The sequence below is a fragment of the Symphalangus syndactylus genome, chromosome 9 (genome assembly GCF_028878055.3).
Source record: "Symphalangus syndactylus isolate Jambi chromosome 9, NHGRI_mSymSyn1-v2.1_pri, whole genome shotgun sequence".
NCBI lineage: Eukaryota > Metazoa > Chordata > Mammalia > Primates > Hylobatidae > Symphalangus > Symphalangus syndactylus.
In genome coordinates this window covers 72,864,030-72,936,118 of record NC_072431.2, presented here as the reverse complement: position 1 = coordinate 72,936,118, position 72,089 = coordinate 72,864,030, and the positions used below count along the sequence as shown (strand labels likewise).

General features: G+C 40.2%; 1 protein-coding gene across 2 annotated transcripts; it reads left to right on the top strand.

Moving 5' to 3' along the window:
• Positions 1-14,142: 14,142 nt before the first annotated feature.
• On the top strand, positions 14,143-42,303 carry LOC129489850 (zinc finger protein 92). Of its 2 annotated transcripts, XM_063608895.1 has the most exons (5): positions 14,143-14,352; positions 28,805-28,931; positions 29,711-29,806; positions 39,553-40,233; positions 40,318-42,303. In XM_063608895.1, exons 1-5 carry the CDS (start codon positions 14,350-14,352, stop codon positions 41,085-41,087), a joined length of 1,677 nt encoding a protein of 558 aa, XP_063464965.1. In that variant the 5' UTR covers positions 14,143-14,349; the 3' UTR covers positions 41,088-42,303. The 2 variants fall into 2 exon arrangements, with proteins under 2 accessions (XP_063464965.1, XP_055149002.1); XM_055293027.2 differs by lacking the exon at positions 29,711-29,806 and having other exon boundaries at positions 39,553-42,303.
• Positions 42,304-72,089: the final 29,786 nt, after the last annotated feature.

The window sequence follows — 72,089 nt, the reverse complement described above, 5'->3', positions numbered from 1 at the left end:
GTGATTACATAATTTTGTACTGTTTAATTTTCTTAACAATTTTATGCCCTCATTGGTCACAAATAAACAATTATTATCAATATTTTTTCTTTTGATTTCAAAGTACCCTTACTTCATACTCTGTCTTTCATTTTAAGAATCATAGACAATAAAAGGACACTATCCCTACTGAAATAAAACATTAACGTGTACATTTTATTAACAAAATTGAAACATACTTTTCAAATTTGTGAATATATCTTAAAAAGAAAATTGCAAAATTTAAAATTTTATGAGACTGTATGAGTAAAAAATTCAGAGGTTTTTTTTTTTTTAGACAGAGACTCTGTCGCACAGGCTGGAGTGCAGTGGTGCCATCTCAGCTCACTGCAGCCTCTGCCTCCCGGTTCCAGTGATTCTCCTGCTTCAGCCTGTTTAGTAGCTGGGATTGCAGGTGTGCACCACCATGTCTGGCTAATTTTTGTATTTTTAGTAGAGAGGGGGGTTTCACCATGTTGGTCAGGCTGGTCTCGAACTGTTGACCTCAGGTGATCCGCCCACCGCAGCCTCCCAAAGTGCTGAGATTACAGGCGTGAGCCACCATGCTCGGCCCAGAGTTTTTTTTAATAAAAAGGGAATGCTATCTTCTTCAATTTTTGCAGATTATTATTCTTTTATTGCTAAAAAGTGTTACCCAGCCGATTAATATGAATAATATTTTATAACTTAGTTTTGTGATGAGATATGAAATACTATAACTGAATTTATGTTTATAATTATGCTTACTATTAAAAGCTTCTATATCTGTTATTTAGTAACTCCACAAAAATTCAATAAATGCCAAATGCAGATATTTCTAGTTTATAAAAATTAGAACATTTTTGTATTAGCAATTGCTATAATAGAATTAAACATTTTTATGGTTATCTGCTACAAGCTAATAAATGAGAAAGGTTGAATAATAATCTTATGGTTTACTACATTTCAATTTTAGATGGTTGTAAAGAGTATAAATATACTAAAGAATTTCCAATTCTGAAAAAAAATGGGCGGGTGCTGTGGCTCACGCTTGTAATCCTAGCACTTTGGGAGGCCGAGGCAGGTGGATCACCTGAGGTCAGGAGTTAAAAAATACAAAAATTAGCCGGGCATGGTGGCAAGTGCCTGTAATCCCAGCTACCCAGGAGGCTGAGGCAGGAGAATCGCTTGAACCAGGGAGGCGGAGGTTGCAGTGAGCTGAGATCACCCCATTGTACTCCAGCCTGGGCGACAAGAGAGAAACTCTGTCTCAAAAAAAAGAAAAAAAAAAAAGAAGAAGAAAGAATGACTAAATTCCAAACAAGTTCCGCTATCTTTTATAATAACATTCAAAATTTTAGTTTTATATATACTGTAAATTAAAATTAGAAAAATGAGAAAATGTAAAATGCAATTCTAATTCAAAGGTAATATTACAAATTCTTTCAAAATTTTTAAAATCCTTAAAATATAACCTAATAAAATTCATGAAATTGATCTTTTAATTTGGAAACTTCTACTGCATTTAGCTATTACTCACTAAGATATATTACTGAAATTATTAGAAGGGAATTATTTTAGCATTTTATTGAGAAAATTCTACCTCATTCAATCACTTACCTGAGTCTTGAACTCTCACTTTTAATAATGCTGTCAAATAGACATTTACCCAAATGAGTCCTGAAGTGAGTCTATGCATGAGGGATGAGGCCCCCAATATATACTTACAAGGAAGCAATGCCATTAGCTCATCCCCCTCCAGACCCATAATTTTAATGTAAACTGTATAAGAATGACAAGTCCTAGCTTTCTGATGATTAGAAATGGAGCCACAAAAGGAAAAACTGAACAGAATTACTAGAAAACACAATAGGAATAACTGGGTTTTAAATTCTGTGTGAGCTCACTTTTCCCAATAACTTTGGCCTGGTAGATTGTGTGGTCTTAGTCTTTGGCAGCAAAACCAATACCTCCCAATAACCAAAACATTAAAATAAATAGAACACAATGCCAGATTTCCCAATGTATGCCTGCGGTTGAAGTGATTCAGGGTGTCCTCTACATATATTCTCCAGTGGTCTCTAGTTTTTTCACAGTCAGAATTAGACCAAAAGCACCTCTGTGGGAATTAGAAAAATGCTACCTCTATCACACTTACATATGCAAAGTCCTCTGTCATGCAGACAACACATCTGTGAGCCAGAGGACCAGACATGGGAGCAAAATACAGGCTGCTTTTCACCTCTTCTCTCAACTAACTTGTTGAGGTGCATTTACTAAGAAGAGCAGAATGCCTCCATTTTGAGCTCCTTGAGTTTTGAGACAACCTGTCTTCTTCAAGATATCTTGGCTGGGCGCTGTGGCTCACGCCTGTAATCCCAGCACTTTGGGAGGCTGAGGTGGGCAGATCACCTGAGGTCAGGAGTTCAAGACCAGCCTGGCCAACATAGTGAAACCTATGTTGAACCTATAAATTAACATTTTAGTCTCTACTAAAAATATAAAAATTAGCTGGGCGTGGTGGTGGGCGCCTGTAATCCCAGCTACTCGGGAGGCTGAGGCAGGAGAATCACTGGAACCCAGGAGGCGGAGGTTGCAGTGAGCCGAGATCGTGCCACTGCACTCCAGCCTGGGCAACAGAGCTAGACTCTGTCTGAAAAAAAAAAATAATAATAATAATAATTGCTCCTCATTTGACCTCAGTCAGAACTACTCACCTTATATACTTTTTCTTTTTCTTTGTTTTTTTTTTGAGATGGAGTTTCGCTCTTGTTGTCCAGGCTGGAGTATAGTGGTGTGACCTCTACTCACTGCAAATCCCGCCTCCCGAGTTCAAGTGGTTCTCCTGCCTCAGCCTCCGGAGTAGCTGGGATTACAGGCGCCCGCCACTACGCCTCGCTATGTTTTTGTATTTTTAGTAGAGATGAGGTTTCACCATGTTGGCCAGGCTGGTCTTAAACTCCTGACCTCAGGTGATCCACCTGCCTCGGCCTCCCAAAGTGCTGGGATTACAAGCATGAACTATCGCGCCCAGCTCACCTTATATACTTTTATTGTCCACAAGTTTTATTCTCACTGCTCTCTCCAACCCAATTTAATATATTATCTTCTGCCATTGATAGGCTTTCCTATGTTAACCCAGTTGGCGTTTTTAGGTATTGATTTGTCCTCTTGAAAGGCCTTTCAAGTTTAATTGAAATTTGTTTCTATTTTTCAAAGAAAAACTGTCATGTAAAAATCCTGTACTAAGAAAATATATTTATTAAAACTAAAGCCTTTAATAACTAAGCTCTTAGTTATTAAAACTAAAAGGCTTTAGTTAGTAAACTATATAAGCCTCAGTTATTAAGGCTTTAATTATAAAGACTAATAACTCTTGAAAGCCTTTCATGTTCAATTGAAATTTTTTTATTCCTCAAAGAAAAATTACTATGTAAAAATCCTATATTGAGAAAATATATTTATTAAAACTAAATGTAAAATAAACACATTCCAGAGCAAAAAAACTGAGAAAATTTGGTGCTAGCCAACCCATCTTATAGAAAATATTAAATGAAGATAAGGCTAAAATCAACTGACCACAGATAATAATTTGAATTCACATAAAATGACAGAGGGTTGGTAAAAGTAATTGTTATTACAAAAGAAAGTATAAAAGAATATTACTTTTTCTTTATTATCTTAGTTCATTTCGAACAAACAATTGTATAAAAATATGAATATAGGCCGGGTGTGGTGGCTCATGCCTGTAATCCAGCACTTTGGGAGGCCAAGGCGGGCAGATCACGAGGTCAGGAGTTCGAGACCAGCCTGATTAACACGGTGAAACCCCGTCTCTCCTAAAAATACAAAAATTAGCTGGGCGTGGTGGTGCGCGCCTGTAATCCCAGCTACTTGGCAGGCTGAGGCAGGAGAATCACTTGAACCTGGGACGCTGAGGTTGCAGTGAGCTGAGATCACACCACTGCACTCCAGTGTGGGGGATAAAGCAAGACTCTGTCTCAAAAAAAGAAAATTTCTTGATAGTAAGTTGATTCCACTGGAATAAGTAAATAAAACAACTAATAAAAAGATGATTATCAAAAAAGTTGTAGATATTATTTTCCTTAAAATAAATAAAAATATAAAATAAGTGTAAAAATGTGTCAAATTTATAACATATATGGATATAATAAGTGTAAAATTAATACAAGAAAAATGAGAAAGAGGAACAAATACATATAGAACCAACATGTTTTGTATTTCATTAGTATTAAGTTTGTATAAATGTGAAACACATTCTAATGACATAAGATGTATGTTGTGGGTCCAGGCACGGTAGCTCATGCCTGTAATTCCAGCACTTTGGGAGGCTGAGGTGGGTGGATCACCTGAGATCAGGAGTTCGAGACCAGACTGACCAACATGGTGAAACCCGTCTGTACTAAAAATACAAAAATTAGCTGGGCGTAGTGTTGGGTGCCTGTAATCCCAGCTACTCGGGAGGGTGAGGCAGGAGAATCGCTTGAACCCGGGAGGCAGAGGTTGCAGTGAGCCAAGATCGCACCATTGCACTCCAGCCTAGAAGACAGAGTGAGACCGTCTCAAAAAAAAAAAAAAAAAAAAAAAATGTATGTTGTAGGCTGGGCACGGTGGCTCACACCTGTAATTCCAGCACTTTGGGAGACTGAGGCAGGTGGATCACGAGGTCAACACATCGAGACCATCCTGGCCAACATGGTGAAACCCTGTCTGTACTAAAAATACAAAAATTAGCTGGGCATGGTGGCCCGCGCCTGTAGTTCCAGCTACTCCAGAGGCTGTGGCAGGAGAATCACTTGAACCCCGCAGGCTGAGGTTGCAGTGAGCTGAGGTCGTGCCACTGCACTCCAGCCTGGCGACAGAGTGAGAATCCATCTCTAATTCTAATTGTAAGAATCAGAGAAACAACTAAGGGTATAATTCCAAAAATATGTGAAGAAAATTATGAAAGAAATTAGAATGTTACACAATAATTATTCTCTTAATGCAAAACAAAGCAGTAGAAATAGAAAAATATAAAAAATGCATGAGATATATAGAAAAGAAAATAATATAACAAATATAAGCACAGCTATATAAATAATAACATTACATATAAAAAGATTAAACAGGGCCAGGTGCAGTGGCTCACGCCTATAATCCCAGCACTTTGGGAGGCCAAGGCAGGCAGATCACTTGAGGTCAGGAGTTCAAGACCAGCCTGGCCAACATGGTGAAACCCCATCTCTACTAATAATACAAAAATTACCTGGGTGTGGTGCTGCATGCCTGTAGTCCCAGCTACTCGGGAGGCTGAGGCACGAGAATCTCTTGAACCCGGGAGGTGGAGTTGCAGTGACCTAAGATCACACCAGTGCACGTCAGCCTGGGCGACAGAGTGAAACTGCGTCAAAAAAAAAAAAAAAAAAAAGATTAAACAATTAAGGAAAGCTGAGATTTAAACAATTAAATAGAGAAAAATCTAATTGAATAATGTTCACAATACATGCACTTTGGATGCAAAAGAACAAATACTATGAAAGTGAAAAGGCGGAAGCATGCAAATAGCTACCATAAGAAAGTTGTATTTGTTGGTGGGGCACGGTGGCTTATGCCTGTAATCCCAGCACTTTGGGAGGCCGAAGCTGGCGGATCATTTGAGGCCAGGAGTTTGAGACCAGCCTGGCCAACATGGTGAAACCCCGTCTCTACCAAAAATACAAAAAAATTAATCAGGGTTGGTGGCATATGCCTGTAGTCTCAGCTACGCAGGAGGCTGAAGCAGGAGAATCGCTGGAACCCAGGAAGCAGAGGTTGCAGTGAGCTGAGATCATGCCATTTCACTCCAGCTTGGGTGACAGAGCGAGACTCTGTCTCAAAAAAAAAAAAAAAAAAAGAAAAAAGAAAGTTGTAGTTGTTATTTTAAAATTAGAATAAGTAGAATTTAAAACAAAAAAATTTAATAGATATAAAGTAGGACATTTGATAGAGACAAAATGGATAATAAGAAAGATAATAAAAAGGATGGCATGACAATTATAAACATATATACACCTAAGAAATAATCAGCAAAATACATAAAGTCAAAACCGAGAAAAATGAAGAAAAAATAGAGAATTCAACGATAATAATTGAAGACATACATATCTTTTAATAATCATTTAAAAAGCAGTAAGAAGATCAGCAAGAAAATGAAGCACTTGAAAAGGTAAAAATAACTAGACCTAGCAGACATGCTTAGTATGCCCCCAAGAAGCAACTGCAGATTATATATTCTTAAATGCATGTGGAATCTTCTCTAGGAGAGAATATACTCGATGCCATAAAAATAAAAAATGCAATTTAAATACTTAACAAATGCAATGTGTGTTCTCTAACCATAGTAAAAGAAAATTAGAAACTGATGATAGCTATAAATCTGTACAGGTATGTAGACATTTCTCCTTGAAGGTGAAAAGAAAATTATCCTAAACAAAGTGTTTGTAAAAAGTACACCCTCAGGTAAAGCAGGCTTGCTTCTTTGTCAGATGTATCCATGCTTAGTCCAGCCTTAGAGAATTTTTTCTTTGCTCTATTTCTTAATAGGCTCCATGCTGAACTCAGTAATTATAGCCAAGGAACAGTAGCAAAGTTAGAAAGACCACCTTTTGAACTAAATTACGACTTCCTGAAATTTATCTTAATCCTTTTGTTAAAAAAAAATCTATGTCTGTAAAGGAAATCTCTATTTGTAAGGTGTCTGCAATACATTAAAAATATTTGGTTGAGGCTGGGCGCGGTGGCTCACGCTTGTAATCCCAGCACTTTGGGAGGCCGAGGCGGGCGGATCATGAGGTCAGGAGATCGAGACCACGGTGAAACCCCGTCTCTACTAAAAATACAAAAAATTAGCCAGGCGTGGTGGCGGGCACCTGTAGTACCAGCTACTTGGAGAGGCTGAGGCAGGAGAATGGCGTGAACCCAGGAGGCGGAGCTTGCAGTGAGCCGAGCTTGCGCCACTGCACTCCAGCCTGGGCGACAGAGCGAGACTCCGTCTCAAAAAAAAAAAAAAAAAAAAATTTGGTTGAACATTGTGGCTCATGCCTGTAATCCCAGCACTTTAGGAAGCCGAGGAGGGTGGATCAGTTGAGCTCAAGAGTTTGAGACAAGCCTGGCCAACTTGGCGAAACCCCATCCCTACTAAAAATACAAAAAAATAAAAAGTTAGCCAGGTGTGGTGACAGGCGCCTGTAATCTCAGCTACTTTGGAGGCCGAAGAAATAGAATTGCTTGAACCCAGGAGGCAGAGGTTGTAGTGAGCCAAGATCAGGCCATTGCACTCCAGCCTGGGTGACAGAAAAAAAAAATAGTATTGTTTTAAATTCACACAAGTCATACATTTAATATGCTTTTCTGACCACCTTCTCTTAACTAAACTTTTACTTACACTATATTTTCCTTGGCTGAAAAAATAATACAACATTTTAGCCTAAATTGTTAGCTCTGTGCTTTAGAAATATACGTTTCTTGTTTCACCTAAGTTGTCCCATTAGAAACGCAAGCTTGTTGCGTAGATAAAAATTGCTTAGAGCAATGAAACAGGTAACTGGAAGTTTGATAGGCTAAATGGGAAAAATGAAAAGTATTTAAAAGCCAGCAGATGAAAATTGTTTAGAAAAGCTATAAGATCTGCTTCTATATGTTTGTCCATATGTCTATATGTGTTATGTGTATGTGATCATACTTGGTAAAAAAAAGGTAGTTTTTGAATTGTTGGTTAAATAGAAATGGCTTTGTAGGCCCGGTGCAGTGGCTCACACTTGTAATCTCAGCACTTTGGGAGGCCGAATCACTTGAGGTCAGGAGTTTGAGACAGACTTAGCCAACATGGTGAAACCCCATCTCTACTAAAAATACAAAAAAATTAGCCGGGCGCGGTGGCAGGCGCCTGTAGTCCCAGCTATTCGGGAGGCTGAGGCACGAGAATGGCATAAACCCGGGAGGCGGAGCTTGCAGTTAGCCGAGATCACGCCACTGCAAAAAAAGAGGATGGATTTTTCTTCTGCCCTGTGCTCCACACCTGGTATATAAATTCACGACTTACTCAAAACCTGACTTTCATACCTATCTTGTATGCCACATGCTTACTTAAGAGCCAAGATGACTGGGAAATACAATGAGAATAATGCCTGTTTCATAGTTTCAAAATCCTTTTCTATAATTTAAAATATTAAAATCATATTATGGTAATTCAATAATCATCATAATATTTCTGAGTCATTTGTGTGTTAAAATACTAAAATATTGGCCGGGTGCAGTGGCTCATGCCTGTAATCCCAGCACTTTGGGAGGCCGAGGCAGGCAGATCACAAGATCAGGAGTTTGAGACCAGCCTGGCCACATGGCGAAACCCCATCTCTACCAGAAATACAAAAAAGTTAAAAAGGTAAAAACAACTAGACCTAGCAGATGTGCTTAGTATGCCCCCAAGAAGCAAATGCAGATTATATATGTTACACCGTCTCAAAAAAACTAACAAACAAACAAAGCATACAATCCTGAGAAGACAACTGAAACTTCGTGTACATTTTTGCTACATGGTGGGCCAGTTAAACGTTTGTACAGATATTTTACTGTAATTTTTAATGCATGTTTTCTGGTATTATAAAAGCTTTCTTATGCGAGAAGGCTGATGTTATAACAGTAGCTTAAAGGATATTAGGAAACATGTTTTCTTCGTGGGACATTTCTGAAAAAGTCTCCAATGATAAGGATACTTATTTCATTAGAATAGTTTTAAAACGGTTACATAAGATGTTATAGATCCACTAGTATTGAGCAAAGCTAAGTAAATTGATTGGATTGCTTTTGTAGTTGCAGATTGATGACAATCAGATCCACTTAGAGTGGAAAAAAGATGTTGACCCTTATAAAATAGTCATTGGAAGTCCTATGCACCTAATAATAGAACCTCATGCATCTTCTGCTACTGAAGTCTAATTATCACTAAATTCAGCAAGGCTTTAGGGCATTATGGCCAAGCATATTTTCACCAGGTGAAGAAAGCTAATAGTCTACTGATTAAGGATAGCAAAACGCTTTATACTCTAGAACCCAGAGACTGAGTCTGGTTGCCATCTGCACTGCAGCAAGACTTGAGGACCTTGAACCTTGATTTCATAATCTTATAGCTCAGAAGGGGCCCTCCAATCTCTTGCAATTGTATACCCACTGGAGATTTTAAGGTAAACCAAACAGGGAAGATTCTCCTCAAAAGAAGATGGCAACCTTGATGTAAATAGCTGTTTACACAAGATCAAAAATCAAGACATCTCTGCTATCATGACACTCTTAGTTCACAGATTTTTTTATGGCTCTATAAATAACAAAAATAAAAAAGGGGTCTCTTGTGTGCACTTATGGGGTATATTTTTATATGTAGAGAATTTTGCACCAAACCTTATATATGAATAAACTTATGCCTTGATAGGTAAAAGATGAAGGGCCAATGTAGGTGAGAAATTTTAATGGGACATTTGTTGCCTCATAATACCGGAAACAGAATATTGGTCCACTGCTCTTAACCTACTTCATAAGTTATAGAGAACTTATTCAGAATTGGTTAGGGAGCATTGCCAGGAAGCCATTACTCCTCTGAATGGGCATAATTTTTAGGTCTTTTTTTCCATGGTTTAGAGTAAATGAGGCAATTGTTAGAAATTTATCCCCTATAATTGGGTCTATAGCAGATTCTACTGTAAAGGCTATGGTCACACGATAGACTTTAAACTTTCTTATTAAAGTTGTGTTAATAATGAATTTCTCTAGATTACTGACTGGATAAACAGAGAAGTATCTGTGCAGTTGCTAATACTTGTATTTGCCTAGAGAAATACATTGGATATTACAGGGATTCAGTTATAGGAGATTAATGAACAGGATGCTTGGTTGAAATGAATAGATGATTTATCTAGCTAATTATTTGATTTATTTAATTGTAGTTGGTTTGTTCATGGGAACCTGGCTAAAAAGCATACTTCAATCTCTTGGTATTACCCTCCTGATGTCAAAATAGTAGTCTCCCTACTGCACTGTATTCTCTCAAAAGTTATAAATGTTTGCATGCAGTCATCTCTAGAATGTCAAATGGTTTCTCATTAACTGGAATGACAAAAACTCAAAGACATATGTGACCATGAGGACACCATGTCCTATGAATAACATAATAGATAAGGACAAAAACCCAAAACAATGGAAACTAAGTGGCACTAATGCCCTGAGGTTTGTACAAAATCTGACCCACATGAGAACTTAACCAAATGGAGGGAATTTTTAGAACAAAATTATTGGAGGCCACTATTCCTGACTGAGCTTGTGCACTAGGCCCAAACAGACCAAACCAAACCAAAATGGAGTCACTCATGCTAAATGTCACATAAACTGAAAATTTAAGGAAAGAGGTAGATCCTTAAGATCCATAGGCCAGGTTTTGTTTTTCATGTGTAAACAGTAGATTTCAACACAAGGAGGTCCTCTTACTGTAAGCCTTTAAAAAAATAATAACCTGAAGGACTTATTTCCACTTTACAAAACCCACAGTTCTGTTACTTCACAGTGGGATTTGAAACTAAATAAGTACATTTTTAATGGTGACAGATTGATATCAATGTCTAAAGTTTTGGTCTACATCTGAAAATTGAGAAGGTAACCAAAAGGGAGAAATTTTTAAATTAATTATAGCCTAAACCTGGCCCCTTTCCTGTATAAGTTTGGTCAATAGGTGTTTTTCAAGATAGTAAACTGAAACCTAACTAGATAGGTAAGTAGACTGTAACACATTCTTGTACCAACCACTGTGTTTTTGCCAATAAAAAAGTTAACTGTTCAAACAATGTTCAAATAAGGCAAATCCCAAGCTGTAATCAATCTGGCTGTTTCAGTACCTCACTTTCATTTTCTGTGTGTCACTTTGCTTTTTTTGTCCATAAATCTTTTTCCACCAGGTGACTGTGCTGAAGTCTCTCTGAGCCTACTCTGGATCCACAGGCTGCCTGATTTGCAAATTATTTTTTGCTCAATTAAACTCTGATAAATTTAATATCTCTAAAGTTGGTTGTGTTTAAGTTTTCAAATTTTTTACAATAAAAAATAATGTGTTGGGCTTTGATTTTCTAAACTCATCCCTCAGCGATTTTCCCAAATTATTCTATGTTCTTTCAAAATGCTTCTGCAATTTCTTTTTTTTTTTTAACAATTTTCGAGATAGGGTCTCATTGTATCACCCAGACTAGAGTGCAGTGGTGTAACCAATTATGGCTCACTGCAGCCTTGACCTTCCATGCTCAAGCAATCCTCCTGCCCCAGCTCCCCAAGTAGCTGGGACTACAGGCATGCACCATTATGCCATTATGCCTGGCTAATCTTTTTAACCTTTTTCATGAAGACAGGATCTTACTATGTTGCCCAGGCTGCACTTGAACTCCTGAGCTCAAGTGATTCTCCCATCTCAGCCTCCCAAAGTGCTAAAATTACAGATGTGAGCCACCGTGTGCATCTGCAGTTCTTGAGAGTATTACCAATAATTAAACAGTACTATATGGCCATAAATTTGAAAGGAATCTGGCATCTATTCTAGAAGTGTCACTCGCCAGGATTTCAAGGGTCTAAGGCAGTTACTTTAGTAGTGTTATTTATGGAGGTGCTTGGGCTTTGGGGTCCGACAGAGTTGATCCTGAATCTCAGCCCAGCCACTTAGTAGCTGTGGGTCTTTGGACAAGTTTCTTGATGTACAAGAGTTCTATAAACCACATATGCAAAAAAAGGCAGAATGATACTGATTGCAAAAATGGTAGCAATTTTTTATCCCTTCTATATCCACGCCTGTTGCCAGGGATTTTTACAGCTGTTTCCATTGAGATCCAGAATCTGTTTTCTGAAACCCAGATCTGGCTGCCCTTGTTTGCTCAAGGCAGTAAAAACATGTGAACATGATAGCATGCTAGTTTGGGGCCTAGCAGTCTTGAATGCCTCTGTTTTTCTTTCACAATGCTGCCATCTCCGTGAAAAAAAGCCCACGCTAGGCAGCTGGAGGATAACATACTATGGGGAGGAGAAGCAAGGTGTCCCTGTTGACAGCTCCAGAAGCAGAAGTGCACATCCAGAAGCACAGCTGCCTAGTTAACAAGCAGCTGATAACACATGTCTGAAGGAGCTCAGCTGAGATCAGAAGAATTGCTCCACTGAGCCCAGCTTAAATGACTGACCATCTCAATTGTGAGCTAAGAAGCCTTGGCTGGGTTGGGTGCAGTGGCTCATGCCTGTAATCCTAGCACTTTGGGAAGCCTGGGTGGGCAGATTACCTGAGGTCAGCAGTCTGAGACCAGCCTGACCAACAAGGAGAAACCCCATCTCTACTAAAAATACAAAATTAGCCAGGCGTGGTGGCGCATACCTGTAATCTCAGCTACTCGGGAGGCTGAGGCAGGAGAATCACTTGAACCTGGGAGGCGGAGGTTGCAGTGAGCTGAGATTGTGCCATTGCACTCTAGCCTGGGCAACAACAGCGAAACTCTGTATTAAAAAAAAAAAAAAGGCTTGGTTGGTTTGTTATGCTGCAATACCTAACTAATACGTGCACCCCATGCAGATAGGATGCCAGCATTTAATGACAGGTTGATTACTGGTTGTTATAGTTACCTTCCAACAGTTGGCACCCTAAAAGTACTGATTTTTTTTTCTGCTCTAAAGTTGGATGTTTTGTAAGATAATATTGAGTAATGCAGAAAAATATGTAAGCATGTTTGCATGTGATTGGTACTTGTACTCACATAATCCCCACACCACAGGAGAAAACAGATAAACACACCCTGGCCACTAGGGCCAGGCCAAATAGCAAAATAAGTTTACCTTTAATCTGTTTTCTCTATATCTAAACACTGGAAGTGATGACTGTGGAGAGATCTGAAGACATAGAGTTTAATCTCCTGTGGCCCCATCATCTTTTGTTTACTGTCTGATCTCTGGAAGAAAGGTGGGCAACAGGTGGCCAGCGGTGGTGTACCTGTGGTTATTTTATTCTTCCTGCCCTCTGCTCTTTCTATGGTGACTATCTGTTCCACCCTCAAAACTGTAGAAAGATGCCGGTAAAGAGAGGCTGTCCCCTCACTTCTGGCAGAAAAGGGGTGTTCAGGCCCTTCACCCTCCTGATGTCAGGGCTGCATTTCAATGTGGCAGCTATTGGCCATGTGTAGCTACTGGCTGCCTGGAATATGGCTGGTCTGAACTGCAATGTGCTAGAAAGGTAAAATAGAGTTAATTTCAAAGATTCAGTTCCAAATAAATATATATACTTTATTAATAATTACATATCGCTCACATGTTAGAATAAGGTTTTAGATATATTGGGTTAAATTGTTACAATCAATTCCACCTGTTTCTTGTTTCTTTTTAAAGTTTGGCTGCTAAAAAATGTACAATTCACGTGTCGCCCACATTTTATTTCAGAGGATTGCCTTCTTTTTAAAATTTCGGGCTGCCTGCTTAAAAAAACAGAAGCTGGCTGGGCTCTGTGGCTCATGCCTGTAATCCCAGCACTTTGGGAGGCCGAGGCGGTTGGATCACGAGGTCAAGAAATCGAGACCATCCTGGCCAACATGGTGAAACCCCGTCTCTACTAAAAATGCAAAAATTAGCTGGGTGTGGTGGTGTGCGCCTGTAGTCCCAGTTCCTCAGGAGGCTGAGACAGGAGAATCGCTTGAACCTGGGAGGCAGAGGTTGCAGTGAGTTGAGCTCGTGCCACTGCACTCCAGCCTGGCGACAGAGCTAGACTCTGTCTCAAAAAACAAAAAACAAAAACAAAACAAAACAAAAAAACCAGAAGCCAGGAAGCTCATAAAATCTGAAAATTTTGAATAATTGGTATTATATTCTTTGCATTTGTGAATAGACATATATTATTTATAAATGCATATGGCCTTATTCACAAGGTTAAATGCAAATACTGTCTGGGGTGGGCCTGACTCAGCTCAGGGAGGAAGCCCTGTCTGAAAAGGCTGCAGCTTAGGCTGTCACTCTTCCTTCAGTCCAGCATCTGATCATATCTCCTGTCACTCAGGGCCTGAGGGGGCGGGGCCTTAAACGTTATCCAATCAGGAACGCTGGGCTGGGAATCATCCAATCAGGCACGCAGCTGGAGCGGACAGCACAGCTTCCGGGATTTGGCGGGGCCTTTGTCTCTCGCTGCAGCCGGCGCTTCACGTCTAGTCTTCACCGCTCTGCGTCCTCTGCTGATAAAGGCTTGCCTCTGTGACCCTGTTACCTGCAAGAACTTGGAGGTTCACAGCTAAGACGCCAGGACCCCCTGGAAGCCTAGAAATGGTGAGCCTGCTGGGTCCGACATCCCGAGAGAGGGGGAGGGTCTGGTTGGAACCAATTGGAAGTGGCTGTGGTGGGCCTCGGGCCTTCCCGCAGTCGGCCCCGAGATCCGCGGCCCAAATTCTCCTTGGCGCAGCTCGGCCCTCAGTCTCCTTCAGCCGTAAGATGGCGGCTGGGCTGACAGCCGGGACCCCGGGCGTCCTGTCTCCTCCCTGCGCAGTGACTGTGCTTTGGCCTGGAGCTCTCGGTGGGCAGCTCTGCACCCGCAGCGTCGCATCTCTGGCCGAGTGTGCAGGGACGACGGGAGAATCCTCGGAAGAATCCTCACTCGGGGTGCGGGGTTTATGAATGGGAAAAGCTTTGGTCCGTGTGGTTCCCAGGTCCTCTTTTTTCCTATTAAAAATTTATGGGAGTCAAGGTAAAAATATTGAAGAATTTAATCAAAGAGCGATTCAGGAATTTTAGAGCACCCAGCTATGGTTTGCAGTTTGTGGTCCGTGGGAGGGGCTTGAAGGAAACGCTTTTATAAGATGCATAATGAAAAAAAACAAGTTTAATAATTGGTTAGGTACAGTTACGTCATTTTTTAATTTGTATGATTAAGGTAGAAATTTCCTGGTCATGTAATCAGAGGTTGTCAGTTTATAGTTGGTTAAGCCTGAATTTTGTTCCCTCGGTGTTATTTGCCCTCCCCTCCCCCCGCCAAAAATGCATTTGAGTTAGATTTTTTTAAAGTAGGAACCCAGGGACTAGAGCCACCTCAGTCTAATTGCCTACCACTTAATTATTTTCACATCCACAGGGGACTGATTTTCCCCTGCAGTTTTCACATGTGTCCCAAGCAGGGTCTCAAGTCTACCCCCCATCCCCCATTCCTCCAGCTTAACTCTGGCTTGCAATAAAATACTAAATTTCCAGTTCCTTCTGACATTCCCAAATGCCAACTTACCCTCCCTAATTCGCATTATCAACTGTGTTTCTTTTAGTGTACGTTTTCGATGCCATATTTTAATTAATCATTTTTGACAAAGCATTGGATGGCACGTTTTAAAAGATTTGTTTCCTGTTTGTAAATATTTCCTATGAGAAGAAAGCAAAGAATAATCCCCTGACATTGTATTGTGAATCTCTGTGCCTCTTTTCATCTTCCTTAGGCACAGAGATCTTATCAGAATGTTTTTGGGCCATGGTTGCTTTCCCTTTGGAAACTTTATGGGGTGATGTGTTCTCATTCACCCTTAAGTTCTTTTTCTGGTCCTGGGTTTCAGTACTGTCTGGGGCAAGATACCTACCATGGCGGTGTTGCTAGAGTGTCTAGTAAATATCAGCTCCTGGGTCATTTTCTCTCGTAGAATAACCTGAAGTATGGAATGTAGCTTCTCAAGGGAGCAGGTGGATGCCCTGGGGCTGAGAAGCATCTCCTGGGCTACTCTTCCTTTGAAAAGCTTACCCCTTGAGATATTAAGATTGTCTTCACTCAACCCAGCTTTCATTTCTTGGAGAAACATTGCTGGTCAGCCAATCAGATGCTGGTATTGGGAGGAAAACACCAAAATTATTTCTGTCCCCAGGATTCTCTAAGATTTGTGGAAAAAAAAAAAAGTATTCCAAAAGATACAACCAAACCTGACCTGGAGATCGAGACCATCCTGGCCAATATGGTGAAAGCACATTTCTACTAAAATACAAAAAATTAGCCAGGCATGGTGGTGCATGCCTGTAATCCCAGCTACTCGGGAGGCTGAGGTAGGGGAATCGCTTGAACCCAGGAGAGGGAGATTGCAGTGAGCCAAGATCATGCCACTGCACTCCAGCCTCGAGACTCCGTCTCAAACAAACAAACAAACAAAAACAACCTGACCCCAGTGAGATGGTACAAGAACTTGCAAAGTAAAATACACCTGAGGTATAGTGTCTTCTGAGAGGGTGGTTATTGAGTATCCCTCTATTGCCCAGGCTGGAGTGCAGTAGCGTGGTCTCGGCTCACTGCAACCTCTGCCTTCCGGGTTCAAGAGATTCTGCTGCCTCAGCCTCCCGAGTAGCTGGAATTACAGGCACGCACAACCACACCCGGCTAGTTTTTTGTATTTTAGTAGAGACTGGGTTTCACTATGTTGCCCAGGCTGGTCTCGAACTCCTGAGCTCAGGCAGTCCACCTGCCTTGGCCTCCCAAAGTGCTAGGATTACAGGCGTGAGACACCACGCCTGCTGACAAATCTGTTTTCTGATCAGCACTGCCACTTTCTGGGTTTGTCATCTTGAAAAGATTTTTTTTACTTATTTTTACTTTCATTTTATTAGGGCTTGAAAGGTAAGACATATTTACAAAGGGCATAAAAGAGGTGAGTTTCAGGAAAAAATTAATATCTAATCACATATTCCATTTGTTAAAAACTCTTTTACCTTTTTCTTTTTTCCCAGAATGAGTTTAGGAATTTTCTCACTTCTTGTTGTTGCTTTTTGAGACAGACTCTTGCTCTGTCACCCAGGCTGGAGTGCAGTGGTGTGATCTCGGCTCACTGTGACCTCTGCCTCCCGGATTCAAGCGATTCTGCTGCCTTAGCCTCCTGAGTAGCTGGGATTACAGGTGCGTGCCACCATGCCTGGGTAATTTTTGTATTTTTGGTAGAGACAGGGTTTCACCATGTTGGTCAGGCTGGTCTTGAACTCCTGACCTCGTGATCTGCCCACCTTGGCTTCCCAAAATGCTGGGATTACAGGCGTGAGCCACTGCGCCCAGCCCACTTGTGTTTTTTATGGCTGGGTAATTACAAACGTAATTCTAAGACTTAGCTTTTAGAATGCTACCAAGGAAAAGAATAGGGATAATCTCTCTTCCATTTTGGCTGTAGAAAATGAATACATTTCCACAAGAAAATATGGTAGATAATTGGTGAGTTACATAGATTCACTTTGCAAATTTTAGAACAGACAGTGAATATGTCTGTTCTATACCATGTTATCTTGATTTCTGAGTTTCACGCTAAATTTTACGAGATTAAACTTGGTACCTACTAAAAGTGTTCCCGTATGACTACATGATTTTTAATGGAAATAATAAAATAATAAATCTGTTGTCTGAATGTAATAGATACTTTTGCATTTCTTATTGAGGTGTGAAATGTAAGCACCTTAAAATTTCCTTCCCTCATATTTATACTGTGTTTGAATAATTTTGCTGGATTTTTCAAACCCTTAGTTTCAAAAACCAAGAGAGTGACTCTAACATGGAAATTAAAGCTTCAGCCCAATGACTCCAAGCTATGGCTATTATTGAGCCTGCAAAAGGAGGTTATTAAAGGCCCAGTTAGGTTCTTTTTGGGGAGCCTCTCCTGAAGTTGTCCCAGCCTGCTCACCCCAGCCATAGAAGAAGCCTTTATACTGAGAGAAGCTACAGAGCCCTGGAAAGCTGGGGACCCACAGGCAGATGGAGTTAACATTAAGATGGAAGGAGATTGGGTGGGTCTTACTGAAGATAAAGCTGTCATTGTTTTGAGGCAGTTTCTAGAGGCAGTTTGTTTTGAGGCAGTTACTTTCTTTTTTTTTCCTTTTTTTTTTGAGATGGAGTCTTGCTTTGTTGCCAGGCTGGAATGCAGTGGCGCGATCTAGACTCACTGCAACCTCCGCCTCCCGGGTTCAAGCGATTCTCCTGCCTCAGCCTCCTGAGTAGCTGGGACTACAGGCGCGTGCCACCACACCCAGCTAATTTTTGTATTTTTGGTAGAGACGGGGTTTCAGCATGTTGGTCAGGATGGTGTCCATCTCTTGACTTCATGATCCGCCCGCCTCGGCCTCCCAAAGTGTTGGGATACAGGTGTGAGCCACTGCGCCCAGCCTGGCAGTTACTTTCTAAAATGAAACAAAGTTAGAATTATGTAAAAACATTTGAATTCCAAAGGAGTATTGCAACAGGAGGAAGTACCAACTATAAGATCTTTAAGGATTGCAAAGTTTAGGCAGACAAGGGCTTTCTTTCATAGAGCAAACAAGAAGGTGGGCGGGGGAACTGCAAATGGAGGGAATCAAACTTTAGGCCTGGCATGGTGGCTTATGCCTGTAATCCCAGCACTTTGGCAGACTGAGGTGGGCGGATCTACTAAAAGTACAAAAATCAGCTGGGTGTGGTGGCGGGTGACTGTAATCCCAGTTACTCAGGAGGCTGAGGCAGGAGAATCCCTTGAACCCGGGAGATGGAGGTTGCAGTGAACTGAGCGTTACTGCACTCCAGCCTGGGCAACAGAGTTAGAGTCTGTCTCAAAAAAAAAAAAAAAAAAAAAAAAATCAGATTTTAGATGAGAGAATGTTTTACCTTGAAGTCAGTATATTCTTAGAAGGGACATAAAGTGAGGTTGTATGTTGGCTCAGACTGAAGGTAGCTCAAAGCACAGGAGTTGGTGGGAAGGAGATAAGTGAAGTCTGATTAAGAGGTATTTTTGGCTGGGCGTGGTGGCTCACACCTGTAATCCCAGCACTTTGGGAGGCCGAGGTGGGCGGATCACCAGGTCAGAAGACCAAGACCATCTTGGCTAACATGGTGAAACTCCATCTCTACTAAAAATACAAAAAATTAGCCGGGTGTGGTGGTGGGCGCCTGTAGTCCCAGCTACTTGGGAGGCTGAGGCAGGAGAATGGTGTGAACCCGGGAGGCAGAGCTTGCAGTGAGCTGAGATCGTGCCACTGCACTCCAGCCTGGGCAACAGAGCAAGACTCCATCTCAAAAAAAAAGTATTTTTCTTTTGACCACTGAAGCCAAATTCAGCTGGTTTTTTTAATGAGAAAAATAAAATGTGCAGTCTTTATCTGACTATGTGATAGGTAGGAAAAGAGAGCACCATCTAAGTCATAATGGTAAGGGTGGTTCTTTCCATAAACTGTTCCTGGAGAACAGGAAGGATGGAGACTTTTGTTAATCACAGCTATTTACCAGGATTATCTATGTGCTTCATTTTTCCTTACATCTTTTTTTTTGTCCTATACATTTTTTCCATTTGACTTTTCCCGGGTTGTATCATTTATAATAAACTGGTCAACATAACTACAGGGTTTTGCTGAGTTCTGTGAGCAGCTCTATCAAATTATTGAACTGGAGGGAGGTTATGGGAATCCCCAGTTTTTAAGCAGTAGCTAAGAAGAATAGATGGACCCATGAGGTTTTTGACTGACATCGGCAGTGAGGACAATGTTGTGGGACTGAGCCCTGAATCAGGGTCCATGCTGACTCTGGATGGTGTCAGAATTCAAATGTTAGAAAATGAATTGGTGTTGGAGAATTGCTTGGTGTTCACCAATCTACAGATCTGGGGACAGAAGAAAGATATCACAGAGGCTTGGCCTGGAATGGAACTCTGGGTGTCTGGGAATGGGAGGCTCTGCTCTCCTGTACACAGGCTGTCACACTGCCCGTTGTCCTAGGATTCCAGGTCTCCTGCCATGGTGAGAGAGGACTGAAAACTTAGAGGAAACAAGCTCTGATAACAGACATCCTTTCCCCACAGCTGGCAGCACATGATTCCCACCCACTTACACACATACTCACTAGACATTGATGTGCACACACTCCTCCCAGGACTAGGCACCACCCTCAGGAATTTCACCGCAGCATTTTTGAACCTGTTTCTTGCTCACAAAATTGTCTACAAGTCTCCTGGCATATCCCTACCTCCAGACACTGAATCTGCAGCATCAACCTGCTTTCTCCACCAACCTAGGGTTCTGCACCACCTGTTCATAATCTCATCTGCCTGCATGGACACAAATAAATGACAGGACAGTCCCACCTGGGCTACTATCTGTAGCACAAACCAGTCTTTCCACCTACATTGCACTCTCCCCCACCCATGGATCTTTTCTGTTTTGTTTTTGGTTTGGGGGTACGCATGCAGGATTGTTCTATAGGTAAAATTGTGTTGTGGGTGTTTGGTGTAGACTATTTCGTCTCTGAGGTACTAAGCATAGAACAAAATAGGTATTTTTTTCCCGATCCTCTTTGTCCTCCCACCCTCTACCCTCAACTAGGCCTCAGTGTCTGTTTTTCTTCTTATTGTCTCCATGTGTTGTTGTTATTTAGCTGTTATAAGTGATAGCATGCATTTGGCTTTCTGTTTCTGCATTAGTTTTCTAAGGATAAGGGTCTCCAGCTCCATCCATGTTGCTGCAAAGAAAATGATCTTGTTCTTGTTTTATGGCCACACAATATTCCATTATTTTTATGTACCATCTTTTGTTTTTGTTAAATCTTTATTTTTTTTATTTCTGAAGACAGGGTCTCACTCTGTCGCCCAGGCTGGAGTGCAGTGGCGTGATCTTGGCTCACTGCAGCCTCAATCTCAATCTCCTGTGCTCAAGCAATCCTCCTACCTAAGCCCCCCAAGTAGCTGGGACTACAGCATGCACCACCACGCCTAGCTAATTTTTCTTTTTGTATTTTTTGTACAGACAGGGTTTTGCCATGTTTCCCAGGCTGGTCTCCAACTCCTGAGCTCACGCAATCCACCTGCCTCACCCTGCCAAAGTGCTGGGATTACAGGTGTGAACCACTATGCCCAACCATAATGTATTTTCTTTATCTAGCCTACCATTGAGGGTATTTAGGTTAATTCCATGTCTTTGGTACTGTCACTAGTGCTGCAATGAAGATGCATGTGCATGGGTCTTTATGATAGAATAATTTACATTCTTTGGGTATATACCTAATTAGGAGGTGGGTCAAATGGTAATTCTGATTTTAATTTTGTGAGGAATTGTCACACTGTTTTTCACAATGGTTGAACTAATTTACACTCACCAGCAGAGTATAAGCGTTCTCTTTACCCTGCAATTTTGCCAGCACGTCTATTATTTTTTGACTTTTTCAGTAGTTGCCATTCTTACTGGTGTGAGATGGTATCTCATTGTGGTGTTTTTTTTTTTGTTTGTTTGCATCTCTCTAATGATTAGTGATGAGCACTTTTTTAATACGCTTGTTAGCCACATGTATGCTTTCTCTTTTTTCTTTTTTTTCTTTTCTTTTTTTTTTTTGGAGACGGAGTCTCGCTCTGTTACCCAGGCTGGAGTGCAGTGGCACGATCTCAGCTCACTGCAACCTCCATCTCCTGGGTTCAAGCAATTCTCCCTCAGCCTCCCAAGTAGCTGGGATTTCAGGCACGCCCCACCATGCCTAATTTTTGTATTTTTTTTAGTAGAGATGAGGGTTTCACCATATTGGCCAGGCTGGTCTCGAACTCTTGACCTTGTGATCCGCCCGCCTCAGCCTCCCAGAGTGCTAGGATTACAGGCGTGAGGCACCGCACCCACCTGCTTTCTCTTGAAAAGCGTGTGTTTATGTCTTTTGCCTACTTTTTAATAAGGTTTTTTTTTCTTGTAAAAAGTTCCTTATGGATTCTGGATATTAGACCCTTGTCAGAAGCATAGTTTGCAAATATTTTTCTTTATTCTCTAGGTTGTCTGTTTACTCTGTTGATAGTTTCTTGTGGGTTTTGTTTTTGTTTTCTGTGAAGATGCTCTTTAGTTTAATTTGGTCCCATTTATCGATTTTTGCTTTTGTGGCGATTGCTTTTGGTATCTTCATCATAATATTGTTGGCAGTTTCTATGTCTGGAATTGTATTTCCTAGGTTATCTTCCAGGGTATTTTATAATTTTTAAGTTTTACATTTAAGTCCTTAATTTATCTTGTGTTTATTTTTGGATGTAGTGTAAGCAGGGAGTCCAGTTTTAATCTTTTACATAGTGCTAGCTAGTTATTACAACACCATTTATTAAACAGGGAATCTCCCCTACATTTCTCTTGTCAGCTTTGTCAAAAATAAGATGATTGTAGGTGTGCCACATTATTTCTGGGCTCTGTATTCTGTTGCATTGGTCTCTGAGCCTGTTTTTGTACTGGTATCATGTTGCTGTGGCAGTGCTCAGAGTAGAGAGCTATTGCTTTAAAATGCAAATAGCCAAAAAGCACTATATTCAACCATTTCTGTAGGAGAGTGAGAGCCTACCTTCAGCAGGCACCTGGCTTCAAATTGCAAAACTAACTCCTGTCACGAAGATGTGAAAAGTTTATTTTGTCATTGAATATAGCCAATTAGCTTACACAGATGGCCTCCCCAGTTGCGAGGTGAATTTAGCATGGACTATGTATAACATGGTACTGTAAATTCTTCTACTTATGGACTAATTATTGTGATTGTCTTTCTGTCTTTGCAGTCTCTTAAGCAGGTTGTGATACGTGTCACATTCTGGTTTAATTGTGTAATAAAACAGTTTTCTTTCTTTCTTTTTTTTTTTTTTTTGAGACAGAGTCTTGCTCTGTCACCCAGGCTGGAGTGCAGTGGCGCAATCTTGGCCTACTGCAAGCTCCGCCTCCCAGGTTCACGCCATTCTCCTGCCTCAGCCTCTCTGAGTAGCTGGGACTACAGGCGCCCGCCACCACGCCCGGCTACTTTTTTGTATTTTTAGTAGAGACGGGGTTTCACCGTCGTCTCGATCTCCTGACCTCGTGATCCGCCCGCCTCGGCCTCCCAAAGTGCTGGGATTACAAGCGTGAGCCACCGCGCCTGGCCTTCTTTCTGTTTTATCATTGTGGAGTTACTCTGGGGCTGGAGAAAACTTTTCTTTTAATTATATTTTCCAAACACTGTTTAAACTTACAACACATGATATAAACATATAAGGTGCCAACCAAGCTTTAATCTAGATGGGCCTTTTCGTCTCAGGCTTCCAGTCAACTCACGATTGTGCTGCAAAATGCATGCTGTCCCCTGAATATGCAGGCAGAATCGTGCCTCTGCGTATTTGGTACATCTAGAGAGGCTAGACCCAATTTCTAAATACTTCACAGAACAGCAATTAACCATTTTACCTCTTTCAATGACTTTTGCATCTTTAGACCTGAAACTGATTCAGAGACTGTGGGGCCCATTAGAGTAACACGCATGCATTGAGTAGACATGTAGGCATGAGAATCTCCACTTTCCCCTTCCTCCTCTTTTTAAAATGCCCACAAATATGCAGGTAACACTTACTGCTATTCTACCCATCCAGGACCTAAACTAGCGGCTCCACATTCTGAATCTGGGTCTTGCAGTAAACCTTTTATCTGAGAAATGCAAATCCTTTTAGTTATAAGGCTCAAAGAGACATTAAAAAGAGACCACAATTCTATCTTTCTCTCTCCTTTGAGCGATGTATTTATCTCTTGAAACTGCTTGCTGTTGCCACGAGTAGCTATAAATTAAACTAATAATGCTACACTGAACACTATAAGCCACAGCCTATACCGCTTAGCAATGTATGTGAATCAGTAATCAAGGTTATTTTTAGTAAATAAATAAGAATTCCTGACAATTTTGTATTAGCCCACTGTCTATCTCTTTTTGCCTTTAAAAATCCACTTGTAAATGCTTCTAGATTCCAGGCAACTTGAATCTTTGCTCCCAGTTTACAATCTTCAAGCTTGGCCCAAATGAACCATCTACTTATATTCGTGGTTCCTCAGCTTTTTCCTATTAAGGAGGAAATTAAGGACATATTTAGAATGTGCCAGAGCAGCCTTTATGAGGGGATCTCTCCTTTGGTTGTACTTTTCTTGCTGTAACACCCAAGAATGCAGAGCCAGGTTGACCCCACCTAGAATCTGCACATAAGGTCTGGCCTCTGCCTGGGAGTTATAAGACAGGAGCAGACTTTGGATTGAAAATGTACAGAAAACCAAGAGGAGGCATTCCTGCATTGTGAGATGTCAATATAGACATCTTAAAGCTGCCTCCTTTGAGAGTGTGGCTATTTGAGCTTTTCAGATCTTGTTCAGTGACCTGTTACTGTTATGTGAGAGGTGCCAGGTATAAATAGAATCTGATGTCAGAATCTGTAAATGTAAACAAAGCATCTTAGGAGTGAGAGATCAAGGCCACAAAGTATCCAGAGTCATGACTACAACTATACCTACCTGTAAAAAATGTGATACTGGAGTAGAGTATTCTTGTCCTTCCTCTTACCCAAAGACTACCTGATCAGGACAGGTGATCCAGGTTCTGGAGCTCCACCAGGGCGGTTCTGTTTTCCTTTTTTTTTTTTTTTTGAGACAGAGTCTCGCTCTGTTGCCCAGGCTGGAGTGCAGTGGCGCAATCTCGGCTCACTGCAAGCTCCCCCTCCCGGGTTCACGCCATTCTCCTGCCTCAGCCTCTCTGAGTAGCTGGGACTACAGGCGCCCGCCACCACGCCCGGCTAATTTTTTTGTATTTTTAGTAGAGACGGGGTTTCACTGTGGTCTCGATCTCCTGACCTCGTGATCCGCCCGCCTCGGCCTCCCAAAGTGCTGGGATTACAAGCGTGAGCCACTGCGCCCGGCCTGGTTCTGTTTTCTATTTAGAATCAGCCTAAGTCTCTACTGCCTGGCTTACCATTGGGCCATCAGCCCAGGATCACTGAGAACCCTCTCACAATCACCTAGGCATTTTGAAACATTTGAGTATGTCCAGAGTAAAACTGTGTTAGGCCGACAAGAGTGGTTCATTCTGCTTTTGTCTCAGTGTAAGAGAAATGAGTCACACCAAAAAATGGGGGCTTCATTTGGGCCACTTCTTTATATTGTTGTGACTTCTGAGGTCATCATTTGAATGGATGTTTATGGACAGAAGAGTTGTTATTATTATTTCTGTTTCTTTTACCTTGTTAAGAGTACATATTTATCTTCTAATACAGTTATCCTAGAAAACCCTAAGAGATTTGTTTAAATTGCTTATTAGTATATGTTATAAAATTGACAGGACAGTGGCTAAAAAAGATTAAAATTACACAAACTGTGGGATTTAAATTTCTCTTAGGTAAGCTTAGGAAAAACAGAACAGGAAATACCCCAGTGGCATAGAGAGCAGAATTCTACGTAGTGTCCTCTCCCTGCCCCAATTCTGTTCAGATTCACCCTTTTTGGAGGCCTTATTGAGGTCTGGCTTCACCTTAGAGTCTAGCCTCACAGAACTGATTGAAAGAGAAGTGTTTTGGGTGATGAATTCGGCTGCTTTTCTAGAGCTGTTGCTCAGAATTTCCTGAAATCTAAAAGCAGATAAATGAGAAAAATAAAGTAATATTTTAGGGCCTTAATTTCTTAATTTTGTATTAAAAGCAGTGCATGCAGAAACATGCCATTTAGCAACTTATTCTATTCCTGAAGACCCAGTAGTTGCTCCACAAGCCACAAACAAGTAAATATAAACACAATAAAAATTTCTCCAAACTACTTTAAACTGTTTTCTTTATTCCTCTCATCTGTCTATATGTAACTTTTATTCTGTACATTTTTCAAAAAAAAAAAAAAAAGAAATAAAAATGCTGGGCCCTTTATCTAAATTCTGGCAATTATTAAACAAAACCAACTCCCAGGGTGTTATGAGGATTAAATAACGTGATGTTTTATTCCTAGCAGTGCTCTGTAACATACTCTTGAGGACATAGTACCTGTTTAATAAACATTGCATTAGTGCATGTGTAAATGTTGTTTTCCAAATGCAGACTTATTTGGACATTGCTGGCCTCTGTTTCCTCTGTAAACTTTAAAGAGCCAACAAAGAATATACTTTAGGATGAAGATTGGTTGTCTTTATTTGTACCAGAAGTATTTGTATTGTGACAAGAGTGCTGAGTGTAAGGGATTCTGTGATGTGCCTGCTTTCTCTAACTAGTGCTAATAATGAGCGCAGGGGGAGCAACATCAGCATCTATAGAGGACTTGTTTAAAATACCCATTCATGGACCATTTTCAAACCTGCAGAATCACATTACATAGAGTGGGGCCAAAATCACCGAGTGATCTATAAGCTTATCAGTGCTTGAGAGATAATAATTAGCTAAGCGTTTATCAGCCCAGGCTTCTAATTAAGATTACATAGTCAGTTTGCAGAAATCTCTATTTGTGCCCTCCCCACAGGTTCTGTTCTATTGTTCTGGAAGCATCCATATTACTTTAAGGGCCTCATGTGACTCTAAGGTGAGACCAGAATCAAGTATGAGGGATTCAAGATACATTCATGAGTGTTAAGTTCTATCTTCGCACTAAAGGGTGGTCACAAGGCCTGTTTTCTTTGGGTTTGGTAGGGACAGGGCAGAGTGGCCCATATTCCCATTACTTTGGCAAAAATTGTTGGTGTCTGTGGTAGGAGAGGGCACCTGAGGACAGGAAAGGAGAAACTTATATCATTATCTCCATAGAGCAGCTTATTTTTCCTGACTCTTCTGTTATAAAGGACAGAAATGGGTGTACTTTTTCTGCAGGTCTTGGACCTTCTGCCTGTGGGTGTGGTGGTAGCAGGTAAACAGATGGTGCCGACACCTTTAAAGGCATATTCTTAAGATTCAGGTGTAATTTCTCCAGAGAATCTCATCTGAGAAAGAATCCCAGAGCAGGAAGAGAAAGAGGAAAAAAATAGCTATTTTTCTACTAAAAGTGTCTCAGATCAAGAGCTGTGTCCACTGTGCCTCCTAGAATGCCATGTGTTTAGTACTTACAAACCTTCTCTACTTGTGCTTTTCCTCCCTAATGAGTTTGTTTTAACTACTGTAAAAAATTTTTCATTATAGTCAAGTGTCTGAAAAAAATTTTTTTAATTTATTTTTGAGACAGAATCTCACTCTGTCACCCAGGCTGGAGTGCAGCAGCGTGATCTTGGCTCACTGCAACCTCTGCCTCCCAGGTTCAAGCAATTCTCCTGCCTCAGCCTCCTAACTAGCTGGGATTACAGGCGCGTGCCACCGTGCCTGGCTAATTTTTGTATTTTTAGTAGAGACAGGGTTTCACCGTGTTGGCCAGGCTGGTCTCGAACTCCTGACCTTGTGATCCGCCTGTCTTGGCCTCCCAAAAGTGCTGGGATTACAGGCATGAGCCACCGCACCTGGGCAAATATTTCTTCTTATATACTGGAGCCTTCTCTACATCATGGCTTCTTATATGCCATGTAGAAGTCTCACCATGAATTTATGATCTTAAAAGTGTTCCCTTTGTGACTATTGAATATGGGAGGATGAATATACTCAAGATTCCTATTGGGGAAAAGCTGGGGTCTTTAGTCAAGGAGAACATGTAATATTGAGGTTTCATCTGTCTTATCCATTAGCTCTATGCAGAACAGGATTAAGAAAATGCTTTTTGAAACAGGATGGCATTTACTACCCAGAAAGTTCTGAAGAAAATTATTAGGAGATATATGTTGTCTAGGGTGCTAAAGAAAGGCTATTTAAAATTACTATTAAAAATTACAGGACATGGGAGATATCTGTATCTCAAACTTTGCATAAAATGGATGTTTCTTTATGGTTAAATTCAGGCTATAATTTACTTTTTGGGGAAGTAATATCCCAGCAGTGATGCTGTGTCCGTCCTTCTGTTCATCAGCACATTATAAAAATTTGTCCTAGTTCAGTTGATATTAGTGATCCACTTGGTTAAAGAGCTCTCTGACAGATTTTTTCACTATAGAGTTAGTAATTTTTCTCTTGAATATTAAGTATCTGTTTTCTTTCTTCTTTTTTTTTTTTTTTTGAGACGGAGTTTCACTCTTGTTCCCCAGGTTAGAGTGCAATGGCACATTCTCGGCTCACTGCAACCTCTGCCTCCTGGGTTCAAGCGATTCTCCTGCCTCAGCCTCCTGAGTAGCTGGGATTACAGGCGCGTGCCACCATGCCCGGCTAATTTTTTGTATGTTTAGTAGAAACGGGGTTTCACTGTGTTAGCCAGGCTGGTCTGTGAACTCCTGACCTCGGGTGATCCGCCCACCTCAGCCTCCCAAACTGCTGGGATTATAGGTATGAGCCACTGGGCCCAGCCAGTTATTAAGTATCTTTATGCAGCTGATGTGCATAAACCATTACAGTTAATCTGGCAGCTGCCCTTCTTTATTAGGTTTTCTTTGCATATATCTGTCTTTGGAAAATGAAGGCTCTCATCTTCCCAGTCAGAAAAACTGGGAAAACCCACACTCCTCCCACTTACTGGATGCTTGACAAAATAATCTTGGGCAAAAATCATTGGCATTATTGGTGATCTTCTTAGAAATTAAGAAACTCAGACTTTATTCCAGATGTTCTGAAAAAATATGTGCATAACAAGATCTTGTTTATCATACACATTAAAATTTGAGAGGTCCCTTCTAACTCCATGTCTTTTTCATCTGAAACATATACACTCAAAAATGTACGTTTGTGTTCATGCCCTTAATTTTATACTTTATCATCCAGAAGAGTATCATATACACTGGTGTTATGGATCTTAAGTCATTCTCTTTTCTCAGAGTTAGAGAATACATTAGAAAATATTTCTGTATTGAAAATTATTTTATTGGATCATTTCAGTCACTCCTGTAAGTCAGAACTTGTTCTCTTTACTCTTTCATTTCACCTTAAGTCAAATAAAAAATTCTGCCCATGGCCACTTAGTAAACATATGTGTGTTTGTGTGTGTGTGTGTTTTTCAGGGACCGCTGACATTTAGGGATGTGAAAATAGAATTCTCTCTAGAAGAATGGCAATGCCTGGACACTGCGCAGCGGAATTTATATAGAGATGTGATGTTAGAGAACTACAGAAACCTGGTCTTCCTTGGTGAGGATAACTTCAATACACAATACACAATACTCTAAAAGTTTCATTTCTCCTCTTTGTAAAATGTTTTTTGGTAATTTATGCTTTGCATAAATGAGTTTCAGATCCCAGTTTTCAAGAAAACAGAGATTTGTCAGTGTAGAAAAGAACTTCTTCAAGATGTTTCATTTTGACCTGAATTCTCCACATTCCTGAGCTGATCTATATCCTTCACTCTAAATTAGTGGTAATTCCAGAAATTTATTGGCATAAAATATTGTTGCTACCACCAATTTTTCATTTAGTAGTACTGGGCAGTATTGAATAAAATTAAAGATCTACAAATGTAGGCCGGGCGTGGTGGCTCATGCCTGTAATCCCAGCACTTTGGGAGGCTGAGGTGGGTGGATTACCTGAGGTCAGGAGTTCGAGAGCAGCCTGGCCAACATGGTGAAACCCTGTCTCTACTAAAAATAAAAAAAATTAGCCAGGCATGGTGGTGGGCGCCTGTAATCCAACTACTCAGGAGGCTGAGGCAGGAGAATCACTTGAACCCGGGAGGCGGAGGTTGCAGTGAGCTGAGATCGTGCCATTGCACTCCAGCCTGGGTGACAGAGTGAGGCTCTGTCTTAAAAAAAAAAAAAAAAAATCTACAAATTTAAAATATTTAGATATTTGTCATAAATTAGTATTTGGGGATTCATTTACTAATCTGTTACATCCTCTTTACTGAGCATATTACTATGTTGGTAATTGGAGAATATGAGCAAGATTTATGTTATTTATTTTTAATAAAACAGGCATTGCTGTCTCTAAGCCAGACCTGATCACCTGGCTGGAGCAAGGAAAAGAGCCCTGGAATATGAAGAGACATGAGATGGTAGACAAAACCCCAGGTAGGTGACAGTTAATACAACGGACAACACAAATGAGAGGTCCAAAAGTCAAAGAGAAGGCCAGTCTTTTTTTTTTTGAGACAGAGATTTGACCTTGTTGTCCAGGCTGGAGTGCAAGGGTATGATCTCGGCTTACTGCAACCTCTGCCTCCCAGGTTCAACCGATTCTCCTGCTTCAGCCTCCCAAGTAGCTGGGATTACAGGCACCCACCAGCATGTCTGGCTAATTTTGTATTTTTAGTAGAGACGGGGTGTCTCCATGTTGGTCAGGCTAGTCTGGAACTCTCGACTTCAGGTGATGCGCCCGCCTCAGCCTTCCAGAAGTGCTGGGATTACAGGCGTGAGCCACTGTGCCTGGCCTCAGTCTTTAAAATGTAATTTGGGAAGCTGTTTCCAAAATTAATAGTTTCTGGGAAGCCTGAAACTTTTATTTTGCTCTCACATAGGGGCATCTTCTGTCTAATGCTTTTAAATTTTCTAAGGTGATCTTTTTCAAGTTTATAGTGAGAGCCGAAGTCCTTTTCATGGCAGTAAGAGACTGCACAATCTGACTACTTTTCCATTGCTTTTGAGGACACACAAATAACTGCATAATTTTGAGAAACTCTGTTAAACTACTTTTCTTTTTGTTTTTTTGAGACGGAGTCTCGCTCTGTCGCCAGGCTAGAGTGCAGTGGTGTGAGCTCGGCTCACAGCAACCTCTGCCTCCTGGGTTCGAGCAATTCTCCTGCCTCAGCCTCCCGAGTAGCTGGGACTATAGGCATGCACCACCACGTCCAGCTAATTTTTGTATTTTCAGTAGAGATGGGGTTTCTCCACGTTGGCCAGGATGGTCTTGATCTCTTGACCTCGTGATCCACCTGCCTTGGCCTCCCAAAGTGCTGGGATTACAGGAGTGAGCTACTGTGCTTAGCCCAGAAATGTATTATTAATATTATTATTATTTTTCTGAGATGGAGCCTTACTCTGTTGCTCAGGCTGGAGATCAGTGGCGCAATCTCGGCTCACTGCAAGCTCCGCCTCCCGAGTTCACACCATTCTCCTGCCTCAGCCTCCTGAGTGGGACTACAAGGCGCGAACCACCATCCACGGCTAATTTTTTCTATTTTTAGTAGAGATGGGGTTTCACCATGTTAGCCAGGATGGAGAAATGTATTATTTTAATGGTATTACAAATAAGATTGTTTTTTCCTCTTTTATATCATGTAGCTTATTTTAAGTGTATGGAACTTGTATGTTAATTTCATATTGTGCTGATTTACTATTAGTTTAGACAGGTTTAAATGTTAATGATTTTCTCTATATAAGATTATGTGATCTACAAACAGCAACTTTTTACTTGACTGTCTTCAATTTCAATGGCTTTTTAAATTTTTTAGATTCTTTTGCCACATAATTCCAGTGCTATGTTAAAATAGAAGCATTGACATTGGCACAATATAGTTTTGCATTGGTGTCTGTAAATTTGAAGGAGCAAACAGCTCTTCAAGTTTTTATAAACTGGTTTTAGAAGGTAAAGATCTTTTGTTGGGTTCCCAGGGTGATGTTATACCCTCTGGATTTGTGGTAGAGAGGGGTGTAGTTTGGTCACAAGGCTGCTGGGTCTACACTAGGATCCACCTTTACTGGCTTGTTACAAGGGGCTTGGGTGTTTGTAATTTCCATTTTATTTTTGGACAGACTGAATATCCTCCAGGACTTTGCTCTGTAGGGCAGACACTAGGGCAGGTTTCTGTAGTCGGGTCTGCATATAATGGACCTTATATCAAGATGTGGATGAGTATGGCTTTCACTGAGTACCAGAGAGGATTTCCCCAGGCCTCTATGTAGGTTTCTGTGTAGATATAACTGGCCATAAACTGTGGCTTAGAGAGTTGGAACTGAGTCATTAAACTGCTTCAGAGACCACAGTAAAGGCCAAGGTCTGCAAGCCGGCCTGCCTGCATGGCTATAAATGGTTGTCTTCCTCCAGGCCGCTGGAAGGGCAGGACCTTTTCCAGACTGTGGCTAGGAGAAGTTTGGGATGGTTGCAGAGTAAGTTCAGAATTCTCAGTGGGACCAAGTTTGGTGGGCCATTTTCTGGTCTGTAGCCAAGAACAGGAGTCCTTTAGTTTGCCGCCTGAATGAGGGCCTGCCTTCTGAAAACAACACTCCTCAATCTTGGGTTTAGCATTTCACAACTCCCTCCCTCGATCTCAAAGCTCTCTTAAAGGCGCTTATTTTTGAGATGGGGTCTTGCTTCATAACCCATTCTGGTCTTGAAATCCTGGCCTGAAGCAATTCTCCAACCTCGATGTATGATAAAGCTTTCATTACCGGTGTGAGCCATGATGCCTGGCTCTCTCAAAAGGCGTTTTTATGAGGGATGGCTGACAAATTTTCTTGCTGTTGGAGGATAACAAAATAGGGCACCTTTTATTGTCCTATCTTCCTGATGTCACTCTTCCTATACATTTTTACTTTCTATTTTCTATTTCAAATTTGTCTGTAACTTTAGAATCAGACCTTTGGGACAATATGCTAGAATTTACATGTTATGCCTGAAGTAAATTAGATAATTAGTAGGCACTCCATAATTACTAAAATAGTTACATATAAATTTAAGTTTGCTTCAGGCAAAAAGGAATAGTATTTTCACCCACTTTTTAGCCTATATCTAAGTAATAACATAATGTATCCCCCAAATATTTGTTTCATATATCAGAGGCACTAACCATATTCAGCAAAATAAAAATTTTTTCTTTATTTGGCAACGTAAGGCTATTCTTTGCTTCTATAGTTGGATTGCAGCAGTTTCATCTTGTGTAAGAATAGCATATATTTAAAACATAAAAATTATTTCAATTTTTAAAAATGCTTATTAAGTTTTTTATTAGAATCTTCTATGTATGATTATACTGCATTTTCTCTGAAATTTTACTGCCATACAGTGCATGCCAGTGATTCAAATACTTGCCTTCCATTACAGTTACACTCAAATATTGCAGTTATCTAGACAAATTCTTTTTAATGGTACATCAATATTGCAAACCAGGTTTTATGAGTAAACATTTCTTTTAATGTTTTACAGTTCCATATTAGTGTTTTTTGTTTAATGTAGGTTTCTTATCAGTTTTTCTTGTTTTTACGGTTTTAGCAATTTGCACTTCTGTTTGTACACTTTAAGTGAATGTTGGGTTTAACTAAGAAATAAGTCAGCCATATGTCCATCATAGTCTGATTATATATGTGTGTGTTTTTATCTATAAATATGACTTTAATTTTGGTTATGGCATATCTTGTGTATATTCTTTCTTAGCTGATTTTCAATGGTTGTTTTGTCTAAGTGAGTAGTCATGCAAATAGTCTTTCCACCATGTGTTTAATGATAAATATTATATAATTTCCTTTGGGTAAGAGAAACACTTTTGTAATTTGAAGGTAATTTTTGGAAATATTTGTAATTCTATTCTTTTTTTTTTTTTTTTAGTTTTTCTTTTAAAAAATAATTGTAAAAACACATAACCTAAAATTTACCATCTTAAATCTATTTAAGTTTACATTTCATTGCCAGGCATGGTGGTGGCTCACATCTGTAATCCTCAGATTTTGGGAGGCCAAGACAGGAGCATCACTTGAGCCCACATTTTTTTTTTTTTTTGAGATGGAGTTTTGCTTTTGTTGCCCAGGCAGGAGTACAATGGCGTCATCTTGGCTCACCGTAACCTCAGCCTCCTGAGTTCAAGTGATTCTCCTGCCTCAGCCTCCTGAGTAGCTAGGATTACAGGCATGTGCTACCATGCCTGGCTAATTTTGTATTTTTAGTAGAGACAGGGTTTCTCCATGTTGGTCAGGCTGTTCTCTACCTCCTGACCTCAGGTGACCCACCCACCTCAGCCTTCCAAAGTGCTGGGATTACAGGAGTGAGCCACTGCGCCTGGCCGGAGCCCAAATGTTTGAGGCCAGCTTGGACAACATATGGAGACCCTCTCTCTACAATTTTTTTTAAAAATAGCCAGACATGGTGGTTGTCACCTGTGGTCCCAGCTACTTGGGAGATTGAGGGGAGAGGATTACTTAAGCCTGGAAGTTTGAGGCTGCGGTGAGCCTTAATTGTGCCACTGCACTGCAGCTTGGGTGACAAGTGAGACCCTGTCTCCAAAAAGCTGTACATTTGAGGCATGTTAACTATATTGACATCATTATACAAAAGACTTCTTGAAATTTTACATCTTGTAAAACTAAAACTCAGTACCCATTAAGCAATAACTGCCCATTTTACCCTCTCTCCAGCCCTTGACAAACACCCTTCCACTTACTGTTTTTATGAGTGTGACTGTTTAAGATATCTCATATAAGTGGGATCACACAGTATCCATCATTTTGTTACTGGCTTATGTCAGGTGACAAAAAAGTTTATCTTACACGGTGGCTCACGCTTGTAATCCCAGCACTTTGGGAGGCCGAGGCAGGCGGATCATGAGGTCAGGAGATCGAGACCACGGTGAAACCCCGTCTCTACTAAAAATACAAAAAAAAAAAAAATTAGCCGGGCGTGGTGGCGGGCGCCTGTAGTCCCAGCTACTCGGAGAGGCTGAGGCAGGAGAATGGCGTGAACCCGGGAGGTGGAGCTTGCAGTGAGCCAAGATTGCACCACTGCACTCCAGCCTGGGTGACAGAGCGAGACTCCGTCTCAAAAAAAAAAAAAAGTTTATCTTAAAATGTGACAATTTTCTTTTTTAAGGCTGAATAATATTCCACTGTATTTATATGTTACATTTTTTGATGTGTTTATAAATCAAGAAGACAGTTGGGTTGCTTCAGCCTTTTGGCTTTTGTGAATACTGGCACAATAAACATGGATGTTCAAATATATTTTTAAGATCCTATGTTGCATAGTTTGGATATAGATTCATACATGGGATACTGTGTTTAATAATAATTCCATCTTTAATTATTTGAGAAACATGTATATAATATTTTAAAATAATGGCTGCATCCTTGTTTTTCACCAAAAAATAACATGGGTTTTATTTTCATTGCATCAACAGATTTGGTGCCTTTTAAAAAATGTATAGTGGCCATTCTAACTGGTATGAGGTGATTTTGTTTTTCATTGTGCTTTTTATGCATTTCTCTATAAATTAGTAATTTTGTCTGTCCTTTCAAATGCTTTTTCCCATGTATATATATCTCTTGATAAAGATTCAATTATTTAAAGTTCAATATTATTGAACTTTATATGATACTTTATATGATACACTTTATATGATAAAATTCAATTATTTCTTCATTTCTGTTCTTCATATCTTCATTTCTCATCAAGTTATTCAACTTTATTGTTCAGTTTGAAGAGTTGTTTATATATTGTGAATATTAGCTTCTATCACATGTGATTTGCAAACATTTTCACTTATTTCCTAGGGGACATTGTCACTCTCCTGAATGTTTTCTTTGATGTGTAAAAATTTTGAAGTATAGCGTAATTCAGTTTTTCTGTTCTGTTCTTTGTTGCTCATGCATTAATACCGTAAATGGTGCCAAGACCAACGTAATGTCTTTCCTCTATATTTTTCCTAAGAGATTTGTTATTTTTTTATGTCTAAGTATTTTATTTAAAATATTTTTTGTATATGGTTCAAGGAAAGGATCAAACTTTGTGTTACTATCCAGTTTCACCATTATTTTTTGAAGAGATTATCTTTCCTCTATTGTGTGCTCATGGCAACTTTGTGGAAGATCATTTGATCATATACAGAAGGGTTCATTTCTAGGCTCTCTGTTCTTTCATCTCTTTATCTGTCTTTGTGTCAGTACCACATTGTTTTTGTTGTTGTAGCTTTTAATATGTTGTGAAATCAGGAAGTATAATGGCTGTTTGTTCTTTTTCATGGGTGTTTGGATAGTTACAGATTTTAATCAAATTTTAAAAATTTAGACAATATTTCTGTTAAAAACTGTGCTATAGTATTTTTATAGAGATTATGTTGAATTTCTTTACCACTGTAGGTTGTATTGACATCTTAACAAAATGAAGTTTTTTTGTTTTTTGAGACGTTGTTTCACTCTTGTTGCCCAGGCCAGAATGCAATGGCTGGCGCGATCTCGGCTCACTGTAACCTCTGCCTCCCGGGTTCAAGCGATTCTCAGGCCTCAGCCTCCCAATTACAGGTGCTTGCCTCCATGCCCAGCTAATTTTTTTTGTATTTTTAGTAGAGATGGGGTTTCACCATGTTGGCCAGACTGGCCTCAAACTCCTGACCTCAGGTGATCCACCCGCCTTCACCCGCCTTGGCCTCCCAAAATGCTGGGATTACAGGCATGAGCCACTGTGCCCGGCCCAAAATGAAGCTTTTTGACCCTTGAGCAAAAATATGTTGAAGAATGTGTTTTATTTTCACATTTCTTTTAATTCCTAGTTTCTTTCAGTTTTGGTCAGAAAACATACAGTTTATTATTTTGGTCTTAAGTTTATTTATTGTTGCTTGTTCTGAGACAGGCTGGAGTGCAGTGGCATAATTTTGTCTCACTGCAGCCTCAGTCTCCTGGGCTCAAGTGATCCTTTTCCTCAGCCTCCTGAACAGCTGGGACTACAGACATGCACTGCCATGCCTGGCTAATATTCTGATCGTTTGTAGGGACAGATTCTCACTGTGTTGCCCAGGCTGGCCTCAAACTTCTGGCTTTAAGTCATCCTCCCACCTTGAAATCCCAGAGTGTTGGGTCATAGGCATGAGCCCTGCACCCAGCTGTTACTCTTATATTAATAAGACTTGGTATGTGTCCTAACAGAATACACAGCTGCAAATAAGAATATTGTGTATTCCCTTGCTTTTGACTAGAAAGTTTTGTACATGTCTGTTAAGCCTAGTTGGTCTATGATATTGAGAACATGCTCCAAACCTCATGCTACAATGTAATCCTCAATGTTTGATGTGGGACCTGGAGGAAGGTGCTTGGGTCATGGGGGCAAATTTCTTATGAATGGCTTGGCACTCTCCTCTTGGTAATCAAAAAGTTTACTACACTCCATCAATTCAAGTGAGAGCTAGTTTATTAAAAGAGTAGATAGTTATGGTAGTTATAGATTCCTGGTAAATTGACCCATTTTACAATTATATAATATCAGTCTTTATCTCATGCTGGTACTTGACTTAAAGCATATATGTCTGATATAATTATGGCTGCCTTACCCAATTGTGGTTGCTATTTGCATAGATACAGATCTTTTTCATTCTGTTACTTTCAGCCTATTTGACTTAGTGCCAAAATGGATCTCTTTTAGGCAGTATATTGTATGCTTTCTTATTTATTTATTTACATATTTATTTGTTTTTGAGATAGGGTCTCACTCTGTCAACCAGGCTGGTTTGCAGTGGTGTGATCATGGCAATGAGCTGCAGCCTCAACCTCCCAAACTCAGATGATCTTATCATTTCAGCCTGTCAAGTAGCTGGTTACAGGCATGTGCTATCATACCCAGCTAGTTTTTTGTATTTTCTGTAAAGACAGGGTTTTGCCATGTTGCTGAGGCTGGTCTCAAACTCCTGCAATCAAGTGATCAGCTCACCTTGACCTCCCAAAGTCCTGGGATTACATTTCTTTTTATTAAGTAGTTTAATTTATATTTAAAATGATTTTTTTAAAGAAACAATGTTACTATTACCAGTTTCATTGTTATTGTTTCTTGTGTTTTTTAGATATGTTTTTTCTCATTTCCTGTTTTACTCCTTGAATTTTTGTTTAATCTCATAGTGACATGCTTTATTTTTTGTTTTGCACAGTTTCTATAAATATTATCTTTGTAATCATCTTGAAAAATGAAGATTATATAAAACATCTTAAAGTTAAAACATTTTCTAGTTTGTTACTAATATTACAAATTATTTTATATTATGTTTCTATTAACAGATTTATTCAGATTTATATTTTGTTTTTCATATTCTATAAAAGAACTTTAAGGGTTTGATGCTCCATCATTATGATAGTAAAGAATTCTATGTGTGTCTATATTTACATTTAATAGAGAGCTTTATATTTATATATGGTTTTATGATGCTACCCAGCATTATTTTATTTTTCAACATAATACAGTCATTTTAGCATTTCTCTTTTTGTATATGCAATGTCTTACTATGTTGCTCAGGCTGATCTTGAAGTCCTGGTCTCAAGTGATTGATTGCCTTGGCCTCCTAAAGCTGTAGGATTACAGGCATGAGCCATGGTGCCTGCTCACCATGTAGCATTTCCTGTAGGACTGTGCAAGGGATAATAAACACCCTTACCTTTTATTTTGGAAAATCTATTTTTTTCTTGTTTTTAAAGTAAAACAATTTCTAACCAAGTTATTGGTTAGGAATATTTTTTCTCTTAATACGTCAAAATTTGGAAAGTTCTCAGCCTTTTTTATCTTCAGGTATCCTCTGTACTACTTTTTTTTCTATATTCTTCTAAGATTTCTTCCATGAATATATTGATTTAATTGATGGTGGCCAGTAAGTTTTACATTCTGTGTTATAATTTTGTTTTGGACTTTGACTACATCACACAGTTTCTTTATGGCCTGCAAAATTTTTGTTGACAGTTCACTGGTTATCTCGTAAGACTATGCATATAAATGACGCATTACTTTTATCTTGCAGCTCCCAAGACACTCTTCTTGTCTGTAACTTCTGAAATTGTGCTTATATATGTGTTTAAGTATCTTTGTGTGTATCCTAGTTTGTCTAGCTTCTTCATTTTTTTTTGTATTTTTCAGTTTCTTTTTGTATTTTTTACCTCCACAATTTCTGAGGGGGTGTCGATATTTTGAATATTTTTGTTATCCTCATTTATCTGATTTTCAAAAATCGTCTGTGTTTCTGTTTCACTCATTGAGTATTATTCAATTTATTTTCAATTTCTTTAATTTATGACTTTATTTTTTATGGTTGTTTTCTAAAAAATTTTATATATTTTTTGACAGGGCCATGTTGCCCTAATATTTTGTATACATTGTAATGTTTGACTGAGATTTGGGCATTAAAAAAAAGCTGCCTATTACAATCTTTATTATGTAGCCTTGTCCTGGCATAGTCTTAAACCAATTGTCTTGGCTAAAGATTCCGGGAGTCTCTAAAACATGTTCTTAGGATGTGCCTTGTCTGAAATTCTGTTTACTTTTTAGTTAAAGGAGTTCATTTGTGTTTTTTGTTAAGTCAGTAATCAGTTGCTACGTGTGTTTGCTGTCTGTGGTGCTGCTGCATTCTCTCTGCTGCTGTAATGTTTACCTTTGGTCTCAGCAGACAAACTGTCATTCCAAAGTATGCCACCATTTCCTTCAGCACTTTATGGCATGGGAGACAGAAACCAGTGTCTTGAAAGGCCCCTAGAGGCCTGAAATAAAGGTATATGTGCCAGTGTTTTCATTGTCTTTTAAAAAGAAACCAGGGGTTGGCAATTTACTGCTGAAGACACTAGGTTATTGAGGAGCAGGAAGAGCTGTGTTGGGTAAATGTAAAACAGTTTTCTTTTCCTTCTATGTAGCTCTTTGCATTGTTCTCACCTGGGGCACACTGTACACATTTAACTCATTTATAGCTTTTCCACAAATGTATTTTGGTCAGTATATTTTTGTTACATTTATATTTGTATAAGGAATTAGGGCTTGTAGTACTTTGCTATGCCATCTTGCTTATGTTGTAGTTTGTACAATTTTATAGATTAAATTTGTAAAGTATATTCATCTGAGTCCAGTAAGTGAAGTAACTTATTTTTATTTTTTTCAGTTATATGTTCTCATTTTGCCCAAGATGATTGGCCAGAGCAGAGCATAAAAGATTCTTTCCAAAAAGTGATACTGAGAACATACGGAAAATATGGACATGAGAATTTACAGCTAAGAAAAGACCATAAAAGTGTGGATGCATGTAAGGTGTACAAAGGAGGTTATAATGGGCTTAACCAATGTTTGACAACTACTGACAACAAAATATTTCAGTGTGATAAATATGTGAAAGTCTTTCATAAATTTCCAAATGTAAATAGAAATAAGATGAGACATACTGGGAAGAAACCTTTCAAATGTAAAAACCATGGCAAATCATTTTGCATGCTTTCACAATTAACTCAACGTAAGAAAATTCATGCTAGAGAGTATTCTTACAAATGTGAAGAATGTGGTAAAGCCTTTAACTGGTCCTCAACACTTACTAAACATAAGATAATTCATACTGGAGAGAAACCCTACAAATGTGAAGAATGTGGCAAAGCTTTTAACCGGTCCTCAAATCTTACTAAACATAAAATAATTCATACTGGAGAGAAACCCTACAAATGTGAAGAATGTGGCAAAGCTTTTAACCGGTCCTCAACCCTTACTAAACATAAAAGAATTCATACAGAAGAGAAACCCTACAAATGTGAAGAATGTGGCAAGGCCTTTAACCAGTTCTCGATTCTTAATAAACATAAGAGAATTCATATGGAAGATAAACCCTACAAATGTGAAGAATGTGGCAAAGCCTTTAGAGTATTCTCAATTCTTAAAAAACATAAGATAATTCATACTGGGGAAAAACCGTATAAATGTGAAGAATGTGGCAAAGCCTTTAACCAGTTCTCAAACCTTACTAAACATAAGATAATTCATACTGGAGAGAAACCCTACAAATGTGATGAATGTGGCAAAGCCTTTAACCAGTCCTCAACCCTTACTAAACATAAAAGAATTCATACGGGAGAAAAACCCTACAAATGTGAAGAATGTGGCAAAGCTTTTAAACAGTCCTCAACCCTTACTGAACATAAGATAATTCATACTGGAGAGAAACCGTACAAATGTGAAGAATGTGGCAAGGCCTTTAGCTGGTCCTCAGCTTTTACTAAACATAAGAGAAATCATATGGAAGATAAACCATACAAATGTGAAGAATGTGGCAAAGCCTTTAGTGTATTCTCAACCCTTACTAAACATAAAATAATTCATACTAGAGAAAAACTCTACAAATGTGAAGAATGTGGCAAAGCCTTTAACCAGTCCTCAATTTTTACTAAACATAAGATAATTCACACTGAAGGGAAATCCTACAAATGTGAAAAATGTGGCAGTGCTTTTAACCAGTCCTCAAACCTTACTGCACATAAGATAATTTATACTGGAGAGAAACCCTACAAATATGAAGAATGTGACAAAGCCTTTAACAACTTCTCAACCCTTATTACACATCAGATAATTTATACTGGAGAGAAACCCTGCAAACATGAATGTGGCAGAGCTTTTAACAAATCCTCAAATTGTACTAGAGACAAACTACAAACCTGAAAGATGTGACAAAGATTTTCACTACACCTCAAACTTTTCTAAACATAAACCATATTGGTGCCCTAGAAATGTGAGGAATGTGACAAAGCCTTTAAATGGTTGTCACACTTGACTGTAGGTAAGATAATTTATACTGGAGAAAAATCCTCCAAGTGTGAAGAATGTGGCAAACTTTTAACCAATCCTCACACCTTATTGCGCAGGAAAGCATTTATACTTGAGAAAAATTGTATAAAGAATATGGAAAAGCCACTTATATCTGCTCACATGTTAAAACATCAGAGAGTTCATAGTTAATAAAATGCAATTACTGTCAAAAGATCTTTCAGAAAATATAAGCCTTTAATACGAGGAAGAGTATTCTTAAGAGGAACATTACAAATAGAGGGTTTCGTACCTTTAGTTTTATGGTAGATCTTATTGTACACATTTTGTACCAGAGGAAAACCCTAAAGCATTAGTTGCTCAAACTTTGTTCAACATCAAGGAATTTATATTGGAGAAAAACCCTGCAAATGTAATAAATATGGAAAAACATTTTTTCAAAAACTGCAGCCTGGAAAACATTGGAGAGTTCATACTAAAATATATTTTTGCAGATGCAGTAAATATGAAAAATATTTAATCCAAAATTAAGTCTATGTAAATATCAGAATTCACAGTAGAAATCGTAAGGCATAAGGCACTGACACTTCAGACATTACACTAAATTAGAGTGTTGACTATAGGAAATCTAAAACTAAAATTGTTAGGTAAGTTATTTATATATAACTTTAAAAGAAGTAGAAGATCTTTTGGAGACTTATAACATTCAAAGTATACTTTTTTCTTGAAAAAAATTAGAGATTTTTTGAAAAGCAATTAATGATGATTACATTTAACTCTCAAATTCATGTTTTTCTTCATTCCTGTTGTATTCACATCTGAAAGCAAGTGATCAGTTGTTGCTGAATCAGAGGTATGAGAGATTCTTTTTTAAAGGTGGGCATTATTTATGCCCCTTTCTGTGGAAGAGTAAGAAAATTAAAATATAAGATGCATGAGGAAAATGTAGAGATGCTCTTTGTGATTAACTTAGAATATTAAGTGCTACTTGAGGTACATGTTCAGACTAACATTCTTTTGCAGTATAGTGAGAAAAAACATTTTGTATTAAAATTAATGTATCATTTTGTTGATTGTGCTTTTATGTAATAAAATGCAGTACTTTAAAAAATTTAGATTGTGTGTGAACTTAATTTTGTAATTAAACTTTTTTTTAGCATGCTAAGACTTGTGTATTTGATGAAGTGTTATTATGCCACTAACTTTAACCTTATCCCACCTTACTCAAGAGTGTGGGGTAAAAGATGGTAACAGCGTATTATTTGGTAACATAGTGGACTTAACATCTCTAGTAATCTTTTCCAGTGGCTTAAACTGCAAATACATTGAAGAATATTGTTCCCATAGGTTAAATTTTTATCTTTTTAAATTTATTTTTCTTAATTTTTGTGGGTACATAGTGTATGTATATATTTATTGCCATATATGCCATATTTTGATACAGACATACAATATGTAATAATGACATCAGGGTAAATGAGGTCTTCACCTCTAGCATTTATTCTTTGTATTACAGACAATCCAGTTCTGTCTAAAAATGAGGAAAAAATTATTTTAATAAGGTGACTAATTTACTGGAAAACTAAGAACCTCAAATATGTGTAAGGCAACTCTATACGCTGCTTGTATCGAATTCATGACTATAAGATCTTATGGCTTATGGTTCATAACCTCCCCAGGCAATTTCTCTGTTTTACTTGCCTGGTACTCATGCTAGACCCATAATTTTTTTTTTCTTTTTTTTTAATTATTATTTTTTGCACACAAAACAATAAACATTTTCTAAAAGTACATACAAACAAAAAGATGCATATCAAACATATTAGGAAGGTTGCACATGGGAAGACGGGGAATAGAGATGGGGGGTGGGAATTAAAATAAATGAGAGAGGGACTTTGTATGGATTACTGATAATAACTCAATCCTCTATTTGACAAAGAAGGAGAAGGAAGAGGAAGAAAAAGAAAGTGGGATAAAGGATCAGAAAGGGAGGAAAATAGAAAAAATTAGAGTATGACTCCAGGGTAGACCTGTTTTGTTGTCACTGGGTTGGTTGGTTGGTTTGTCAGTTGTATTTTTCATATGTTTCTCAATGTTGGCCAGGCTGGTCTCGAACTCCTAGCCTCAAGTGACCAACCCACCTCGGCCTCCCAGAGTACTGGGACTACAGGCGTGAGCCACCACGTCCAGCCCCCACATTGCTTCTGGCCTCTGTGGTAGACCTCCCAGACGGGGCGGCCGGGCAGAGGCGCTCCCCACATCCCAGATGGGGCGGCCAGGCAAAGGTGCTCCTCACTTCCCAGACAGGGTGGCCGGGCAGAGACGCTCCTCACTTCCTAGATGGGGTGGCGGCCGGGCAGAGGGGCTCCTCACTTCCCAGACGGGGCGGCCAGGCAGAGGCGCTCCTCACATCCCAGAAGGGGCGGCCGGGCAGATGCGCTCCTCACTTCCCAGATGGGGCGGCTGGGCAGAGGCGCTCCTCACTTCCTCCCAGACAGGGCGGCCGGGCAGAGATGCTCCTCACTTCCCGGATGGGGTGGCGGCCGGGCAGAGGGGCTCCTCACATCCCAGACAATGGGTGGCCGGGCAGAGGCACTCGTCACATCCCAGACGATGGGTGGCCGGGCAGAGGCGCTCCTCACTTCTCAGACGAGGCAGCCGGGCAGAGGCGCTCCTCACTTCCCAGACGGGGCGGCCGGGCAGAGGCGCTCCTCACTTCCCAGACGGGGCGGCCGGGCAGAGGCGCTCCTCACTTCCCAGACGGGGCGGCCGGGCAGAGGCGCTCCTCACTTCTTCTCAGACGAGGCGGTTGGGCAGAGGCTCTCCTCACTTCTTCCCAGACGGGGCGGCTGGACAGAGGCGCTCCTCGCTTCTTCCCAGACGGGGCGGCCAGGCAGAGACGCTCCTCACTTCCCGGACGGGGCGGCCAGGCAGAGGCGCTCCTCACTTCCCAGATGGGGCGGCTGGGCAGAGGCGCTCCTCACTTCTTCCCAGACGGGGCGGCCGGGTAGAGGCGCTCCTCACTTCTTCCCAGAGGGGGCGGCCGGGCAGAGGCGCTCCTCACTTCCCAGACGGGGCGGCCGGGCAGATGCGCTCCTCACTTCCCAGACGTGGTGGCAGCCGGGCAGAATCGCTCCTCACATCCCAGACGATGGGTGGCCGGGGAGAGGCGCTCCTCACATCCCACATGATGGGCAGCCAGGCAGACGTTCCTCACTTCCTAGACGGGGTGGCGGCTGGACAGAGGCACTCCTCACCTCCCAGACAGGGTGGCCGGGCAGAGGAGCTCCTCATAACCCAGACAATGGGCGGCCAGGCAGAGACGCTCTCCACCTCCCAGACAGGGCGGCGGCTGGGCAGAGGCTGCAATCCCAGCACCCTGAGAGGCCAAGGCAGGCAGCTGTGAGGCGGAGGCTGCAGCGAGCCAAGACCACGCCACCGCACTGCAGCCCGGGCAACCTTGGTCTGCAGTCCCAGCACCTCTAGAGGCCGAGGCGGGCAGACCACTGGAGGTCAGGAGCTGGAGACCAGCCTGGCCGACATGGCGAAACCGTGCCTCCAGCCAAAGGAGAAAAACCTGGGAGGGGTGGTGGCGCGAACCGGCAATCCCAGGCAGCCCGCAGGCCAGGGCAGAAGAATCACAGGAGCCGGACGCAGGGAGTCTGCAGCAAGCCGAGTGTACTCTAGCCTGGGCCACAGAGGGAAGAAAAGAAAAAGAAGAAAAAGAAAGAAAGAAAGAAGGGAGGGAGGGAGGGAGGAAGGAAGGAAGGAAGGAAGGAAGGAAGGAAGGAAGGACGGTAGGTAGGAAGGCTTTTCTTATAATTATTTTGTTTTACAGTTTTTGAAGTATTCATTATGTGAGCTCATCAGGGATTATAAGAATTATTTTTATAAAATTTAGTGCACACAAAATTTTTAGATGTAATTGCACAATTAGTGTATTTTATTTAGTTAGAACATCCCATTTTGTTATTTTACTTGGAGAACCCTATATAAGCCAACTTTTGAGATGGAATTTCGCTCTTGTTGCCCAGGATGGAGTGCAATGGCATGATCTCGGCTCACCGCAGCCTCCGCCTCCTGGGTTCAAGTGATTCTCCTGCCTCGGCCTCCCGAGTAGCTGGGATTACAGGCATGTGCCACCAGGCCTAACTTTGTATTATTAGTAGAGACAGGGTTTCTTCATGTTGGTCAGGTTGTCTCGAACTCCCGACCTCAGGTAATTTGCCTGCCTTGGTCTCCCAAAGTGCTGGGATTACAGGTGTGAGCCACTGCACTGGGCTGTAAGCCTACTTGTATTTAGTTATTGCTGCTTTTAGATTTTTTTTTTCTTTTTGTGACATAGGCTTGTTCTTTTCGCCCAGGCTGGAGTGCAATGGCATGATCTTTGCTCATTGTAACCTCCACCTCCCGGGTTCAAGCAATTCTCCTACCCCAGCCTCCTGAGTAGCCGGGATTACAGGTGCCCACCACCACATCCTGCTAATTTTTGTATTTTTAGTAGAGACAGGGTTTTGCCTTGTTGGCCAGGATGGTTTCGAACTCCTGACCTCGTGATCCGCCTGCCTCGGCCTCCCAAAATGCTGGAATTACAGACGTGAGCCACTGTGCCCAGCTGCTTTCAGATTTTTTGATTGACATAAGTAAATTCATGTGTTGAGCCAGTTTGTTCGGGTATGTACTAGGGAGGCTTCATAAGTCAGGATTTTTTTTTTTTTTTGAGACAGAGTCTCGCACTGTTGCCTAGGCTGGAGTGCAGTGGCATGATCTCAGCTCACTGCAACCTCTGTCTCCTGGGTTCAAGCGATTCTCCTGCCTCAGCCTCCCAAGTAGCTGGGATTACAGGCACCCACCACCAAGCCCAGCTAATTTTTTTTGTATTTTTAGTACAGATGGGGTTTCACTATGTTGGCCAGGCTGGTCTCAAACTCCTCACCTTGTGATCTGCCCCCCTTGGCCTCCCCAAGTGCTGGGATTACATGCGTGAGCTGCTGCACCTGGCCAGGATGATGTTTTTATATATAAGTGCAGCAAACAACATGACAGTGCTTGCTGTGTAACAGTACACTCTGTCTTGGCTCATTGCAACCTCTCACCTCCCAGGTTCAAGCAATTCTTCTGTCTCAGCCTCTGGAGTAGCTGGGTCTACAGGCACACACCATTACACCTGGCTAATTTTTTGTATTTTTAGTACGGATGAGGTTTCACTATGTTGGCTAGGGTCTGGTCTTGAACTCCTGATCTTAAGTGATCTGCCTACCTCAGCCTCCAAAAACACTGGGATTACATGCATGAGCCACTGTGCTCAGCCTTCAATGCCATATTTTATAGGCTTAGAAGAAGTAAACTGTTTTAAAATTCATATGGAATAATAAAAGAGCCCAAATAACCACAGCAAGTTTAAACAAAAACAATAATCCTGGAGGTCTCACATTACCTAACTTCAGATTGTACCACAAGCTACAGTAACCAATACAGCATGGTTCTGGTACAAAAATATACATATAGGCCAATGAAACAGAGGAGAGAGCCCAGAAAAAAAAGCTACACTTCTACAATCAACATATTTGTGACAAAGTCAACAGAAATAAACCAAGGGAAATAATCCCCTATCCAATAAATGGTACAGGGAAAAACTGGTTAGTCATATTCAGAAGAAGAAAACTGGACCCCTACCTCTCACCATGTAAAAAATATAACTCAAGAGAGATTAAAGGCTGGGCACAGTGGCTCACGCCTGTAATCCTAGCACTTTGGGAGGCCAAGGTGGGCGGATCACGAGTTCAGGAGATTGAGACCATCCTAGCTAACATGGTGAAACCCTGTCTCTACTTAAAAAAAAATACAAAAATTTAGCCAGGCTTGGTGGTGGGTGCCTGTAGTCCCAGCTACTCAGGAGGCTGAGGCAGGAGAATGGCATGAACCCGGGAGACAGAGCTTGCAGTGAGCCAAGATAGCACCACTGCACTCCAGCCAGGGCAACAGAGCAGACTCCATCTCAAGAAAAAAAAAAAAAATTGTACTTAAATAGGGGATTTTATGTCCAGAATTTTAACCAGAGTCACTGCCTAAGAATAAATACCATAGTCCAGGCCATAATAGCAGAATATAGAGTTCAATCCAGTACATTTCCTCCATTAAAGGAGCCTTGCCCAAATACAACTGGTACATAGTCTTTCCTGAGATTTATCTATTGGGGAGCCACACAGATCACATAAACCAAGGAAGTCAAAGGCAAATCACCAATAAAGGGCTATAATAGTATGGGTAAGCATGACTTACCCCATTGCTTAGCTCCTCTGGATCCATGGCTGAGTGTCACACCTGCATCCTTTATCAAGTGCTGTGGCTCAGGGGACCAATGAGGACAAACAGTTGGGGGACACCCCACTGTCTTCCCCTCCACACTTGGCCATTCCAAAGAAAAGAAAGGAGACTAAAAAGAAGACTTTTTCTCACTTATCTTTCTAGATGGGTAACAGATCATCCTCGACCTGCACTACTCTGGAGTGCATTCTGAAGCATTGGGATGCCTTTGACCCAAAGAGTTTTTTTTTTGTTTTTAAACCAGCTGATTTTGTTTTGTGCAAGGATTTGGCCTTCTTACCATCTTGAACCAGCCTGGCCCATGGAGGGAAGCCTTGGTTTTAATACCACCTAACAGTTAGATCTTTCCTGTAGATGGGAGGGGAAATGGTCCAAGATGCCCTATGTACAGGTGTTCTTTTCCCGGCAAGACAACCTAGACCTTTGCAAACATTGAACAATCAACTCAGCACTTTTAGCAGTCATATCAGGCAGGCCCAAAAAAGAGATTGCCCAAAACTAGAGAATAAACTTCCAGGGGAATCATCTGAGGGAGCTATAGAGTGTCTGGGCCCTTCTTGTTCCCCTCATTTTGGGCCCCCTCCAACCACACCATCAGCTCCTCCAGCTCCACCATTTCCAAAACTCCCCACTCCCCCAGCTTCAATCTTATCCTTACAGAAACTGCCCAATGGAGGTGATGCCATTAGGATTCAAGCTCCTTTCACATTGCAGGACCAGGACCTTAGGCAAATAAAGGGAGACTTAGGCCAATTTTCTGATGACCCCGATAGGTATATTGAAGCTTTCCAAAATTTAACTCAGGTGTATGACCTCTCACAAAGGGAGGTTATGCTGTGCCTAAGCCAAAACCCTAGCCACAGCTGAAAAATAGCTCTGCAGGTAGCAGAGAATTTTGGAGATGAGCAATGTGCCTGCTGTAGTAGTCCAAAAAGAAAAAGAGAATATAGGAAAGGTGAAGAGTTAGGGGAACCATCATTTCCAATAGAAAGGCAGTACCTCTTTATAACCCTGATTGGAACTCCAATGACTCCATAGATGAATGGAAAAGAAAACGTTTTGTAATGTGCATATTGGAGGGCCTACAAAGAACTAGGGCCAAACCTCTGAATCACTCTAAACTGTTTGTGATAGACCAAAAGCCAGATGAGAATCCCTCAGGCTTTATGGAAAGGCTGAGAGACTCACTAATAAAACATACCTCCTTATCCCCTAATTCAATTGAGAGCTCATCCTTATCTAAAGGGCAAGTTTATTACACTGGCAGTTCCCAATATTAGAAGAAAACTGCAAAAACAAGCTGTAGGACCAGATAGCACCTTGGAAAACCTCGTAGGGATAGCCACCTCAGTCTTTTCTAATAGGGACAAGGAGAAGGCTCAAGAGAAAGAGAAAAAGCACAAGAGAAGGATATAGCTGCGTTTCAGACTTGCAAAGCCCAGGATCCCCAAGGTGCATCTACTAGTTGCTACTGGTGTGGCAACTCAGGGCACTTTAGGAAAGAGTGCCCAGGCAGCAAGAAGAAGCCATCTTGACCTTGTGCAGCTTGCGGTGGGAATCACTGGAGATTGAACTGCCCCCACAGATGGAGGTCACTGGATTCAGAACCAGTCTCACAGTCCAACAGGATTGACAGGTCCTGGGGATCTAATTCCTGGCTCCAGTGGCTCAAAATGCCATTACTGCATAAGAACCCCAGGTGATTATAGAAATTGAAGAAAGGAGGGTGGACCTCATAGACACTGGAGGTAGCCTTTCTCTTCTCCTCTCTAGTCCAGGCCTCCCCTGTCCTTGTAGCATAACCATGATGGGTGTCTCAGGAAAGGTGCTAACCTGATATTTTTCTCAACTTATTAGTTGTAGTTTGGGGGGCCTATTATTTACACATGCCTTTTTAATCATGGCTGAAAGTCCTATTCCTTTATTAGGTAGAGATATTTTAGCTCACATGGGGGCCAGCATCTTTATAGCCCCAGGACAAACTCTTTGTCTCCTCCTGGTGGAAGCTAATATTAATCCAGAAGTGTGGGCAATGCAATGAAGAATTTGTCAAGCTATAACTGGCCAGTTTGGATCCATCTTAAGGATCCCACTTCTTTTCCTAACAGAGACAATAGCCCCTAAAGCCAGAAGATAGGAAATGGCTAGAAGCCATTATTAATAACCTGACAATGTGGGGCCACCTCAAACCCTGTAACAGCTGCTGCAACACCCCAATATTAGGAGTGCAAAAACCTAGAGGGAATGAAGGCTAGTTCAGCACCTTGCCTCATTAATGAAGCTGGAGTTCCAATCCATGCAGTGGTACCTAATCCCGATACTTGAGGGAACTAAATGGTTCTCAGTATTAGATCTAAAGGATGCGTTTTTCTGTATACCATTACATCCTGACCCTCAATAACTATTTACTTTCGAAGATCCCTCTGGCCAAACAACCCAGTTAACATGGATGATGTTGCCACAGGGATTTTGATACAGTCCTCACTTATTTGGCCAGGCACTGTCAAAGGACCGCTCTAAGTTTTCCCATTCTCACATCAGGGTCTTGTGATCTGCAGATGACCTACTGCTCTTCTCATTTTAGTATGCAACCTGCATTACTTTAATATATTCTTTCGGTTTTGATCCTTCAGGATATGATTCAGTTCTTCAGGATATGATGGTGATGTACAGATGGGGCTTTGGTGAGGATGTCCTTTCTGTTTGTTAGTTTTCCCTCTGTCAGGACCCTCAGCTGCAGGTCTGTTGGAGTTTGCTGGAGGTCCACCCCAGATGCTGTTTTCTTGGGTATCAGCAGCAGTGGCTGCAGAACAGCAGATACTGGTGAACTGCAAATGCTGCTGCCTGATTGTTCCTCTGGAAGTTTTGTCTCAGAGGAATACCCGGCTGTGTGAGGTGTCAGTCTGCCCCTACTGGGGGTTGCCTCCCAGTTAGGCTACTCGGAGCTCAGGGACCCACTTGAGGAGGCAGTCTGCCTGTTCTCAGATCTCAAGCTGTGTGCTGGGAGAACCACTACTCTCTTCAAAGCTGTCAGAGAGAGACATTTAAGTCTGCAGAGGTTTCTGCTGCCTTTTGTTTGGCTATGCCCTGCCCCCAGAGGTGGAGTCTACAGAGGCAGGCAGGCCTCCTTGAGCTGCAGTGGGCTCCACCCAGTTTGAGCTTCCTGGCTGCTTTGTTCACCTACTCAAGCCTTAGCAATGGTGGTCGCCCCTCTGCCAGCCTCCCTACCGCCTTGCAGTTGGATCTCAGACTGATGTGCTAGCAATAAGCGAGGCTCTGTGGGCATAGCACTCTCTGAGCCAGGCACAGGATATAATCTCCTGGTGTGCCGTTTGCTAAGACCATTGGAAAAGTGCAGTATTAGGGTGGGAGTGACCCGATTTTCCAGGTGCCATCTGTCACCCGTTTCTTTGACTAGGAAAGGGAATTCCCTGACCCCTTGCACTTCCCGTGTGAGGCGATGCCTCACCCTGCTTTGGCTCATTCTCAGTGCACTGCACCCACTGTCTGACACTCCCCAGTGTGATGAACCCAGTACCTCAGTTGGAAATGCAGAAGTCACCCATCTTCTGCATCGCTTATGCTGGGAGCTGAAGACTGAAGCTGTTCTTATTTGGCCATCTTGGCTCCACCCCACCTTAACCTTCCAGTTTTATGGATGCTGGTAGAAGGCATGAGACAGTGAAGTATGACAAAAATCCCTACTATTTACTGTATAACTGAAGGCCAAAGCTTCATATTTGTATTTGTCCATACTACATTTTTTTAGAGGGATTTCAAAAAGGTCATTGCACATGGGAAAGACTGGTGTCACAGCTGAGCAATCTTAATATTAAGAAACCCCAATCTTTTTAAAGTAGGTTACATGCAAACCTGTCCAACTTTTGCCTTACAGAGAAAAATTGTCTTTATTGCATTAGTTGAGTAATTTATCTGTCATTTACCTGAAGATAAAAATGACTACCCTTCTTTCAAGGCTATTTGTGTACAAAAATCTTTGAAAAATAACCTGGGATAGGACAGATATGTCATGTAATAAATAACAAAACAACAACTCTAAGAGACTTTTGGAGAAGTATATCTCAGCAGCATGCATCTTTTCCATTAAATGTTGCACTAAACAATTCTTTGATGAAAAAGATCCATTGAAGATTTTTGACATGAAGACTAACTTTGGTTGTTTTGTGTTGTGGGATTGCTAAAGATTGAAAGATACAGGGAGAAATAGAATTACCAGGGACTTTACAGAAATGGAAGTTCTATGTGTGGAGTAATGTAATTCTGGGTGAGTGAATGACAGATGAGAGTTAGTGAAAATAAAACACAATTTAACGTTTTTACATATTAAGAACATGCTGAAATCAGTTAGCTTATTGGAACAATTTAAATGACTACCAATGTATACAGCATATTTATTCTGAATGAATTGCTAATCTAGATTTGAAAGACAAAATAATTATTTCTACAACATCAACTGCATTTCCATATACCAACAATGAGCAATTTGAAAGGAAATTAGGAAAACAGTTGTTTGCAACAACCTTAAAAATATAATGTTTAGCAATAAATTTAGTAAGGAGGTAAAAAAACTGTGCAATGAAAACTACAGGATCAGAATATTTCTGAAATAAACTGAAAAAGACTTAAATAAGTGGCAAGGAATTCCATGTTCATGGACTGGAAGACTTAATCATGTTAAGATGACAATACTACCAAAAGTAGTGTACAGATGTAATGTAATCCCAATTTTTATTTTTTTCCAACTATTTTGTCTCTATAAACAGAATAGCCCATTCTAAAAGTCATATGGAATTTGAAGGCACCCTGAATGGCTGAAATAATCTTAAAAAAATGAAAAAAGTTAGGGGTTCACAATTTTAAATTTCAGAACGCACAAAGCTATTATAATTAAAACAGTTTGATACTGGCAGAACAAGTATGAAGACCAAAAAAACCCCAGAATAGATAACCCAGAAAAAATCCTTGCATAAATTACTAATTGCCTTTTGATAAGCATGCCTAAACCATTATGTAAAGGAAAGGACAGTTTGTTCAACAAGTGATACTGGGAAAACAAGTCCGCATTTAAAACAGTAAAGTTGGCTGGGCATGGTGGCTCACGCTTGTAATCTCAGCACTCTGGGAGGCTGAGGCAGGCAGATCACCTGAGGTTAGGTGAAACCTGAGGTTGGCCAACATAGTGAAATCCTATCTCTACTAAGAATACAAAAAATAGCTGTGCATGATGACAGGCATCTGCAATCACAGCTACTTGGGAGGTTGAAGGAGGAGATAGCTTGAACCACAGAGGTGGAGGTTGCAGTGAGCCAAGATTGCACCATTGCACTCCAGCCTGGGTGATGCAAAACTCCATCTCAAAAAAAAAAAAAAGTTGAATTTTTATCACATTCCATGTACAAAAACCAAATAAAAATGCATTCCAGACATAAAAATAAGTGTTAAAACTTTAGTGGTTTCTGATGGTTGTTTTATTTCTGTGGGGTCAGTATTACTATTATGAAACCTCTATACACGCACACTGGAAAATTTAGAAGAGGTAGATACATTCCTGGACACGCAAGCCCTCCCAAGACTGAGCCAGGAAGGCATTGGTTCCCTGAACAGGCCAATAACAAGCTTTGAAATTGAATCAGTAATAAATAGCTCACCAATCAAAAAAAGTCCCAGACCTTATAGATTTACAGCCACATTCTACTGAATGTACAAAGGGCTGGTACAAATCCTACAGAAACTATCCCAAAAAATTGAGGAGAGTCTCCTCCCCAGCTCATTCTATGAGGCCAGCATCATCTTGACACTAAAACCTGGCAAAGACACAACAAAAATAGAAAACTAGGCCACTTGATGAACATCAGTGCAAAAATTCTCAACAAAATACTTGCAAACCTAATTCAGCAGCACATCAAAAAGATAATCCATCATGATCAAGTAGCTTGCCCCCTTAGGATGCAAAACCACAAAGAGATATCACTTTACACCACTGGAGTGGCTATATACAAAATAAAAAAAAATGAAAACCAGTATTGACTAGGATGTGGAGGAAGTGGAACCCTGGTGCATTGTTGGTGAGAATATAAAATGATTTATTGACTATGAAAAATAGCCTGGTAGTTTATCAGAAAGTTCTATGTAGAATTACCATATGTTCCAGCAACTCCATTACAGGTGTATATCCAAAATAATTAAAAGCAGGGACTTAAGCTGCAACCTCTGCCTCCAGGGCTTAAGCAATTCTTGTGCCTCAGTCTCCCAAATAGCTGGGACTACAGGCATGCACCACTACACCTGGTGAATTTTTGTATTTTTAGTAGAGACAGGGTTTTGCCATGTTGCCTAGGCTGGTCTCAAACTCCTGAGCTTAAGTGATCTGCCCGCCCCAGCCTCCCAAAATTCTGGGATTACAGGCGTGAGCCACCATGGCTGGCCTGTTATTCAATCTAAGAACTGTATGCAGAGATGTGTTCAGGTTTTAAATTTTATTCGCTTATGCACTGATACTTTCACATCAATTTTTATGGAAGCGTCATTTACAGTACAAAATGTAAAAACAAACCCAGACATCTTCTAAGAAATAAACAGATAAGGAAAATATGATATATACACACAATGTAGTATTATTTAGCCTTAAAATGAGTACAATGCTGATGAGTGCGGTGGCTCATGCTTATAATCCCAGAACTTTGGGAGGCAAAGATGAGAGGATCTCTTAAGCCTAGGAGTTTCAAACCAGCCTGGGCAACATAGCAAAATCTCATCTCTACAGAAAGTACAAAAATTTGTCAGGCTTGATGGTGTGTGCCTGTAGTCCTAGTTGTGGGGGAGGATCTTCTAAACCTGAAGAATCACCTGAGCCTGGACAGTTTGAGGCAGCTGTGAGTCATGATTGCATTGCTGTGCATTCCACCCTGAGTGAGACTCCATCTCAAAAAAAAAAAAAAAAAGCAATGCTGATACATGCTGCAACATGGATGAACCTTGAAGACATTATAAAAATAAGCAAAATAAAAAAGGATACATATATAATGTCAAATTTTGTGTGTAGGGGAATGTCATATGGGGCTGGCCCATTCTGAGCAGGAACAGATTGTTGGGAGGTTAGAGTCCTGGTGGTTCATGATGTTTACACATGAGGTCATGGCTGGCAAAGTAGGGAGGCAAGTGCTGGTGTGGTACCCGTCTACCCCAATGATTGTTCTGAGCCCTAGAGCTGTTATCTGGTGCCTTCCAAGGCTGAAGGTCTGTGTAGACATAAGTCTATGCTTGATCTGGGGAGCAGAAGGCTGCATGAGGTATAAGGAGCAGCAGTGATGGCCAGGAATAGCTCTGAGGCTTCCAGGTCTGTCTGCCAGTTACTGTCTTTGCAGAGCTCCACATAGAAGATTGGCAGAAAGGTGGTAATGGGGTAACGCTCTGTTTCCTTTGGTGAGGGGAAGAAGCTTGCTGCTGCCAACAAGGGCCAGCATTGAAATGAGGTGAATGGAGAAGCAGAGGGTTTTCCAAATCAGCCCAGAGATGGCTGACGAGGGCCCCCTGCCCAGACACCACCATGGCAACTCTTAAGGACTCTGTCCCATATATTAACATATATACATAGATGAACAAACATACCAAGATATAGATGTAGATATTTATTCTGTTGCTTCTATTTCTCTGAATAACTTGAATGCAAACTGTAACAAGTAAAAGACTGCATAAGTAATAAAAAACACACTAACAAAGTCCAGAACCAGATGGCTTCACTGATAAATTGTTTTAAACATTAAAAGCTGTAACTCCAATTTTTCTGAAACTCTTTAAAAATTGCAATCAATGCAATATACCAACTCAATAGAACTAATTTTAGAAAAACACAATTATCTCAATTGATAGAGAAAAAATTTGAGATAATCCAAAGGTCTGTTATGATAAGAGCACTTAGTAAACTAAATATAGACTAATACTTCCTCAACATAATAAAAGGTACATGTAAAAAACTCAAAACTACCATTATATGCAATGATGAAAGACTAAATGCTTTCTCCCTAAGATCAGGAATGAGACAAGGATACCTGCATTCATCACTTCTGATCAATATTGTAACAGAAATCAGGCCAGAATTATTGGGCAATACAAAAAAAGAAACACTTCAATTGGAAAAGAAAAATCTTATTTTTATATACAGATGTTATAATTTCATACATATAATTAAAATCCTAAGTAATAATCATAAAACTGTTAACACTAATAATCAAATTCTGCAAAGTTGTAGGATACAAGATCAATACATACACATTAATGGAATATAATTAAGGGTCAGGAAATAAATCCATACGTGTAATTTTTTGACATGGACTTGGCAAAGCTGCAGGAGCTATTGGAAACCACTTATTTCATGTATTTTAGCCCCATTTTAGAAGATCCTTCCTTATTGGGGAATAGTTAATAACTTTCCATCCGTGGGCAGAAAGCCTATTACTAGAATATGTAATTTTCAAAGAAAGCTTCCATTTTAAGATAAAAGTGAATTTAAGACAAAGTTTGAAAGATATAAACAAACTTTCTTTACTACTTTAATGAAAAAACAGTGTTTGGTGTTTTATTTTGTCCAAATTTGAAATTAAATGTTCATTTCAATTCTTCCTATAGGCATAAAAAATAAACAGGTTATTGAAAAAAATTCTTAGAACATGTTCAAATTTTAATTTAGTATTAAATAAGTTTACAAAATATGGCCTGGGTCCTGATCTATTTATATTTCTAGTGAACCCAGGGAAGCATAAATGAGCTAGAACACATTTATCTATCAGGAAGATAATTTTGGCCAAGTTGCACCAAGACTAGCAGCAATACTGACTACAGGTGTGCACTTGCCACCAGGTACAGATATTACTCTCATGATTCCACACAGTGGAGGTAAAATAATGTTATCTTTGGTGATGTTGATCAGCTCTTTCACCTGCAACGTTAGTAAAGCCAGCATCTCCATTTTGTTCACAGAGGTAATGTAGCTTTTCATCTTGTCTTCTTTCCTTGCAGAAACAGATATGAAGAATTCTGTGACAATAAACTGGGGACACAGTGATTTTTTTTTTTGACATAGGGTCTTGCTCTGTCACCTGGGCTGGAGTGCAGTGGCTCAATCTCAGCTCACCTCAACCTCCACCTCCCTGCAATCTATGCCTCCCAGTTTCAAGAGATTCTTCTGCCTCAGTCTCCTGAGTAGCTGGGACTACAGGTGTGCACCACCATGCCCAGCTAATTTTTGTATTTTTAGTAGAGATGGGGTTTCACAATTGACCAGGCTGGTCTTTTATTTTTTTATTTTTTATTTTTATTTTATTATTATTCTTTAGGTTTTAGGGTACATGTGCACAATGTGCAGGTTTGTTATATATGTATCCATGTACCATGTTGGTTTGCTGCACCCGTTTACTCACCATTTAGCATTAGGTATATCTCCTAATGCTGTCCCTCCCCACTCCCCCCACCCCACAACAGTCCCCGGAGTCTGATGTTCCCCTTCCTGTGTCCATGAGTTCTCACTGTTCAATTCCCACCTATGAGTGAGAACATGCTGTGTTTGGTTTTTTGTCCTTGCGATAGTTTACTGAGAATGATGTTTTCCAGTTTCATCCATGTCCCTACAAAGGATATAAACTCATCATTTTTTATGGCTGCATAGTATTCCATGGTGTATATGTGCTACATTTTCTTAATCCAGTCTATCATTGTTGGACATTTGGGTTGGTTCCAAGTCTTTGCTATTGTGAATAGTGCCACAATAAACATACGTGTGCATGTGTCTTTATAGCAGCATGATTTATAGTCCTTTGGGTATATACCCAGTAATGGGATGGTTGGCTCAAATGGTATTTCTAGTTCTAGATCCCTGAGGAATCGCCACACTGACTTCCACAATGGTTGAACTAGTTTACAGTCCCACCAACAGTGTAAAAGTGTTCCTATTTCTCCACATCCTCTCCAGCACCTGTTGTTTCCTGACTTTTTAATGATGGCCATTCTAACTGGTGTGAGATGGTATCTCATTGTGGCTTTCATTTGCATTTCTCTGATGGCCAGTTATGATGAGCGTTTTTTCATGTGTTTTGTGGCTGCATAAATGTCTTCTTTTGAGAAGTGTCTGTTCATGTCCTTTGCCCACTTTTGGATGGGGTTGTTTGTTTTTTTCTTGTAAATTTGTTTGAGTTCATTGTAGATTCTGGATATTAGCTCTTTGTTTTTTTTTTTTTTTTTTTTTTTTTGATGGAGTCTCACTCTGTCTCCCAGGCTGGAGTGCCGTGGTGCGATCTCGGCTCACTACAAGCTCTGCCTCCCAGTTTCACGCCATTCTCCTGCCTCAGCCTCCTGAGTAGCTGGGACTACAGGTGTCCACCATCACACCTGGCTAATTTTTTTGTATTTTTAGTAGAGACGAGGTTTCATCGTGTTAACCCGGATGGTATCGAACTGCTGATCTTGTGATCCGCCCGCCTCAGCCTCCCAAAGTTCTGGGATTACAGGTGTGATCCACCGCACCTGGCCCAGAGTGAATGTTTTACAGTTCCACCTGTGTACAGAGATCTCTTTTTAGTTTACAGGTCAGTCTCTCTCAAGCACTTGAAATCTCTCTGCAAATGACTCTTGGCACTGGCTACACTGAGACAAATGGGATATTAAATTCTATGAAGGCAGGAGTTCCTGAGTTCCCAAATGACCACGTGGAGAGGAGGTGCCTTTTCAACTTGGTCTCCCAACAGCACTGTTATGTGTGTTAAAATATGCTGTTAATCTACTGCAAATTAGGGTGGGGTGGTATTTGACACTTCAGTATAACCTAAACCATGCACTTAAAAACCTAATCACTGAATTAATTTAAAATACATTCTTATAGTACATTTAAGATGACAAATGTTAAGTTGGTCTTGCAATTTTTACCCTTCCATTTTGACCATACTATGTTATGTTAGAGAACTTGAACCACACAAATTAATTTTATTATGGATTTATAAACAGATAAAATCAAACTGTCAGATAATCAAATAAAATCAGATTTTATTTATTTGAGAATGTGTTTTCCAGAGCAAACTTACATGTGACATTTAAACTCCTTTATTTATATTTTGTAAAACATAAGTAATTCAAGTTAATATGTTCTAATTTTTAATTCAATTGAATTATTTTTATCAGGATCAATACATTTAAATAAAAATTACTTGACCTTTTCACATCATACTTATAGATTCTGCTGCTAAAATTTTTTCTATATGGACCATTATTTCTACCCAGCCAATTTTTCTGGTCAAATTGTGGATACTCAAATGTTTTTGAGAATATTTTCCTCGTATCAATTTTTAGGCAATAATACATTGTATCATGTTTAATTTTAATTATTATCAGTTTTATTTTCTGTGCATTATTTTCACAGTTCTATGGATCATGGACACTGAAGTATCCTCAGGGTTAAAAATGTTGGAGTGCAAGTGTTCTACCTCTGATTTGTATGGTTTCAATTATGACTCAGCATTTTAGAAACCTGTTGGCTATGATGGATGCTCAAACATGTTGGCTCCGTAATCTTCCACCCTCACCCCATTTGAATAAGAGCATACTTTTTTAGATACTCTTGCAAGGGTCAGGCAGATACAACTATATTAGTGGTTCACTTTTTTGGGGGTAAGTAAAAACTGTTCTATTTTATTTTATATTTTTGGGATGGAGTTTCACTCTTGTTGCCCAGGGTGGAGTTCAATGGCATGATCTCAGCTCACCGCAACTTCCACCTGCCGGGTTCAAGTGATTCTCCTGCCTCAGCCTCCCAAGTAGCTGGGATTACAGGCATGCACCACCACACTCGACTAATTTTTTGTAATTTTAGTAGACACGGGGTTTCTCTATGTTGTTCAGGCTGGCCTCAAACTCCTGACCTCAGGTGATCTGCCTGCCTTGGCCTCCCAAAGTGCTGGGATTACAGATGTGAGCCACTGTGCCCAGCCTAAAAACTGTTTTTATACTCAAACATCCTGTTGGGCAAATGCCAAATTTAAAAATTGTGACATTTGTTAAAAATTGGGAAGAAAGACTTTAATACTATTGCAGCAGATGTTATGGCCATTGTAATAGGGTTCAGAAATTGATCATAACTCTGAACATGGATGACTCAAGATTTGTAGTCAATAAGCAGAATAAGTCAGTGGATAAAAAATTACTGAAGAGGTGTAGCCAAGATGGCCAAGTAGGAACAGCTCCAGTCTACAGCTCCCAGCATAAACAATGCAGAAGATGGGTGATTTCTGCATTTCCAACTGAGGTACTGGGTTCATCTCACTGGGGAGTGCCGGACAGTGGATGCAGGATGGTGGGTGCAGTGCATCATGGGTGAGCCAAAGCAGGGCAAGGCATCATCTCACCCAGGTAGTGCAAGGGGTCAGGAAATTCCCTTTCCTAGTCAAAGAAAGGGGTGACAGATGGCACCTGGAAAATCAGGTTACTCCCATCCTAATACTGTGCTTTTCTAAGAGTCTTAACAAATGGCACACCAGGAGATTATATCCCACACCTGGCTCAGAGGCCCCTATGCCCACAGAGCCTTGCTCATTGCTAGCACAGCAGTCTGAGATAAAACTACAAGGTGGCAGCGAGGCTGGGGGAGGGGTGCCCACCATTGCCAAGGCTTGAGTAGGCAAACAAAGTGGCTGGGAAGCTATAACTGGGTGGAGCCCACCACAGTTCAAGGAGGCCTGCTTCTCTCTGTAGGCTCCACCTCTGGGGGCAGGGCACAGACAAACAAAAGGCATCAGTAACTTCTGCGGACTTAAATGTCCCTGTCTCACAGATTTGAAGAGAGTAGTGGTTCTCCCAGCACGCAGCTTGAGATCTGAGAATGGACAGACGACCTCCTCAAGTGGGTCCCTGAACCCTCAGTAGCCTAACTGGGAGGCACCCCCAAGTAAGGGCAGACTGATACCTCACATGGCTGGGTACTCCTCTGAGACAAAACTTCCAGAGGAATGATCAGGCAGCAGTATTTGCTGCTCACCAATATCTGCTGTTCTGCATCCTCTGCTGCTGATACCCAGGAAAACAGGATCTGGAGCGACCTCCAGCAAACTCCAACGGACCTGCAGCTGAGGGTCCTGATTGTTAGGAGGAAAACTAACAAACAGAAAGGACATCCACACCAAAAACCCATCTGTACATCACCATCATCAAAGACCAAAGATTGATAAAACCACAAAGATGGGGAAAAAACAGAGCAGAAAAATTGGAAACTCTAAAAATCAGAGCACCTCTCCTCCTCCATAGGAACACAGCTCCTCACCAGCAATGGAACAAAGCTGGACAGAGAATGACTTTGACGAGTTGAGAGAAGAAGGCTTCAGAAGGTCAAACAACTACTCTGAGCTAAAGGAGGAAGTTCGAACCCATGGCAAAGAAGTTGAAAACCTTGAAAAAAAATTAGACGAATGGCTAACTAGAATAACCAATGCAGAGGAGTCCTTAAAGTACCTGATGGAGCTGAAAACCATGGCATGAGAACTACGTGATGAATGCGCAGGCCTCAGTAGCTGATGTGATCAACTGGAAGAAAGGGTATCAGTGATGGAAGACGAAATGAATGAAATGAAGCATGAAGAGAAGTTTACAGAAAAAAGAATAAAAAGAAATGAACAAAGCCTCCAAGAAATATGGGACTATGTGAAAAGACCAAATCTATGTCTGATTGGTGTACCTGGAAGTGATGGGGAGAATGGAACCAAGTAGGAAAACACTCTGCAGCATACTATCCAGGAGAACTTCCCTAATCTAGCAAGGCAGGCCAACATTCAAATTCAGGAAATACAGAGAATGCCACAAAGATACTCCTCGAGAAGAGCAACTCCAAGACACATAATTGTCAGATTCACCAAAGTTGAAATGAAGGAAAAAATGTTAAGGGCAGCCAGAGAGAAAGGTCAGGTCACCCACAAAGGGAAACCCATCAGACTAACGGCTGATCTCTCGGCAGAAACTCTACAAGCCAGAAGAGAGTGGGGTACAATATGCAACATTCTTAAAGAAAAGAATTTTCAACCCAGAATTTCATATCCAGCCAAACTAAGCTTCATAAGTGAAGGAGAAATAAAATACTTTACAGACAAGCAAACGCTGAGTGATTTTGTCACCACCAGGCCTGCCCTACAAGAGCTCCTGAAGGAAGCACTGAACATGGAAAGGAACAACCGGTACCAGCCACTGTGAAAACATGCCAAATTGTAAAGACCATCAAGGCTAGGAAGAAACTGCATAAACTAATGAGCAAAATAACCAGTTAACATCATACTGACAGGATCAAATTCACACATAAAAATACTAAGCTTAAATATAAATGGGCTAAATGCTCCAATTAAAGGTCACAGACTGGCAAATTGGATAAAGAGTCAAGACCCATCAGGGTGCTGTATTCAGGAAACCCATCTCACGTGCAGAGACACACATAGACTCAAAATAGGGATGGAGGAAGATCTACCAAGCAAAAGGAAAACAAAAAAGGGCAAGGGTGGCAATCCTAGTCTCGGATAAAACAGACTTTAAACTAGCAAAGATGAAAAGAGACAAAGAAGGCCATTACGTAATGGTAAAGGGATCAATTCAACAAGAAGAGCTATCCTAAATATATACAGTCAATACAGGAGCACTCAGATTCATAAAGCAAGTCCTTAGTATCCTACAAAGAGACTTAGTCTCCCACACAATAATAATGGGAGAATTTAACACCCCACTGTCAACATTAGACAGATAAACAAGACAGAAAGTTAATAAGAATATCCAGGAATTGAACCCAGCTCTGCACCAGGCTGACCTAATAGACATCTACAGAACTCTCCACCCCAAATCAACAAAATACACATTCTTTTCAGCACCACACCACACCTATTCCAAAATTGACCACATAGTTGGAAGCAAAGCACTCCTCACCAAATTTAAAATAACAGAAATTACAGCAAACTGTCTCTCAGACCACAGTGCAATCAAACTAGATTCAGGATTAAGAAACTCACTCAAAACCGCTCAATGACATGCAACTGAACAACCTGCTCCTGAATGACTACTGGGTACATAACGAAATGAAGGCAGAAATAAAGATGTTCTTTGAAGCCAGTGAGAACTAAGACACAACATACCAGAATCTCTGGGATAAATTCAAAGCAGTGTGTAGAGGGAAATATATAGCACTAAATGCCCACACAAGAGAAAGCAGGAAAGATCTAAAATTGGCACCCTAATAATCACAATTAAAAGAGCTAGAGAAGCAAGAGCAAACACATTCAAAAGCTAGCAGAAGGCAAGAAATAACTAAGATGAGAGCAGAACTGAAGGAAACAGAGACACAAAAAACCTTTCAAAAAATCAATGAATCCAGGAGCTTGTTTTTTGCAAAGATCAACAAAATGGATAGACCTCTAACAAGACTAATAAAGAAGAAAATAGAGAAGAATCAAATAGATGAAATAAAAAATGACACAGGGGATATAACCACTGATCCCACAGAAATACACACTGCCATCAGAGAATACTATAAACACGTCTACGCAAATAAACTAGAAAATCTAGAAGAAATGGATAAATTTCTCGACACATATGCGCTCCCAAGAATAACCAGGAAGAAGTTGAGTCTCTGAACAGACCAATAACAGGCTCTGAAGTTGAGGCAATAATTCATAGCTTACCAACCAAAAAGAGTCCAGGACCAGATGGATTCACAGCTGAATTCTACCAGAGGTACAAGGAGGAGCTGGTACCATTCCTTCTGAAACTATTCCAATCAATAGAAAAAGAGGGAATTCTCCCTAACTCATTTTATAGGATCAGCATCATCCTGATACCAAAGCCTGGCAGAGACACAACAAAAAAAGAGAATTTTAGACTAATATCCTTGATGAACATTGATGCAAAAATCCTCAATAAAATACTGGCAAACCAAATTCAGCAACACGTCAAAAAGCTTATCCACCATGTTCAAGTGGGCTTCATCCCTGGGATGCAAGACTGGTTCAACATACGAAAATCAATAAATATAATCCAGCATATAAAGAGAACCAAAGACAAAAACCACATGATTATCTCAGTAGATGCAGAAAAGGCCTTTGACAAAATTCAACAACCCTTCATGCTAAAAACTCTCAAGAAATCAAATATTGATTGGACGTATCTCAAAATAATAAGAGATATGTATTACAAACATACTAAATGAACAAAATCTGGAAGCATTCCCTTTGAGAACTGGCACAAGACAGTGATGCCCTCTTTCACCACTCCTATTCAACACAGTGTTGGAAGTTCTGGCCAGGGCAATCAGGCAGGAGAAGGAAATAAAGGGTATTCAATTAGGAAAAGAGGAAGTCAAATTGTCCCTGTTTGCAGATGACATGACTGTATATCTAGAAAACCCCATCGTCTCAGCCCAAAATCTCCTTAAGCTGATAAGCAACTTCAGCAAAGTCTCAGGATACAAAATCAATGTACAAAAATCACAAGCATTCTTATACACCAATAACAGACAAACACAGAGCCAAATCACGAATGAATTCGCATTCACAACTGCTTCAAAGAGAATAAAATACCTAGGAATCCAACTTACAAGGGATGTGAAAGACCTCTTCAAGGAGAACTACAAACCACTGCTCAATGAAATAAAAGAGGATACAAACAAATGGAAGAACATTCCATGCTCATGGGTTGGAAGAATCAATATCGTGAAAATGGCCATACTGCCCAAGGTAATTTATAGATTCAATGCCATCCCCATCAAGCTACCCATGACTTTCTTCACAGAATTGGAAAAAACTACTTTAAAGTTCATATGGAACCAAAAAGGAGCCCACATCGCCAAGTCAATCCTAAGCCAAAAGAACAAAGCTGGAGGCATCATGCTACCTGACTTCAAACTATACTACAAGTCTACAGTAACCAAAAAAGCATGATACTGGTTCCAAAACAGAGATATAGACCAATGGAACAGAACAGAGCCCTCAGAAATAATGCTGCATACCTAAAACTATCTGATCTTTGACAAACCTGACAAAAACAAGCAATGGGGATAAGATTCCCTACTTAATAAGTGGTGCTGGGAAAATATGTAGAAAGCTGGGTCCCTTCCTTACACCTTATAGAAAAATTAATTCGAGATGGATTAAAGACTTACATGTTAGACGTAAAACCATAAAAACCCTAGAAGAAAACCTAGGCAATACCATTCAGGACATAGGCATGGGCAAGGACTTTATGTCTAAAGCACCAAAAGCGATGGTAATAAAAGCCAAAATTGACAAATGGGATCTAATTAAACTAAAGAGCTTCTGCACAGCAAAAGAAACTACCATCAGAGTGAGCAGGCAACCTACAGAATGGGAGAAAATTTTTGCAACCTACTCATCTGACAAAGGGCTAATATCCAGAATCTACAATGAACTCAGACAAATTTACAAGAAAAAAACAACCCCATCAACAAGTGGGTGAAGGATATAAACAGACACTTCTCAAAAGAAGACATTTATGCAGCCAAAAGAAACCACATGAAAAAATGCTCATCTTCACTGGTCATCAGAGAAATGCAAATGAAAACCACAATGAGGTACCATCTCACAGCAGTTAGAATGGCAAACATTAAAAAGTCAGGAAACAACAGATGCCAGAGAGGATGTGGAGAAATAGGAACACTTTTACACTGTTAGTGGGACTGTAAACTAGTTCCAACATTGTGGAAGTCAGTGTGGTGATGCCTCAGGGATCTAGAACTAGAAATAACATTTGACCCAGCCGTCCCATTACTGGTATATACCCAAAGGATTATGAATCATGCTGCTATAAAGACACATGCACATGTAAGTTTATTGTGGCACTATTCACAATAGCAAAGACTTGGAACCAACCCAAATGTCCAACAACGATAGACTGGATTAAGAAAATGTGGCTCATATACATCATGGAATACGATGCAGCCATAAAAAATGATGAGTTTATGTCCTTTATAGGGACATGGATGAAACTGGAAACCATCATTCTCAGCAAACTATCGCAAGGACAAAAAACCAAACACCGCATGTTCTCACTCATAGGTGGGAAACGTATAATGAGAACACATGGACACAAGAAGGGGAACATCACACACTGTGGACTGTTGTGGGGTGGGGGGAGTGGGGAAGGATAGCATTAGGAGATATACCTAATGCTAAATGACGAGTTATTGGGTGCAGCACACAAACACGGCACATGTATATATACGTAACAAACCTGCACATAGTGCACATGTAGCCTAAAACTTAAAGTATAATAATAGTAATAAAAAAGTAGAAAAAGTAAAGTAAAAGGAAGGTTTAACTCTGTTAGATGAATCCACACTTAAGAAGAAGATTCACAGATAACTTCTTTCTAGTTTTTATCTGATGATATTCAGTTTTTCTCCTGAGGTTTCAATGGGCTGAAATATTCTTTTACAGATTCTACAAAAAGAGTATTTCTAACTGGCAGAATCAACAGAAAGGTTTAACTCTGTGAGATAAATCCACATACCACCAGGCAGTTTCACAGATAGTTTCTATCTAGTTTTTATCTGGGGATATTCAGTTTTTTTGCCATAATAGGCTCTTATTTTAATTAATAGGCTTCCAAATATCCTTTCATATATTCTTCAAAAAGAGAGTGTTTCCAACTGGTGGAATCAACAGAAAGGTTTAACTCTCCAAGGTGAATCTACACATCACCAAGCAGTTTCACAGATAGTTTCTATATAGTTTTTATCTGGGGATATTCAGTTTTTTGCCATAATAGGCTCTCATTTTAATAGGCTTCCAAATATCCTTTCACATATTCTTCAAAAAGAGTGTTTCAAAAATGCTGAAGCAAAAGGAAGTTTTAAATCTTTGAGGTGAATCCACGCATCAAGAAGCAGTTTCACAGATAGCTTCTTTCTAGTTTTTATCTGGGGATATTCCATTTTTCCCCGTAGGCCTCAATGGGCTCCCAAGTATCCCTTGGCAAATTTCCCAAAAATATTTTTTCCAACCTGCTGAATCAAAAGAAACATTTAACTCTGTGAGATTAATCGACACATGACAAAGCATTTTCACATATAACTTCTTTTTAGGTTTTATCTTGGGATATTTGATATATTTTATCAATGTGCTCCCAAATGTCTCTTCACAGATTGTACAAAAAGAGTGTCCCCAACCTGCTGAATCAAAAGAACAGTTTAATTCTGTGAGATGAATCCACACATCACAAAGCAATTTCACAGATAACTTCTTTCTACTTTTATCTGAGGATATACAGTTTTTTTATGTAAACCTGAATGGACTCCCAATTATCCCTTCACAGATTGTACAAAAGAAGTGTTTCCAACATGCTGAATCCAAAGAAAGTTTTAACTCTGAGATAAATGCAAAAATCCTGAAGCTGTTTCAGAGATAGCTTCTTTCTAGTTTTATCTTGGCATATTCAGTTTTTTTCTATAGGCCTCAATGTGCTCCCCAACCTCCTGTCGTAAAGTCTAAAAAAACAGTGTTTCAAATCTGCGGAATAAAAAAAAACCTTAACTCTCTTAGATGAATGCACAAATTACACAGATAGCTTCTTTCTAGTATTTATCTGGGGATATTCAGTTTTTTTCCCTTAGGCTTCAACTGGCTCCCAAATTGTACCTTCGCAGAGTCTACAAAAAGAGTGTTTCCATCCTGTTGGATCATAGCATAGCTTTTACTCTGTGAGATGAATCCACACATCAAAAAGCAGTTTTACAGATAGCTTCTTTCTAATTTTTATCTGTGGATATTTGATCTTCCCCATAGGCTTCAATGGGCTCTGAAATTCCCCATCACAGATTCTACCAAAAGACTGTTTCCAACCTTCTGAATCAGCAGAAAGGTTTAATTCTGTGAGATGAATCCATTCATGACAAAACAGTTTCACAGCAGCTTCTTTTTAGTTTTTGTCTGGGGATACTTGTTTTTTTCCCTTAGGCCTCAATGAGCTAAAAAATGTCCCTTTGCAGACTCTACAACAAGAGTGTTTCCAACCTGCTGAATCATAAGAAAGGTTCAACTCTGTGAGATGAATCCTTACATCCTCCAGCAGTTTCACAGATAGCTTCTTTCCAGTTTTTACCTGGGGATGTTTTGTTTTCCCCATACGCCTAAATTTGCTGCTAAGTGTCCATTCACAAATTCTACAAAAAGAGTGTTTCCAATCTGTTGAATCAAAAGAGTGTTTTAACTTTGTGAGATGAATCCACACATCACCAAGTAGTTTCACAGATAGCTTCTTTCTAGTTTTTATCTGAGGATATTCCTTTTTTTCCTATAGGACTCAATGGGCAAAGAAAAGTCACTCAGCAGATTCTACAAAAAGAGTATTTCCAACCTGCTGAATCAAATGAAAGGATTAACTCTGTGAGATGAATCCACACATAGTAAAGCATTTTCACAGATAACTCATTTCTAGTTTTTATCTTAGAATATTCATTTTTTCCCCATAGCCCTCAATGGGCTCCAAAATATTTCTTCACAGATTTTACAGAAAGAGTCTTCCCAACCAGCTGAATCAAAAGAAAGGTTTAACTCTTTGAGATGAATACACACATCACCAACAGCTGAAAATATAGCTACTTTCTAGTTTTTAATCTGTGGATATTCAGTTTTTTCAAGTAGGCCTCAATGGGCTCTCAAATGTTCCTTCATAGATTCTACAAAAAGAGAGTTACCAATCATGCTGAAGCAAGAGAAAGGTTTAATTCTGTAAGATGAATCCAGACATCACCAAGCAGTTTTACAGACAGCTGCTTTCTAGTTTGTATCTGTGGATATACCATTTTTCCCCATAGGCCTCAAGGGGATCCCAAATATCTCCTAAAGGATTATACAAAAATTGTGTCTCCAACTGGGTGAATCAAAAGAAAGGTTTAACTGTGTGAGTTGAAACCACATATCACAAAGCACTTTCAGAGATAGCTTCTTTCCAGTTTTCCTCTGGGGATATTCAGTTTTTCCCATGGGCCTCAATGGGCTCCCAAATATCCCTTCACAGATTTCACAAAAGGAATGTTTTCAACTTGTTGAATGGTTTAACTCTGTTAGAGGAATCCATACATTATCAAGCAGATTCACAGGTAGCCTATTTCTTGTGTTTATCTGAGGATATTTGGGTTTCCCTCAGGTTTCAATATGCTCCCAAATGTCTTGTTTCAGATTCTACAAAAAGAGTGTTTCCAAAAAGATGAATCCAAACAAAGTTTAACTCAATGAGATGATTCCACCCATTACAAAGCAGTTTCACAGACAGCTTCTTTCTGGTTTTTATCTGGGGATATTCAGTTTTTCCACATAGGCATCAATGGGCTTCCAAATGACCCACTGTAGATTTTAAAAAAAAGAGTATTTCCAATCTGGTGTGTCAGAAGAAAGGTTTAACTCTGTGAGATTAATCCACACATCACAAAGTAGTTTCACAGATAGCTTCTTTCTAGTTTTTATCTTGGGATATTCAATTTTTTCCCATAGGCCCTAATGCCTCCCAAACTTCCCTTCACAGATACTACAAAACGAGTGTTTTCAACCTGCTGAATCAAAAGAAAGGTATAACTCTGTGAGATGAATCCACACAATAGTAAGCAGTTACATTGATAGCTTCTCTCTAGTTTTTATTTGGGGATATTTGGTTTTCCCCATAGGCCTTAAGGGGCACCTAAATGTCCCTTTGCACATTCTACAAAAGGAGTTTTTCCAAACTGATTAATCCAAAGATAGGTTAACTCTGTGAGAATAATCCACACATCAAAAAGAAGTTTCATAGATAGCTTCATTCTAGTGTTGATCTGGGAATATTCGGTTTTTCCCCATAGGCCTCAATTAACTCCCAAATGACCCTTCACAGATTCTACAAAAGAGTGTTTCCAACCTGCTGAATCAAAAGAAAGGTTTAACACTGTCAGATGAATCCACACATCTCAAAGCAGTTTCACAGGTAGCTTTTTTTTAGTTTGTATCTGGGGATTTTAATTTTTTTCCCCAAGGCCTCAATGGACTCCCAAATGTCCCTTCACAGATTGTATAAAATGTGTTTCCAACATTCTGAATCAAAAGGAAGGTTTAACTTTGTGAGATGAATCCACACATCCCCAAGAAGTTCTCAGATCACTTCTTTCCAGTTTTTATGTGGGGATATTTATTCTTTCCCCATAGGCCTCAATGGGTTCCCAAATGTCCCTTCACGGATTCTAGAAAGAGTATTTACAACCAGCTGAATCAAAACAAAGTTCACCTCTCTGAGTTTAATCCACACATCACCAAGCAGTTTCACAGATAGCTTCTTTCTCGTTTTTATCTGGGGATATTCAGTTTTTCCTCATAGGTCTCATTGCACTCCCAAATGTTCATTCACAGATTCCACAAAAAAAGCATTTCCAGTCTGTTTAATCAAAAAGAAGGTTTACCTCGGTGAGATAAATCCACACATCACCAAGGAATTTCACAGCTAACTTCTTTCTAGTTTTTATCTAGGGATATTCTGTTTTACACCATAGGCTTTAATGGGCTCCCAGATGTCCCTTCGCAGAAAGTACAAAAAGAGTGCTTCCAACCTTCTGAATCAACAGAAAGGTTTTACCCTCTGAGAAAAATCCACACATCACCATTCAGTTTCACAGGTAGCTTCTTTCTAGTATTTATCTGGGTATATTCCATTTTTCCACATAAGTCTCAATGGGCTTCAAAATGTCCCTGGGCAGATTCTACAAAAAGAGAGTTTCCAACCTGATGAATTGAAAGAAAGGTTTAACTATGTGAGGTGAATCCTCACATCACAAAGCACTTTCACAGATTGCTTCTTTCTAGTTTTTTTCCTGGGGATATTTGACTTTTTTTCCCATAGGCCATAATAGGCTCCTAAATGTCCCTTTGCAGATTCTACAGTGTTTCCAACTTATGAATCAAAAGAAAGGATTAACTCTGTGGGATCAATCCACACATCACAAAGCAGTTTCACAGATAACATTTTTATACTTTTTATGTGGGGATATTAGGATTTTCCCCATAGACCACAATGGTCTCCCAAATGCCCCTTCACAGATTCTACAGAAATAGTGTTTTTAACCTGGTGAATCAAAAGAGAGGTTTAAATCAGTGAGATGAATCCACACATCAATCAGCTGTTTCACAGATAGCTTCTTTCTAGTTTTTACCTGGGGTTGTTCAGTTTTCCCTGTAGTCCTCAATGGGCTCCCAAATGTCTCTTCACAGATCCTACAAGAAGAGTGTTTCCAACCTGCTGAATCAAAAGAAAGGTTTAATTCCATGAGATGAATTCATACATCAATTAGCAGTTTCACAGATAGCTTCTTTCTAGTTTTTATCTGGGTTTATTTGTTTTTTTCCCCATAGACCTCAAAGGGCACCCAAATATCCCTTTGCAGATTCTACAAAAATAGTTTTTCCAACCTGCTGAATCAAAGGAAAGTTTTGACTCTATGAGATCAATACAAATCATAAAGCACTTTCACAGAAAGCTTCTTTCCCTTTTTTGGTGGGAATATTTGATTTTTTCTTTTAGGCCATAATTTGCTCACAAATGTCCCTTCAGAGATTCTTCAAAAAGAGTGTTTCCAACCTGTTTAGTCAAAAGAAAGGTTTAACTCTGTGAGATAAAACCACACATCACAAAGCGGTTTCACAGATAACTTCTTTCTAGTTTTTATGCAGGGATATTTGGTTTCTCCCTAGAGGCCTCAATAGGCTCTTAAATGTCACTTCATAGATTCTACAAATAGAGTGTTTCCAATCTGCTGAATAAAAAGAAAGTTTTAGCTCTCTGAGATGAATATGCACATTACAAAGCAGTTTTCCAGATAGCTTCTTTCTAGTGTTTATCTGGGAATATTCAGTTTTTCTCCATTGGCCACAAGGGGCTCCCAAAAGTCCCTTTGCAGATTCTACAAAAAAAGTGTTTCCAACCTGCTGAAGCAAAGGAAAATTTTAACTCTCTGAGATGAATCCACACAACATGAAGCAGTTTTACCAATAGCTATCTTCAAGTTTTTATCTGGGAATATTCAGCATTTCCCCATTGGAAAAAAAAGGCTCCAAAAGTCCCTTTGCACACCCTACCAAAAAAGTGTTTCCAACCTGCTGAATCAGAGGAAAGTTTTAACTGTCTGATATGAATCCACACAACATGAAGCAGTTTCACATATAGCTTCTTTCCAGTTTTTGTCTGGGAATATCTTGTTTTACCCCATAGGACTCAATAAGCTCTTAAATGTCCTTTTGTAGGTCCTACAAAAGAGTGTTTCCAACCCACTGAATCAAAAGAAAGTGTGAACTCTGTGCCATGGATCCATACATAACCATGCAGTTTCACAGATAGCTTCTTTCTAGTTTTTCTGCATAGGCCTCAGTGGGCAACAAAATGTCACTTTGCGAATTCTACAAAAGAAGTGTTTTCAAACTGTGGAATAAAAATAAATGTTTAATTCTGAGAGATGAATCCACAAATCACCAAGCAGTTACACAGATAGCTTCTTTCTAGTTTTTATCTGAGGATATT

Excerpts from the sequence above, each read along its gene's own strand:
- LOC129489850 (XM_063608895.1), top strand. Across the intron at positions 28,932-29,710 it reads CAGAAACCTGGTCTTCCTTG|GCATTGCTGTCTCTAAGCCA; the intron begins GTGAGGATAACT and ends TTAATAAAACAG. Across the intron at positions 29,807-39,552 it reads GATGGTAGACAAAACCCCAG|TTATATGTTCTCATTTTGCC; the intron begins GTAGGTGACAGT and ends TATTTTTTTCAG.